The sequence below is a fragment of the Ochlerotatus camptorhynchus genome, unplaced genomic scaffold, assembly GCF_037179485.1.
Source record: "Ochlerotatus camptorhynchus isolate MF236.1 unplaced genomic scaffold, CSIRO-AGI_Acam_v1.1 ptg000156l, whole genome shotgun sequence".
Classification (NCBI taxonomy): Eukaryota; Metazoa; Arthropoda; class Insecta; order Diptera; family Culicidae; genus Ochlerotatus; species Ochlerotatus camptorhynchus.
In genome coordinates, this window is record NW_027040646.1 from 431,687 (window position 1) to 483,002 (window position 51,316).

Consider the following 51,316-nt stretch of genomic DNA (forward strand, 5'->3'; position numbering starts at 1 on the left):
AGAGAGGAACGAAGAGGAGTGTTTCGAGCGGCCAGGGCCGCACTTAAACGAGAGATAAAGCAGAGCAAGTTAAACTGTTTTAAGGAGCTGTGTCGAGACGCTGATGCCAACCCTTGAGGCGACGCATACCGAGTCGTGATGGCGAAGATCAGAGGTCCAACGATGCCCACTGAAATGTGTCCAGAGAAGCTGAAAGTCGTCGTGGAAGGACTTTTCCCGAAGCACGACCCAACGACCCTCCGTACGGAGAAGGAGAGGGAGATCTAGGGGGCGACACATCTAAATCTCAATTCTAGATGCTCGAAAAATCCGAGGGGGGCGACACATCTAAATCTCAAGTTTAGATGCTCAACAAATCTCACACTAACGAATAAATCTTCGAAAAATCTTCTTTCATTTGTCGCATCTACTTGCATCGTGCATCATCTTTTTGCAGGAAATCTTCAGAATCGTCATCAATCTTCTTTCTATCTTCTCAGCGTGCGCGCAGCTAGCCACAGCAAAACACAATCTTTTCTGTATCGTAGATAGAGTCGTCCCCCTCGGAAAAATCAAACACTAGCGAATGAATCTTCGAAAAATCTTATATCAATTTTCGCATCTACTTGCATCGCGCATCATCTTTTTGTAGGAGATCTTCAGAATTGTCACCAATCTTCTTTCGATCTAAACAGCGTGCGCGCAGCTAACGACTGCAAAACAAAATATTTCCTGCATCGCAGATAGAGTCGCCCCCCTCGAGGGAGATAATGTCGAAGTCACCAACGAGGAACTCGTAACAGTGGCGAAAGGATTGAAGGTGAAGAAAGCTTCCGGTCCGGATGGAATCCCCAACGTAGCGTTGAAATCGGCATGTTCAGGATGGTGCTGCAGAAATGCCTGGACGAGGGTCATTTGGGATACAGAAGCTAGTTTTGCTGCCGAAACCAGGAAAACCACCGTGGGATCCATCATACATTAACGGAGAGTGAGCACGGATTATCGGAGAGGTAGTTCGGATTTCGGAAAGGGAGATCAACGGTGGATGCAATTCGGACAGTGGTCGAGAGAGCTGAGAAGGCGTCCAAACAGAAGCGAAGAGGAAATCGATATTGCGCCGTGATAACGATCGACGTCAAGAATGCGTTCAACAGTGCCAGCTGGGAGGCCATCGCCGAAGCACTGGATAGAATGAGAGTCCCTGACTACCTGGGCAGGATCCTGAGGAGTTATTTCCAGAACCGGGTTCTGGTCTACGACATCGGACAGAGATCGATTAGGATCACAGCGGGAGTCCAACGCTCTGGAACGGGATGTACAACGGCGTGCTAACGCTGAAGCTGCCCAAAGGTGTTGAGATCGTTGGCTTTGCGGACTACGTCTTCTTGACGGTAACAGGCGAGACGCTGGAAGAGGTGGAAGTGTTATCAACCGAGGTGATCGACATGATTGGTAACTGGATGCAAGGAGCGAAGCTGCAGATAGCCCACCAGAAAACGGAAGTCAGTAACTGTAAAGCGGTACAGCGGGCAGAAATCACCGTCGGGGAGCACGCCATAGCCTGGAAACGTGTGTTTAAATACCTGGGAGTGATGATCGATGATCGACTTCAACAGCCACGTCGAATATGCCTTTGAGAAGGCTTCGAAGGCCATCGACGCGATATCTAGAATCATGCCGAAAAACGCTGGTCCCAGCAGTAGCAAGAGGCGTCTTCTTGCCAGTGTTTCGTCATCGATACTGAGGTATGGAGGTCCAGCCTGGGTTCCAGCACTGAAAACGAAGCAGAACCAAAGGAAACTGAGCAGTGCGTTCCGGCTCATGGCCATGCGAGTCGTGATTGCGTACAGAACCATCTCATCGGAAGCAGTATGCGTTACTGCCGGAATGATCCCTATCTTCATCACCCTGGCGGAGGACACCGAGTGATACAGGCGGAGAGAAGCCGGAAGAGTACGGAAAGTTGTGAGAGTGGAATCATTGGCTAAGTGGCAACAGGAGTGGGTGAACGAAAAACACAGAGAAGTCAACTTCCACCTAACGCAGTTCCTGTCTGGCCATGGCTGCTTCAGGAAATACCTACATCAGTTCGGACACGCAGCGTCACCCCTCTGTCCGAAGTGTGGCAACGTCGATGAAACGCCGGAGCATGTGGTCTTCGTCTGTCCAAGGTTCGAGACAGTGCGAAGGAAGATGTCTGTCCTTAACGAGGAGAATGTCGTTGATGAAATGTGTCGAGAGGAGGGTACTTGGAATGCAGTCAGCAGGGCAGTCACGCAGATTATGTCGGAGCTGCAGCGTGAATGGAGAGAAGAGCAGCGATCTAGCAACGCCAGCTAGCGCTGAGAGTATCAGAAGTGCATGAGCACAGTCACCCCCCGAAGTTGTCGCTTCACATTGGTCCCGGGGGGAGGGGGGATCCAGGCAGAGGAGAGAGTAAGGAATGGGTTTTAGTGGAGCTTATAAACCGAACCTGGAATTATAACTTCCGCATCCAGCTTGATGACGCCGTTCTTCGACTGACTAGGCTACCTGAGATGTACATATTAGCCGATAGCTAATCCCCAACGCAGACTTCAATTCCAGATACCAAAACACTAAAACATTAATTCAAACAGTGAACAAATGTCAAATGTTCCTCCAATGGGTAGAGCCTCAATGCATAAATCTCTGCGTATATTGCGCATTTCGGACCTTGCCGTGACAATTTCTACAAACAGACGAAATGCCCATGGAAAACCCCTCGCACTAATTGCTGTCTGATTTTATTAGGGTTAATTTAGAGACTACTCTCAAGTAGAAAGATCTGTGGAGAAGCTGTAGAGTTTCTCGACGTTTCAAGTGTAATTAAACGAAACCCACTTCCACAGAGTTTTGATTAGACCAGCAACGTAATTCCATGCTATATTTAAATCAACAAACATATCAGAAATACCCCTATTCATTTCTAAGTGTATTTAATACCATCCGAATGCATATCTACGATATAACGAGAACTGAGTAGACACTCAAGAGATAAGGCTTTGTCAATGACTAGCAAAAACGCGTGCTTATTGCTTTTTCTTCTTCGCATCCTTCGTAGGATATATCACAAACAGCGCCAACTGGACTCCACTCAGCGAAACGGCTGCCAGGTTTTGGAACTGCAATCAAAGTGAATCACATTAAAGTCGAATCCTGAAATCACTATTATCGAACTCACAATGACAAACGTATTGTTGAGGATGATCCCGTAGAGCAGCCACATGCAGCCAACTACCGTACCGGACAGGATCATCGGAAACGGGAGTCCCTCAGTGCTCTTCTTGCGAATAATTTCCGGCTGAAACGGAATCGGGTTTAATTCAGCAGTAATCAGCGATCCGGATTAGTGACCTACCAAACCAAACAACGGTTGCGCAATCAGCATCAACAACAGCACCGTTAGGATCAGCCCGAATCGATCCTCCACCAGTTCGGCATTCTCAATTTGCGCGTAGGCCAACATGGCCATCGCCACCGCTCCGACCGTTCCAAGCTGTTTCCAAAAGTCAGCCTTGCTCTGCCGTGGCGTGTAGAGGTAAAAGAACACCGAGTAAGCCACGCTTATTCCCAGGCCCACCACATTGGCCCGAATCATGGCCGGATCGTCCATCAACAGGGCATGCTTCAGGAAGAGAATCCCGCTTTTTTCGAACACGGGCGATTGATATTATTTGCAAGTCACGTTTGTCACTCATCGCGTACTTACAGTCCACAACCGCCGAGGAATGGCATCGGCGAGAAGCCGTCCGAGGTGCCCTTCTTCCGAATGTCGTTGCACACGAAACCACCGCTGAACATCTGCAGGACTGTAACGATAGCGGCTACATTTCCCACCAATTCCTTGTACGGCTGCAATGCACGGGATAGCGATTCCATGATTCGTCTGCGATTTAATCAAAATCACGGAGATCACGAGAGCGAGACCTTGAACTAACTCAAAACCGCAACCACTCGAGCCGTACGTAGTAGTGGTCAAGCGTGTACTAAGCGGAATAGAGTTAGCGCTTGAATTCATGTCATCATACTTAACTCATAGAAGATTGATGACGTCGAGATTGCGAGTAACAATGCGAGAGAATATAGACAATTGAGTGGTCTGAGTGTGTTTGTGTGGGGGGGGGGAGGGTTGCGGGTATCTCAATCGCGAAAAAATAACCTGTCTTGAATTCAGCCGTCACAAATACGATGGGGAACCCTGTGGGTGTTGTGAGCTCATACTCGAATCGAAATTTGTTGTTCTTTTTTACGTATGCTTTTCATTCATAGTCAGACCATCCATAATTTCATTAATTTTCAAGACTTCAATTAGGTGATGTCACCAATGAGCATGAGCATGACCGCTCGCAGTTGCTACTCCGTTATAGCCAGATCACCTGTAATTATACAGAGAACGGGACTAGCTATCATCCTCAATGTATAAAAACTAGTGAACTGGCCCACTTATGAATGGAACAACATCATTTGGATCTGTTTCGGATTTGAAAACGCACTCAAGGGCATACTAGGCTAGTCAAGTAGTGATCCAATTTAAAATCCATAGTTTTGTATTGATTGTTGGTATTACCAACCGGTGAACACTCATGTTTATTTCAGTACCCTTGGGACGTAATTTGTGATTAGCCCCGATCCCTTTCAAGTTGTATCATTATTTATGTACGGTCCTTATATTTGAAATGACGTTTCACATTCATCTAGTGATGGCCGATTTTCATTCGAATAATTGATTAATCGATTAACGGACCGAAAAGTAAAATATTTGTAATCGGTTATATCATGCCGATATAAGCGGTGCCAGTGGTGTAGTGGTAAGCGTGATTACCTCTCACTCCAGAAGGCCTGGGTTCAATCCCAGTCGGCGCAGCCGGGATGTTCTGAGGCATAACATCTCTGATCACGCCTTCCTTCGGATGGGAAGTAAAGCCGTTGGTCCCCGGTTCATGAGTTGATGGGTCGATAGGTAGGGTCCAGGTGTGGGAGCTGCCTCCCTGGCGTCGGTAGCATTGGTACTCAGCACGGAAAACATATCAAGGAAACAAAAAATAAGCATTAATATCTCCAGAGGATCATAGCCGATCGTTTCAAACATGTGCTGCACTCTCATTGGTGGAAAAATGGCAGCACAGCGAACAAATAAAAATCGATTAGTTGTTAATCGAGTAATTAAAATATGGGACTTCTCTGATTCTGGTGTGTTTGTTTTGATAAAAAAAAAAGCGCTAAATTTCATCACTACCGAGGGGGCAGCAAAACTACAAAATTACCTTGAATACGGAGGTTATTCATTCGATGAAAATAACCGTGAAAAAGGACACTAAAATAGATAGTTTTTCTTCCGACAGTTTCATCTTAGTATTCGTCTTTGATATTACCATAGAGGTAACTCATAGACCAGAAGGTCCCGAAGAAACGTGCTCAACTTTTTGGCTCAGCTCTGGTATTCTCTTCGGTCCCAAGCTAATCGATTCACCCCTCGAAACATAGAAAAATCCACTAACCCCTCATTTATCTGTCAAACTTTCATAGCGTATCAAAACAAACATTATGTAGCACTAGAATTTCGACTAGAATGGGATACGTTAATCGATTTGCTTGGGACCAATAGGCTAGTTTAAGTAGTGAGCCAATTTAAAATCGATAGTTTCGTATTGATTGTTGGTATTACTGCACTAACGAAAATCTACATAGCGGTGGTCATCAAAAAACCTAATAATCTCATGAATTGAAAGGACTTATCTTTTTGTAACATGCTAGCCTAATAAATCAATATCACACTTTTCACTCTTACTGTACATTTAGAAGATTTAACGTTTTTAGCGCTTTATAACTATGGAATGAACATTAGGGGTGTAATTTTGATGCTTGATGACTGGAACGCGCAAAAATTGATCGACAAAAAAATCGTTTCTTTCATTCAAAATTCATAACACAAAAATCTTCTTATTTTTCTTTCGGTAGTTCAATTCATATATTTAAAGGGAAAAATGTTCGATTATTCTTTTGGTTTGCCAAATACGAACTGCCGTGCCTTCCGCTTAACCCCTTCCATTCAATTTTGCACAGTGGTCTCATCGACCTTATTCGCCGCCAAACGCCAGTTAAGATTTAAACTGCTGCTCGTTTTCCATGGATTTATTAGTTTTTTTTCGATTCTGTTTGACCAAGGCCCAATACCGTTCGATAGGGCAGAGTTCTAGGCTGTTGGGAGGGTAGTGGTCTTTGGGTACCACAACCACGTTGTTCGTATCGTACCACTCGATTGCCTTTTTCCCATAGTGGCAGCTCGCCAAGTCCGGCTAAAACAGCACAGATCTATTGTGTTGCTTTAGGAATGGTAGAAGCCGCTTTTCCAGGCACTCCTGGACGTAGATCTGTTGATTGATGGTTCCCGCAGTAATGAATATGCCGCTTTTTTAGTCCACACGTGCATATGAGACGAGATATTTTTTCGGGAACTTCGATAGTTTGATGGTTTTGAAAATTTCAGCCACCTTACCTTTTCCTGATGCGGTATAAAACTCCTGTCCCGGAAGCTGCTTGAAATCCGCCTCCCCATAAGTTTCATCGTCCATGACGAAACAGTCGAACTTTGTGAGCAGATTCAGCTTTCGGGACCGCTGCTTTGCCGACGTGTTTTGTTTGTAATCTCGGTTCGCCACCTTCACCTTCTTAAACGTCGACAACCCGGCTCGTTTCTTGGCCCGCTGCACAGTATTATGGGAGACATTGAGCTTTCCAACGACGTCCCGGATGAAGAGGTTAGGATTCCGCTTATATTTCACCGCCACCTTCTTCGTCGTCGCTGCCACGTCCGAATTACGATTGCCACCGCTTCCAGGCTTCCTGGCGGTCGACAAACGCTCCCCGAACACTTTTAAAATGTTTTTCACGGTCGATTCAGCAATTTTGCCAATTTGGTGTGTGAGAACGTCGGATTCTCTTGCTGAACGAACAAAATTTTGACACGCTGCTCCTCTTGCTTGGACGTCATTTTGAAAACTGGATAGCAAACGGTGAAAACTCATCATAGCAAACCATTGTATATACACTCAACTTTACAAATGCAGCATTTCAGAAGTTTTTAAAGCAATTTAAAGTTGACCAATTTTTGCGCGTTCCAGACTTTATTGCCTACGAACTTTATTTGATATCTTTGTTTTGGTATTGGTGAAACAATTCGCGTTGACGAAGACTCTGCAACAACACCATAAGCATAATCCCATTTCGTTAAACATAGGTGTCGATAGGACGAAGTTGCATCCATTTAAAGGCCCAATTGAGTAGACCGATATTACATCCAACTACCTGTTAAGTTATCATGTTATAATGGTGAGATTGAACAATTTTCAGTCGTGCCTAATCAATACCCAAATTATAAGAATATCTATGCTTACATATTGACAGTGAAAAATCGACTGCAGCTCAATTATTCTATAAGATACGGCATAAAATGTAGATGAAGCATTCATATTAGACCGAGGTTAGGGACGTATACCCTACGTTTAGGGTTCAGAAGTCCCCAAACCGTAACGAGAAACAGATAACGGTCGCAAAAAGCCGTGCCCGGAAGTTGTACGACCAGAAGTTAACAAAACCACACTGCTGCGTAATGGATGACGAGACATATGTGAAGGCGGACTTCAACCAGATTCCAAAAAACCTGTATGTGACTGTCAAGGATAAGTGTGATGTTCCCGATAACCTCCGGACACAGAAGATGTCGAAGTTCGTCAAGAATTTGGCAAGCGATTTGTACTTGCGGAAAACGGAATAAACCTTTGGTTACCGCAAGCACCATGAATGGACAGGTGTATTTGGAAGAGTGTCTCCAAAAGCGGCTTCTCCCTCTCCTGAAGGCTCACGACGGTCCGACGATCTTCTGGCCGGATTTGGCATCATACCACTACACAAAGGACGTGCTGGTGTTGTATGAGATATTTCGAGAAGCAATTAATCTATATGCATGTACATGATTTGTAACAGAGCTTTTTCGATAATTTATTACATATATTATACATTAATAATAGTTGAATAATATTTAGTTTAATAAATGTACAAGAGATTGTAATGTTGTACATTTATTAAACTAAATATTATTCAACTGCAAGAAAATTTACGCCAAGGTTGGTTGTTTCTTTAGTGATTATTTTCATGTTTCTGACGAGGAACGCAACACACAGCTATTAGAAAATTTATTACATACCTAATCTAACACCAACACAGCCAGTTCATGAAAGCACCCTGGAAAATGATAGATATATCTCCATCCTTTTTCTTGTCTATTTGGTATATTTTGTACATCAGAAATGCGCAAAATATATCAAAACGGCCAGGCCTACTGTGCAGCATTTAAGGGGCAAGATGATTCAGAAACATCGGGCCTGTTTAAATCAAAGATTTAAACACGATGCTTCAGAATCCAATAAATGGATGAAACGTGGACATCTCGTTCCTTACGTTCCGTTATTATAAATGATTGGTCGTTGGGAGCATAGCATTTAATCTAAAAAAAGTTAAATGATGCTCCATTTTCCTCGAGTGGTTGGGACATGAGCACTAGCTCTTATCTTAGCCCTATATGGCTTATGGTTATAGAGGTTTTCACGTCTGGTTGTATTGGTAGGATATATGAGAGCGTGTTGGTGAATTTTCGAGGAAAATTAGGTGAAGAACACAATTAGAAAAAGGTTGAACATGGGATTGAACTTGCAACCTTCTACTTGGAAAGCGGAAACGGTAACCACTATTCTACTGATTGTGTCTTGTTGTTTGGCTGAACCAGTGTTGTGGAGTAATTAATATAATACAACATGGATGCATAATGAGCTAAGCTATTATGCTAACTGTATCCATCTTTATTCAGCAATATTGTAAAGCAATGCAATGCAATGTGTATCAAAATGCAATGGAGCAAGAAAACATATAGGGGAAACGCTCCTATAGTTACGGTACCGTAAAACGGGGTAACATTGGTAGTTTTTTAAAGTATATTCTAAATACTTTTTACAGCAATGAATGTTTTTCAAATTTTATATTTTTAAAACAAGTACTGAGGATCCAAGAGTTAATTCGTTAGTAACATGTTGAACGAAAATTAAAGAATTTGCACTATTTTTTTTTTTAGTTTTGTGACCGAACTTCAGTATTTTGATTTGGAGTTACTTTGATAATGCTCGATGAATGTAGAAAAAAATGAGTGTAACAAAAACAATTAAGTTCTTTAAATATGAAACTTTGAATGAGTATATAATCAGAAAACTTCATAAGCAATAAGAATACAACATTGAAATTGTGATGGCTGTATCGGAAATACATTTCATAAAAGATGGTTTGAGTGCTTTTACAAAAAGGCGAAAAACACTAAAATGGTTTTTTTAATATTTTTGTAAAATATTTAACACATACTATATAAAAATTATATACGATAGCAACGGAAATACCCTAAGCTACAATATGGAACCAATGTTTCTTATTTGGAAAAAGCACAGCGAGTAAATTTATTCTTTATATTATACTATCAAAGTTACCCGCATTATCAAAGATACCCCGTTTTACGGTACGTTAGAAGCGTTAGATTCCTATAGTTGTGTATGGAGACTCAATACACAACTAAAGGAACGTAACACTTCTAACGTACCGCAACTATAGGAGCGTTTACCCTATTAGACGTCTAGTAAGCATGTTATTAAATCAATTGAAAAGTGTCAAATTAAAGTGTCGAGGTTTGTGCAAATTACACGTAGGGGAAACAGCCCTATTGTTATCGTTAGCAGCGTTAGAAGTCTATTGTTGAGTTTGGAGGTCTCCATACACAACAATAGGCCTCCCTTATATGCTTCTTTGTGATGGCCTCCCTTAGCTCAGTCGGTATAGGCACAGCTACAAAGTAAGACCATGCTGGAGGTTCGTTTCCCGGTCCGGTCTATGAATTTTTCGGGTTGGAAAACTAAATAATTTTCCGTTGTAGGAATGTCCTTTATAGCTGTCTGCTTCCTTATAGTGTCTAATAATCCTATATGGCTAATTTAGAGCATATGATTTGTCTATACTGTATCAACCAACTTTAGTGTCTTCACTGAGTGTGCACCTTAGGGCACGGAGGGTGGCTCTGAGATACGACATTCTTAATGTGGGATTTTCGATATTGGTCCATCCACTATGGGATGCATATTTAATATGTTATGGCCAATTAAGAATGTTGTACCAACAATCAATACGAAACTAACGATTTTAAATTGGCTCACTGCTTGACTGCTCACTGCGGAACTAAAAATCACGGCCAAATATCCAGAACAAAATTTTCTCAAATATACACCGTGAATTATGGTTCAATCAAGGCTGTGGTTCACGAATATGGGAACTCTTTTTTTCCCGTGTGAGCCTGGACTCGAACTCGAGACGACCGCATTGGGAAACCTCGACACTACCAACTCATCTACGCCAACACATTGAACTGAAGCAAACAAATCGACATGCCCTTCTACAACAAGATCGCTGAGTAAAGGCTTTATAATAGTGCACATGAATCACTTTTCTCAACTAGTTAATTATGTTATTCAGCAAGACTGGTGGATTGTGTAGAAGCCATCAAATGAGTAATATATTCACATTTTTGGCTTTGTTTTGCAGCTACAAGTTGAAAGTTTATTGATATGTGCATAGAAGTAATATTAGCGTTTATTGACTGCTGTTAATCAGTGTGACTGACAAGTTGAATAATGGTTGTGAAAAAGCCTCGGAAAAAGCTGGATAAGCTCTCTCCAAAACTATTTTTTAACGCTGGAAAAGTTGGCTTCTAAAGTCTAGTACGCAGCTTAAAAGAAAACGGAAAAGTATTTTTTGATGAATATTCCCAAAAGTAAATTTTACAGCTATAGGGAGGTGTCTTTTGCTAAATTCTGACATCATAGCGAGTTGTCGTCAATTTAAAAAAAATGTTTTCTGGGAAATAAAACATTCCCAATGGAAATGAACCATTCTGGGTAATAATATACCGTGGTAATCTGACCGTTTTTAATCTAAAACCTTTTTAGATTGAACCCCGCTAATATGCATGCCGTGCAAAGTAAAAATTCGATTCTTAAATTATGAAAAAATAAATCGGTTTTTATATATCATCTGAAAGAGCATCGTTTTCTGAGCACAGCGATATTTTTTTCGAACCCACACACTTTCATCTCGATTTTTAAATCAAGATTTAAAGCAAAATAATAACTTCACTGTTTGAAACTAAACTGACAAACTGACAGCTCGCTCCCATACAAAGTGACACCGAGGGGCGCTAATAAGGTGAAACGCAATCGTTCTTATTTAAAATAGTTCCAGTGTACCAAATTTCATGAAATTTTTGGTTTGGGTTCCATTTTTAATGCAGATTACGAATATGCATTTATCTCAACACCTTTAAGGAACCCAGTTGCTCAAACGTCATTTAGCACATGGAACGGAGTAAAGTGAAATGGAACGTTCCGAAACGGAACACAGAATTTGTTATGATTCAGCAAATGAGGTTACCAGAATCTCCCTTTTGTGATGGTCATAGGCGTACTAGAATCATTTAATGAAAAATAAACCTCGTCAATATGCACGAAAAGACGTTCAGATTAACGGGGGTTCACGTTATTCTGGGAAGTGTGATACCCTCTACATTAACATTAAATTACTTTAAACTTAAAACTACGATCGTGCACTAAATTTCAAAGCAATATTTATTCATCGATTTCTGTTTGCAGTGTCTCCACCACTTAGAACACACCGTATCGTGCACCGAACCATGTAAACACTCTTATCACAAAACGCTTGACTGATTTCCTTGGCCCGTTGTTTACGTAGGTAGGTACAATTATTCGCCTTTGGATTTCTTCTGCTTCGGCGGTCCCGCTGCCGTTGCTGGATAAATCACAAAAAGCGACAACTGCACCGCACACAAACCAAGGGCTATAACTTTCTGAACCTGCACGGAGGAAAATTTGAATTCCATCAAATTCTAATGAGCTACGAAAAGTTTCCCCCATGGCAAATACTTACAATGATAAAGTAGTTGTGTAAGATGATTCCGTACAGCAGCCAGAGGATGGAGGCTCCGGTGCTGGCCAGGATCACCGGCAAGGGAAGCCCTTCACTGCTTTTATTTTTGATTACTTCGCCCTAGCGGTAGAACGGGAATGGAAGTTGTAAATAACTTGTTTAAACTTTGGGGCTGTGGTAAAAAAAAAAACACAACCAACTCACCAATTTCAGTAATGGCAATCCGATGTAGCACAGGGTCAAGATTGTCACCAACAGTCCGAATCGGTCCTTTACTTGTGCTGGATTTTCGAAACCCGTATAGATCAGGGCTCCAGCCACGACTAGGAATGTTCTCATCACCAGCTTCCAGAAGTTGCTTCTCTTGCCACTTGGAGTGTAGAACAGATACCATCCGGAGTAGACCAAGCAGATGGCAAGGGCATAGCAGCTAGTTCGAATCAGGGCGGCCGCCCGAAGCATCTGGGAGTATTTCAGCTGAAGGGCCGTTCTGCAAAATGAAATTGGTCAACCTGCCTTAAATGAAATCAACCTTACCGGTTAGTCCACAACTCACAATCCACATCCGAACACAAACTGCAAAGCGGAGAATCCTTCGGAGCTACCCTTCAGTCGGATCTTGTTGCACGTGAAGCAACCACTCAGAAACTGCGCGATGGTCAACATGCCAGCCACATTCCCAATCACGTCCCGGTAGGGCAGCAGAGCACGTGCCAGTGAGTCCATGTTCGTGTTTTTTTTTTATGGAGCGAGTGACTTTCTTGTTGATAGCTGCCAGACGACTGACTGGAAGAGATTTGAATTTCACATTCCATCGATCAACCTTGCACGCCGGAGTATGGGAGATCGTCTGTCTGACTGATTAATCAATTAGCGTGTACAAAATGCGGCCGCCGGCTCACTGTGTCGTTGAAAAGCGTGCCTTCTTAGCACCTCGTATCTTAACGAGTGGTTCGGTAGGGTGGTCTTATCTAAGGTCGGGAAGAGCTTGCCGTGTCTTGTAAGTGGTGCAAGCGGATCCACTCTAGTTACTGCCGAGATAAGACCATTTATTTGAATTTTGGATTCTGACAAATGTGTTAGCTGAATGCAAGATTTGGCTCGGGTGGAACGCGCTAATTAAATCTTACTCGCAAAGATGCTGCTTTATAGCACATAGCATAGCGTAGCATATGCGATTGTACAAATTTTGGGTGGCTATAGAATGGTTAACTAATACACTTTGCTGAAAATATCGTGTGTTGCCGGGGAAATACACTCGGGGTTAGTGATTTTCACACACAACCAAATTTGCAAAACAAGTGTGCACCTGCACTATGGGAATTCAAGTGGCGAATAATCGAACAATGACTTTCTCCGTTTCGTGATTCGTGTTCGTTTATCGGTTGTAGACTACTCAACGGAGAAAACCCCAGAAAATCAGTTATCTAAACCAGCTTTATTAAATCTCAGAAGTCGGACAAAACCTAAAATGTTCCACAATCTGGGCGAAAATCACATATTTAGTAGATTTTGGGATGCCGATTCAATTTTTGACGTCGGAAATAATATGTGAACAATCCCATAAAGTGTGATCTTATCTTTCTGATACCATAAGCCCATTGATTGATTATTTGTTAACCTATATTACTCGGGTATGGAGTATAACCAGGCAATACTTATTTAAAAAGAAACCAGATTAAGGCACGGCCGTTCATATAACACTTTAAACGTATAATATAGGATGGGTGCTGGGCTTAACCCTAATTCGAATAAACATTGTTGAGCAAACGTCATTACCTGTCAGGATACAAAACGATCAAATAATAAACCTTCACTTATGTTATACTCATTGAACGAGATACACGTGTTTCTATTCGTCTTCACAAACAGTCCGGAAGTTTTGCAATTACGCTGTGGATACAGCAGTTTTGGCGACGAGAACGGAGAGAATCCTGCCCAAATTGAGAAGAATTATCATCACGGAAAGGACGACCGCATCGAGAAGGCGGATTTCGGAGAAGCTTCCAGCGTCGGACGAGCGGATACCAGATTGAAGGAACGTGTGATAAGCGGCCATCTAACCTCACTAGCGTTACAAAACGGGGCCCTTCCGAACTGCACTAGTAGTGTATTTTATGTCGAAGTGTGCGTGAAACTACGAAACTGCTGCTGATGTTGTTGTGTTGGTGCACAAATGACTGCTGTCAGGATTAGTGTTCCCGCGAACAATGAGCCCGTTGTTGCTGTTACAGTTGCACCCAACTTTGTCATGGAACCTTTCGAAAAAGACAAATGCAAATGGGCGAGATGGGTGAAGAGACTCGAAGGAGGATTTCGTATGTTCAATGTTGCGGATGACCTGAAGATGGACCACTTGCTGCATTACATGGGAGCAACAATGTACGAACTGCTTTGTGATTTCATTCAAAGTGTTTTTTATGTTACTTCATACGCGAAGTTAACGATTTTCAGAGTTGGTTGGAAATGCTAACATGAAGCTTTAGTGTGATGATTTATTAGCTAGAGTATGATCTTTAGAAGAGGGTAGGTGGATAGTTCCGTTAGAGTACGGCAGTATGAAAATTGAATAGAAGTTGAAAATGAGCGAAGGGCCATTAAAGCGACAGTTTACAAGATAGACGCACATTTTTGCCTAGCCCGTACGATGTACGCGGGGACTTGAAGTATGTCTCCAAGTCCACAGGCAAAAAATGTGCGTCCCTCTTGTTGCTCATAAACTGACTGCGGCTGTGGAATAGTTCTAGCGACGTTTTCATCACTACCTAAAGCAACACAATAGTTGGGTAAAGAAGAACTGCATTATAACACACCATCGACTGGAAATGCTCTCGCAAACGTGGGGCTTTAGGTAGTGATGAAAACGTCGCTAGAACTATTCCACAGCCGCAGTCAGTTTATGAGCAACAAGAGGGACGCACATTTTTGCCTGTGGACTTGGAGACATACTTCAAGTCCCCGCGTACATCGTACGGGCTAGGCAAAAATGTGCGTCTATCTTGTAAACTGTCGCTTTAATGGCCTTTCGCTCATTTTCAACTTCTATTCAATTTTCATACTGCCGTACTCTAACGGAACTATCCACCTACCCTCTTCTAAAGATCATACTCTAGCTAATAAATCATCACACTAAAGCTTCATGTTAGCATTTCCAACCAACTCTGCTTTGTGATTATATTACACCTGTAGAACCGGAAACGAAAACATATCAAGAATTGGTGACGATTTTGGAAGCATTTTTCAACCCCGAACCCCTCGAGATGGTCGAAGTATGGAAGTTTCGCACACGGACGCAGAAGGAGGGAGAAAGCGTGATGGAGTTCGTTACGGAGTTACAACGTAACGCAAAATCCTGCAAGTTTGGTGAATATTTACAAAATGAGTTGCGGAACCAACTGGTGTTCGGGCTGCGGTCGAAACGAATTCGTTCACGGTTGATCGAGGAGAAGGAATTGACGTTTAATAAAGCGAAAGAACTTGCTGTATCCATGGAGGCATCGGGAGAAGGAGCAGAAGTTTTCGAAACAAAAGTACACGATGTTAACTACACCGAGAAGCGGGCGGCTCCCCCAGGATTGTCTAAGGTAACTAACAATACTAAAACTAAATGTTTTCGATGTGGTAATGAAAATTATCTTGCAAGTGCCTGTCATCATAAAGAAACTGTCTGTAATTATTGCAAAAAGACAGGGCACCTACAGCGGGTTTGTCTGAAGTTACAGTCCGTGTCCCATACGAAGGGACAAATGTTGTCGAAGAAGAAAATGCAGACAAATTTGATTAATGAGGGTAGCGATAAGGAAGAAGTTGAAAATGAGTCCGAAGTAGAAGAACTTCTTACCCTTGAAATTTGTAAAGTCGATAATTCTAAATCTCTGTCAAAAGTACTTCTACCATTGCTTATTAATGAAAAAGCCATTCAGTTTGAAGTTGATTGTGGATCACCTGTTTCACTGATGAGTCTGGTCGATAAGAAGGCTTACTTGAGTGATGTGCGTTTGTTGAAAACCGATGTGGAGCTGATGAGCTATTGCGGAAGCAAAATCAAAGTTTGTGGATATGTGAATGTTACAGTGCAATACAGGAACAGTTCAAATACCTTACGCCCTCTTACGCCTATTTATCGTCGACAGTAAACGTCATCCATTGCTTAGCCGCGAGTGGATGCGCGTGTTGGATGTTGATTGGAACATTGTAATTCGAAATTCGGAGTCTGTGGTAAACACCATTACAGTTCGTAATTCCGTACCGAAAGCTGTAGGACAAATAATTGAGAAGTTTCCAAAAGTGTTTGATTCATCTGTGGGTACGATCCGTAATGTTCAAGCTTCATTGCATTTGAAACCGAACAGCAATCCGGTTTTTATTAAAGCGCGTACGATTCCGTTTTCAATTCGCGATACGGTGGAGAGTGAAATACAGAATATGGTAGACAGTGGAATCCTGAAGAAGGTTACTCATAGTGCTTGGGCAACACCGGTAGTTCCGGTTATGAAATCGAAGGAGAACGCAAATGCTGACGGAATGTCAAGATTGCCTATCCAGGATGCTGGGAACCGAGACAGAATCGAAGAAGTGAATCTAGTGGAGATAAACCAAATCGAAAAACTACCAGTCACCGCTAGTGAATTATCTGAGTTTACCAAGGACGATCAAAATGTGAGGAATCTGCTGCAAGGCCTTAAGGTTGGACGGAAAGTAGATGGAAGTGATAGATTTGGGGTGGATCAAAGTGAGTTCTCCATACAGAGTGGATGCTTACTGAAAGGAATACGGGTATACATTCCTTCAAAGCTCCGTAAACGAGTTCTGAACGAGCTTCATACGGGACATTTCGGTGTAACAAGGATGAAATCTTTGGCGCGTTCGTATTGCTGGTGGGAGTCTATCGATAGAGATATCGAGGATCTGTCGAGGAACTGTAGTGAATGTGCAGGAGTTCGCAAGAATCCATCCAAGGTGGCTTTACATTGCTGGGAGAGACCATCCATGTCGACTTTGCCGGACCGTTTCTAGGGCTCAACTTTATCGTTATAGTGGACGCATTCACAAAATGGCCAGAAGTCAAAATCATTCCAGACATGACTACAGATACAACTATTGATCGGCTGCGTGAGTACTTCGTGACGTATGGAATTCCATCGATCATCGTCACTGATCGTGGAGTCCAATTTACTTCGGAACAGTTTCAAGCGTTCATGAAACGAAAAGGTATCGCGCATAAAATGGGAGCACAATACCATCCAGCTACAAATGGATTGGCTGAACGTTTTGTTCAGACTTTCAAAGACAAGTTGAAGGCTTTGAAATGCGACAGGAAGGATGTACAGTTTGAACTTCACAAAATCCTAATAGCATATCGGCGTACCGTTCACCCGGTGACTGGGAAATCACCTTCAATGCTTGTGTGTTGGCAGGCAAATTAAATCGAGAATTGACCTTATCATTCCTGCAGGCGAAACTGAAATTTTTTTCGAGGAGAGGAAAAAGCCGTCCGAAGGTTTGCGATTGGTGAAAGGATTTCAGTACGAGACTTTCTTGGATCGTCAAAATGGCAATTCGGAATAGTAAGTGAACGATTGGGAAAGCTACATTACATGATCGAGCTGGATGATGGCCGTCTATGGAAGCGACATGTGGACCAACTTCGGGCAGGCCCTGCCAAGCGTAGCGATGATCAGGATTCGTGTTCAGATAATGAACAGCTGGATCAAAACCAAAGCCGGTTGGAAGCGATGGCTCGTTTTTCAAAACCGTTAGATCCAGAGTCGCAAGAAGAACCCCTTGTTGAAACGGAAACCCTATCGTCATCCAACGCAAACTCACCAGGTCCAAGTCGTTTTATCGAAACACCTCTCAGTGAAACAAATGTTAGTGCCAACTCAGAAGTTGTTACTAAGCCAAATCTAAACAGAACCGTAACTCCTCGTCGATCCACAAGAGTTAGAAGAGCCCCTGTTAGACTAGACCTCTGAACGGCCAGTGTAACTAACATTACTAACCTCTGTTTATATGTTGAAGGACAGTAAGCTAGGGAACAAGTCTATTAAGGGAGGGAGAGTTACTGGGTTTAACCCTAATTCGAATAAACATTGTTGAGCATATATATCGTTCCCCCAAACGTCATTACCTGTCACGATACAAACCTTCACTTACCTTATACTCATTGAACGAGATACACGCGTTTCTATTCGTCTTCACAAACAATCCGGAAGTTTTGCAATTACGCTGTGGATACAGCAATGGGGGATGTACGAGTGCATACCTCGAGTAGAGTCGGTGTATAATGAGTCACGCCAAGAGTGAAGCCAAGTCTACCTATTGAACTGTCAAACCGGCTACCTATCGTGCAAAGTAAACAAACATTACGATGCTATGAAAGGTCCACGAAAGGTATTGCAATAAAATATAAAATATAATCCAAGAAATGATCATAAACACGCAGTGATCATTAAATTGTCATGGGATACGTTTGGTAGCGATCATTAATGAGAATTTCTACTATTTTTTGTTGAGATGATTGGACAAAATCACTGATATAATGATTTACAACAGCCGCTATTTTTTTTGCTCGCTGGAAGTCATTTGAAGTTGATGTAGCAGTCCTCTGTTGCCAAGTGAAAATAAATGGAATCTTTCGAAAACCGTGATGCGAGTTCAACTGTTTTTCTCTTGGCGTGACTCATTATACACCGACTCTAACCTCGAGTAACATTTGAAATGGGCCTATGTCCAAAACGTAAACAAATCGGAATTTGATACCATTCTTTAGCACCGCTTGATAGCTACTAATCGTGTAAGAAAGTTCCGCATAATCGAGAAAAATCATCAACCCTCCGTTACTCGCGCCAACTTTTGTAACACGAGTACTCGCGCGTTGTACTTTGTACAACAGTGTGAGTTGTCCATTGCCATTTTGCAGCCAAGCTACCAATCGATATGAAACTAACGGGTTGTTACCGCGAGGCAATTAATTTAAAACCAAAACCATAAGATAACCACATAGTTGCATCCCGTTTGCATAGCCCTAGCTGACGTTGATACCAAGGCCAAGAATATGAAATGAAAAGTAGGGCAAAAGGAGCGAGAGCTCGTTTTACATAATCTAACTGCAGTATTTACTTAGGAACGTTTCTGCGTTCAAGTAGGATAAACACGCCCACGCATGGCATGCTTGCGCATCTAGGTTACGTTTAGCTTTCCCTCTCTGTTTATCCTTAACGAAGGATATAATTATAATGTTTAAACGTTACAAATGTCTCATTCTTATTTGTAGAGCCATATCAGATCTGAGTTACAAAAAGAAATAAACTTACAAGATAACCCGAGAAATCCCAGATCTGAGAGGGCATAGTATATAAGATCCAAATAACACAAATTTACCCTTTCAAGGGCGATCGAAATCCTAGCTAATAGAATAGGCAAAATTAGGTCAAAAGTCCGGTATTGAAAGGGATATGTAAAACCCTGGACGAACCAAGTAAAAGTTTTACATAATTATAAGTTGCTAATGCAACACGTAGCTGTAAGATCACTTTGTACAATTTTGTTGAATAAAATTAAGTTTCATAGGTTACTCCAGATTCTTCTCTTTTTTGAATCCGAAAGAACTTTCGGCCTAGAAGTGAAAACTTCTCTCCTTAACCGGGGAAAAAAGTAGCTCCTAGAATCGAGAAACAGTGTCTGACCTGAAAGCGAAAGACTCTCCCTAACCGGAGAAGAAAGTAGCTAAAGGCGGCGACACGGGTATTCCTTAAAAAACTTGTTTTAACTAAACAAGCTAAACTTTTATCACAGTTAACCCCGAAAGAAATGCGGATAATAGAGAAAATGTGAATGGAAACCGCGTAAACGGCGTCCGTACTACGTGGGATTTGACTTAATTGGTTACAACATGGAAAATCTCGAGATCCTGACCAGATAGAAAGTTACTGTTTCGGACAAAGTTGTTCTAGAGATCATAACCTTTTCGCTGGTGGCGAGAAGGTCAGAATTTTCTCACTACGTAGCGCTAGAATACATGTGAAATGGTCGCATGTGATATATCTCAAGATTCTAACCAGATAGAAAGTTACTGTCTTGGGCAAAGTTGTTCAGGAAGTCAAGATCTTTTCGTTGGTGGACATTTGTTCAGAATTTTCTCACTACTCGGTGCTAGTATACACATGCAATTTCCGCACATACAATAGCTCGAGATCCTGAGCAGATAGAAAGTTACTGTTTTCGGCAAACTTGTTGAGGGGGTCAAGACTTTTTGGCTAGGGGAAAAATGGCGCAGAATTTTCTCATCACGTGGCGCTAGTAAACGTGTACAATTCTCGCGTATGCTATAGTTCGAGATTCTGAACAGGTAGAAAATTACTGTCTTCGAAAAAGTTGTTCATGAGGTCAATGCCTATTGCTGGGTGCACAATAGTGCAGAATTTTCACACTACGTGGCGTTAGTATACACGCGAAATTCTCGCATGTAAAATATCTCGAGATTTTGATCAGATAAATTTCGCTAGCGGCAGGGATGGAAAATCATTTACATTCATTTCGTGCATTCATTTACATTCATTTGCCTCTAACTTTTTTCACAAACAGAATTCCGCAAAATAGTGTTGAAGCTTTTGTACGCTTTAATATTAGCTACATCTTTTTTAAACAACTCAAATCTGTATCTCTTATGCTTGATGAATCAGAGCGATAAGAACCCACCATTGTTTTTCAGTGAATGTAAATTGCATTCACTGAAAAACAATAGCATGTTCTGCCAGCTCTAGTTCGTCATGTATAAGAGATTCAGATTTTAGTTATTAACAAAAGTTGTAGTTAATTTCAAAAGCTACAAAAGCTTTGTACATCATTCTACGGTATTCTGTTGATGAAAAAAGTTAGAGGCAAATGAATGTAAATGAATGCACGAAATGAATGTAAATGATTTTCCATCCCTGGCTAGTGGGCAGTAGTTCAAAATTTTCTCACTACGTAGCGCTAGAATACACGTGAAATTCTCGCATGTGGTTTGTTTCGATATCCTGACCAGATAGAAAGTTTCTGTCTTCGACAAAGTTGTTCAGCAGGTCAAAGCCTATTGCTTGGTGTACAATAGTTGAGAATTTCCTAAGCGGCGCTAGTATACACGTGAAATTTTCACATATAAAATATCACGAGATCCTGACCAAATAGAATGTTACTGTCTTCGTCAAAGTTGTTCAGGGAGCCAAGGCCTTTCGGCTGGTGGACAGAAATTCAATTTGTTCACATCATTGTGCTTGTATATACTTGCAATTCTCGCATTAGATATATTTCGAGACCTGCTAAACTGTCATCGGCAAAGTTTTCCAGGAGGTCAAAACTTTTTCGTTGGTCGACAGTACAGAATTTTCTCACTACGCGGCGCTAGGATATACGTGAAATCTTCGCATATATAATATCTCGAGATCCTGAACAGCTAGAAACTTACTGTAGAGAAATGATGAAGTATTCGATTTTTTTTACAGTTGTCATTCTTGCATTTATTTCAAGGATCCGACTCTAATTGAAAGGTTCCGCTATTTATACCCTTCGGAGTGTTGAAACACCCTCCAAATGCGCGCCCCTTCGTCAGTCAAAATTGGATTCCTTAGCAACAAAATTAAGCAGTGACACCGATAATGACTATGCATCAGAACCCTAGTCTTAACCACTTCAAACTAGGGAACAACGAATAGAAGATTAGGGATCACATAGATGAAGACTAACTAACTCATTTTGTCCTTGTTTCAAGATCATCCTCTGTGGACAAAGCCGAGTCTTGTCACTATCAACAAGGCATAAAAAGTAACAAGGACTAAGATGTGTTCCTTTGATTACTGAAAAATCCTGTTCCCCTAGTTTGAAGTAGTCGGGACTAGGAATCGGTGGTAGATCTTACATCCCGTAACGTACCACGAGAAGGTGATCTACCCACGTTACGGGGCTGGCAAAGCTGTTAAGGAGATAAAGATCTTTTGGCTGATGAACAGTAGTTCAGAAATTTCTCAAAACTTGGCGGGCAATTCTCACATATTAAATATTATAAAATAAAAATACAATTTACATCAGCCTAAGTGGGATAAGACAAATATATTCTGGATTTCTTCTACTGGTGAAGATTTTCATGCAGATTTGTGGATACATATATTGGGGTGAGTTGTTCCATTTGTATACCTCTGATAAATTAGTGGTAACACGTATCACAGATGGAAAACCTTATCTTAAAAGATCAATATTGCTGAAACTTCCACCAAATTAATGTTTAGAGTCTCCTTTTCATTTAAGGCTAATTTCAAAATGTCTTATCGAGGGGTCTAGAACAAAAAAATCCCTGTATTTACGTGTGCACGGACAACGAGACTAGTTCAGAGAGTGAGGAACTTTTGCTCAGTTGAATGGAGAAATTTATAAAACCGTACACTCCCGATCATAAGTTTAAGGACACGCTCTACAAACGTCCAATTTTCGTTCTTTTTAAAACATTTTAAAGATTTTGAATGGAAATACGAAGAGGCAAATTGCTCAATATCATTTTCAAATTTTGCATATCTAAGGTTCACCCAAAGTTACACTATTTTTCAAAATTTACTCTGAAGAATCATGATTGATTTTCTCAGAATTGACTTGAAAAAAAAAAATTGAAACTAAAAGTAGTAGTAGAACCTTTATGCCATACCATTCATACCATTCAAATAACCTAAGGAGATTAAAAATTGAACGTAAAATGAGAGAGCTTTGAACAAAACACATTTGCACGTTCACCATCCGGAAGAATTTTGCTGTATGTACAACTTTGACGATGACAGTTACTTTCTGACCTTAAGCTATAGAATATACAATTATTTTACATGCACACTAGCGCCGCATACCGAAAATATTCTGAACTATTTTCTGTTCACCAGCAAAACAGCTTTCATCTCCTAAAAAACTTTGCCGAAGACAGTAATTTTCTAGCTGTTCGGGATCTCGAGCTGTAGCATATATAAGGATTGCACGTATATACTAGCGCCGCGTAGTGAGAAAATTCTGAAACATTGTGCACCAAAAATAGGCTTTAATCTCCTGAACAACTTTGTTCCAGACAGTAACTTTCTATCTGATCAGGATCTCTAGATATATCACAAGCGAGAATTTCACATTTCACTAGCGCTACTTAGTGAGAAAATTTTGAACAACTGTCCACGAGCAAAAATTTTGTGATATCCTGAACAACTTTGCCGACGACAGTAATTTTCTATCTGGTCAAGAACTTGAGATATTTTATATGCGAGAATTTCACATGTATACTAGCACCATGAAGTGAGAAAATTCTGAACTACTGTCCACCAGCCAAAAGACCTTGACCTCCTGAACAACTTTGTCGTAGACAGTAACTTTCTATCTGATCAGGATCTCAAGATATAGCATTTGTGAGAAGTGTACATGTATACTAACGCCACGTGGTGAGAAAATTCTTAACTACTGTTTACCAGCCAAAAGATCTTTATCTCCTTAACAACTTTGTCCAAGACAGCAACATTCTAGCTGATCAAGATCTCGAGCTATTGAATATGCGAGAAAGGCACGTATATACTAGCACCGCATAGTGAGAAAATTCTGAACTATTGTCACCCAACAAAAAGATCTTGATTTCCTGAAAAACTTTGCCCAGTACATTTACTTTCTATCAGGTCAGGATCTAGAGAGAGCAAGAGTTTCACATGTATAGTATCGCCGCAAAGTGAGAAAACTTTCCACTACTGTCCACCTGCGGAAAAACCTTGACCTCTTGAACAACTATGCCGAAGACAGTACCTTTCTATCTGGTTGGGAACAAGAGATATTTTATATGAGAATTTCCCGTGTATACTAGCGTCGCGTAGCGAGCAAATTCTGAACTATTGAGCACCAAGCAATAGGCTTTGACCTTCTGAAAAACTTTGTGAAAGACAGTAACTTTCTATCTGGTCAGGATCTCGAGATATATCATATGCGAGAATTTCACATGTATTCTAGCGCTACGTAGTGAGACAATTCTGAACTACTGCCCGCCAGCGACAAGGCTATGAGCTCCTGAACGACTTTGTCGGAGACAGTAACTTTCTATCTGGACAGGATCTCGATATATTCCATATGGTAATAAATGAAGTCATATCCCACGTAGTATGGCCACTGTTTACGCGGTTTCCATTTACATTTTCCCTATTACCCGCATTTTTTAGGTGTTTACTTATTAGCTTGCTTAGATCAAAAAAACTCGTTGGTTTCAGATCGATTGGTAACTTAGCAACGAAATGGCAAATGAAAACTCATGTGTGTTCTACAAAGTACAACCAACCGATGAAAACTAACAATTTTAGATTAGCTCACTACTTGACTAGCCTATTGGTCCCAAGCAAATCGATTAACGTACCCCATTCTAGTCAAAATTCTAGTACTACTCTATGTTTGTTTTGATTTGCTATGAAAGTTTGACAGATAAAATGAGGGGTTATTGGTTTTACCTATGTTTCGAGGGGTGAATCGATTAGCTTGGGACCGAAGAGAGTACCAGAGCTGAGCCAAAACGTTGAGCGCGTTTCTTCGGGACCTTCTGGTCTTAGAGTTACCTCTATGGTACAACAGCGCGAGTAACGGAGGGTTAAAAATATGTTGATTTTCGAAACGGCCGATCATTGAAATTTTTCGATTCATCAATAGGCCCGCACTCTAAAACGGCCAACCATTCATTTATTTCATTTCATTGATAAGCCTAGTGACGTAGAAGGGCCGATGATTGAAAAATTTCAAACCAAAGCTAGGCCCTACTGCTTGAGGCAGGGCCGATGATTTGTTTTGAATTTATTTGACGTTGAGAAAAGGCTTAACAAAGAGCGTACCATTTCTGATGACAAGCACAACGGTTTAACAAAAAGGGCCTATCCATTGAAAGATTCACAAAAAGGCTTATTAATTCATGAAATGAAATTGTTATCCATTTTCATGTGTGTTTGAAAGCGCAGCATTGAATTATTCCGTAGGGCTCGGGGTTGAACATTGATGTCAATTTGCTCAAGGAGAACAGGGCAATCGGTGCGTCCTTGCAAAATATCCGCAATTAGCAATGCCCTTGCTGTATCTCTTCGGACCGACAGGCGCTCCAGATAGATCAGTTGCAAACGACTTTCGTAGCTAGGCAATCGGAAGGGATCCGTCCACGGCAGTTTATGTAGCGCATATCTCAGGAACCGTCGCTGAACAGACTCAACTCTTTCGACACCGTTGTTGTAGTGAGGAGTCCAGACAACCGAGCAGTATTCTAATATGGAGCGAGACAAGGAGCAGTACAACAATTAAAGGCAGTAGATATCCGTGAAGTCTTTGGCAATCCTGAAGATAAACCCTAGAATTCTGGAAGCTTTGTCGACGGCGTGCGAGATGTGCTGCTTGAAAGAGAGTTTTGTATCCAGAATCACACCTAGGTCCTTAATTTGGCTGACGGCACAGCAAGTTAGTGGCAGTGGAGCGACCAGCCATGAAACATAACAACAAGTTCGAACAATTTAGCAACAGCGGTAAGCGAAGTAATGCCACGGTAGATGCCAACGTCCTGTTTGTTGCCTTTTTTATGTACTGGAAACATGTGTGCTAGCTTCCAACAGGACGGGAAAACTCCGACGTCCACAGACCGTTGAAAAACGTGCAGCAGTGGAGACAACAAACTGTCCAAGTGCGTTTTGAGGAACGCCGATGGAATTCCGTCAAGACCCGGATTGTACGACGACTTGAGTTTCGAGGAAGCCCTGAAAAACATCTCAGGACTCATGTCAATTCTGCTCATGTTTGGCCAGAGAGTGGTACGTAACTGGCAGCCAGTCGGGCATGGTTGTCACTAAGTCTCTCGTCCGTGAAGACACTAGCAAATTTTTCAGAGAACAGCTGACAGCTATCTTGTGTAGATGAGGCCACGTTACCATTATGTATCATAGACGACGGCAGACCAGCTTCATGGCGTTGTTCGTTGACAAACTTCCAAATCCGCTTGGGACGTGACTTAAGCTTTCTCTGCAATCCACGTCGATACTGAAGAAAGCACCGTTTCGCAACTCGTTTGTATGCGTGATTGATCCTGACATAGTCACGTTGAAGGGATAGTGTGCGGTGCTTGGTGAACTTCCTAAGAGCGGCTCTCTTTCTGGATTTCAGTCGACGAAATTCGCTCGTATGCCATGGTGGATGGGTCGTATGATGATGAATCTTTTTCGGAACGTGTCTGTCAATGATATATGCCAAGACATTTGAAATACTTTGAGCGGCGGACTCAATGTCAACGGTGTCCAATAAGTCGTCCCAATCTAAATTGGAGAGTAACTCGGTGATACTACCATGGTCGGTGTTGCGAAAATCGTAGGAAACGGTGGCAGGTGAAATATTAAAATCATGCATCAGCTTAGTACTTAACGTCACCAGTAGCGGCGGGTGGTGACGATCCAGTCTCACCAGAGGAGTGGGCGCCTCGCATAAGAAATGAGCCATGTCCTGGGCGCTTACAAAACAAAGATCCAAACTGCGGTTGTTCTGGTTAATAACATGGTTGATTTGAGAAAGAGTGGCTGAGCTGTAATTGTTCAGAATGAGCGAAGCGATCCATGTCAGGATAGAGGAAGCCGTTGCGAGTTTTTTTTTCCATGAAATCCCCGGGAGATTGAAGTCACGAAACACAATAACTTCATCGGTTGCTTTGGCGGTATCCAGAACAGAGAAAACCGGTTGGCAATGGGTTTCGATGAGGTCACGCTCCCGTATACGGTCGGGAGGAAAGTAAACCGCACAGAGAAACAAGGTACGATCGCCCAGTTTAATCGACGTCCACACCTGCTCTAAGCATGTCCAAGCATTATTTTCTAGTAACCTCGCTCTAAACCTAGAATTTATAGCCACTAAAACACCTCCACCTTTAACTTTCCGACTATTAGCAGCATTCCTATCGCAACGGAAAACTTCATAATCGTCGCCGAACACCTGACGAGAGGGCGTGCGTGAATCCAACCATGCATCCGTGAGAATAATGCTGTCGTAGCAAAGATCCGAGGTAGCTACGCGAAAATCGTCGACATCACAGTTGATACCACCGACGTTCTGATAATACAGCAGCAAGTCTGAAGGAGCAGGTATAGTTTCAATACGTCCTAGAATCTGAGCAACTTGCGAAGTATGCCTTGATGGTGCAGGCGAATATTGGCTGGAAGCAATGAGCGGATCAGGAGTCGTTGAATCGATAACAGAAGTTGACTTGCCTATGCTGTCGAGTTGGAAGACCCCTGCACTACTCCCACACGCAGGGCCGGGACGACTGCTGAACGCTGGCTGGAATGGCTCGACTACGGTGGGAAGTACAAGGGCTTCCATGAGGCCAACTTCGGTGCGTCCCAGTGTACAGCTGCCTAACTGTGGCTGATAAGAAAAGCCAAATGGAATTTGCTGGATTGGCAAAGTAATTTGGATGAAGTTCGATAGAGACAAGTGAAACATGTGTCAAAGAAGATGGCAATGACGAAACCGGCCATTCAGGAACATGTTGGTTGACGAGCTCTGTGCAGCGATGGGATTTGTCACATATTATGTCATGGTGTTGTCTTGGTGATCCGGGTAATTGGGTGACTCCATGCTGGGAGATAAATTGGCATTTAGCGTTCGAGAAGGGTTCCAAAAATTTGTAACATTCCTGTTTTCCTTGAACTCACGGAATAGTATTCCCTTTGGCCACGTTGCAGTCGAAAGAGCCTTTGCTTTCAGCTCAGGACTCATACCGAGTTTGAACGAAATATCTGAATGTCTCAACGTCATTTATTCCTAACCTCTGCATCGCCAGTTCACGTACTTGCTCCACTGTGACGTCACGAGAGATACGCGAAAGGTAGAGCCAAAACTTCTGCCTTGGAGGTGGTACAGCAAAAGTGCCGATAGATGGAGATATTGAGCTTACAGTTCCACACATCAAATCCTGTTGACGGCGTTCAGCAGCTTCAGGTTTACGGAACAATCGTCGGCTTCGCAAAGACCCAGCGGCATTCGTATTACGAGTTGATAATTTTGGTGTAAGTGCACTGGAATTGATCAATGCGGTGAAGTTCAGACGAAGTTCACTTTTGAGTTCATTCATGATTTCCGACTTAATTCTTTGAACGATCTCATTATGATCGCCAAGGACATGTTCTTGCCCAGCCTCATAAGCGCCTCGAATGGAATTGCGGAAACGAATGTCATCCATTAATTTGGTGCACGACGATTGTTCTTTTATTTATGTTCGGAAGGTTTTGTTTGTGAAGATTAGGTCGGAAATTATCCTTGTTTCGACTTTGGACAGTGCCATTGTTAACGCTAACGTTATCGACGGTTATCGATTAACAACCCTGTTCATGAGCAGTTACTTTTATGAATTAATAAATACTTTACGTTGAAATCAGATCACATATCAAATACAGTCAAGTCTCATTCTCTTTAACACGATATTCTCCCTGACTCGGTGGAAATCCAGGCTACTTCAACTACATTTCCCATGTAAAATTGCAAAATTACAGTGGTAAATTTATTTCTATTTCGAAATTATTTCGTAACTCTTTGTTCGCAAATATCTATTTAGAAAGAGTTTACTGTAATAAGGTAAACCTTTATTTCCCTTTCTCGTTTTCTTCCTTCTTCCTCTTTCTTTCTCATTCTCTCTCATTCATAATTACTCACGCGTTTACTTATAAAAGCATATGTTTTATTTGAAAATATTCATCGTTTGACATTTTGGAACTCTTAGAACGAAAAAAGCTCAATTTTTTATGTGTTACTTGATTAGTTCCAATAATCATTTGCCACATAGAAAAATATGTCCCCGAACGATTTTGAAAAATAAGCCCCACCCTAATGGACGCTCATGTAGGCTCCAGCTTGCTGCTTACGGGCAGCCTTTCGTTGGGTACTGGACTAGACACCACCAAACACGGTGATTGAATAAGCACCATTCGACGAAACTGGATGAAATTCGATTTTGAAATCTGTGTTAGGGAAAACACTTTTTGCAGGCAATCGGTGATAATTTTGATCACCAATGCAACAGTTGGACATTTGTGTGATTTTCAATAGTAACCTTTTGAAAATTAATAAAGATCCGTAGAAAAGTTTCCAATCGATTGGCTTGTTTAGAATTAAAATCCATTCACTATTAACAGAATTATTAAGTGGTCAAAACCTGACCACTTTTCATAACGCGGTCGATTTTGGTTTTTAGAAATTGCACCCCCAATATGTTGCAAAAACACGTAATCCTACCTTTGCAAATGGTACTCACTTAATAACATAATCCTACACATCTCTAATGCTAAGGGAGGCCCCTCGAGAAGTCTGTACATCCACCAAAATAAAGCAATATATCGACTTGTCTAGAAAACAATTTGAAATGTTTGTAATGGTACATGATTTACCTTGCTTCTAACAGTCAACTCTCTATGTAAAATTGATTTTTAACATTCATCTTTTCACCACCGAGTCTCAAAGCCGACAACGACGATCGGTCCTTCATGATTCATCCATATTAAATTAGCCATGTAAACGACCTGGAAACCTCATAGGAAGAGAGTAATAAATTTTGCAAAAACCAAATTCCAACCAACTTTTCACAGCCATAAGCCACCAAGCTAGGTTAGGACTCTCACGCTTTCACTACGTTTCCTTATTCATAAAGGCAGGTAGGTAGGTAGACGATGCAAGCCGCACTTTCTCACGAGGTTGATGATGGCGATGAGTGGTGCCGGTTAAACCTGCTTGATATGGAGCTTTAATGCGATTTTCCCACACCCATTTGCCGGCGAGGAGATGTGTTCTACAGGAGGAGGCTTTTAATTATACATTCATAGATAAAAGCACGGCACGCGGTGTGGGTGACACTTGATTTTTCCTCCCGGTTGGTGGCTTAGCAGCCAGCAGCAGTCACCGTAGGTACCCATCAACAAAGGGCCGATTCAGGCGAGATGGGAAATGACACATTGTAGCAGACGAGACTCACCACCACCATCGTCGTCGTCGTCGTCGTCAATACTAAGGGAGAACGGTGTGAATAAGACATTGGACCAGCTAGCCTTTTGTAACTCACCTTTCCGGGTTACTCGAGGGAAGAGGCTGGTTTCGTATCGTAACATCATGATAGCATAAGCTTGCACTAATAGAATGAAACGTGAACTATGAGGACACCAGGAAAGTGCTAAGGAAGAGGCTATACATGCTCACAGCGTATCATCATCGCACAGTGGTTCTAAATTTCGAATTATGGAACGTTGTTATTTTGAGCCTGTAAGCGAGCTGTCTTCGGGAGAGTTGGTGCTTATTCAAAGCCCTATCTTGGGTAAGGTGTAAGGTGGGACAAAAGATCGTTTTGAGGTTTTTGAAGCCCGTGTAAAGAAAAACTCAATATGTTGACACTTTTTGGGATGTCTTTTTAGAGTCATATTATACCCCAAAAATCACAAAAATTGATGATGTTTCGGAAGAGTTCCATACAAAAGTCTGTTTCGAGATGATAATTTCTCACGTGAATTTTCAATGGATACTTTCTTCATTGATCGATTGTTTCTTTTTTTTTATTAGTTAGGCCATGCAAAGACATATCGTGCTGTTTTCGCCACATAGTTTGATGGTATGGAGCAGTGAATGTTGTCAGTTCTAGGGCAATCACTGTACGAACCCGAGAGTTTATTATTGCACTTATCCTCTATTTCTCAACGGATGCAAAAACGAATATCAAGGCCAACATTTTTCTCGGTGTGCCGCGCTGTGCCGAGAGTGCCGATCATCAAAATGACTACACGGTAAGAAACTCAACGTTGGGTTCCTAGGGGCATCCCACTCTAAACTTTAGTTCTAAGCAGTGATGGAAAAAATCAAGAAAATCCAAAAGCAGGAACGATCGAAAATCACTGCTGATCTTGAGATCAGCAAAATCAAAAACAGAAAATCACGGCGGATTTTATCTTAGCTGATCTTAAGAGTAGCAAAATCACACAGCAGAAAATCAAGGCAGATTTTAACATTAGCTGATTTTGCGGTCACAAAAACCAAACGGAAAATCAATAGATTGGAATTACAGTCAAAGTAAAAATCCGACATCCACTGCCATTTTGGAATTCAAGATGGCGGACCAAAATCCAATATGGCTGCCCCGGACAGGAAATATTCATCTAAACCCATGCAATATGGGTATCTACGGAATGAGCTCGATGAGGGGAAGTGGAAAATTGACATCCGCCGCCATTTTGGAATCCAATATGGTGGACCAAAATCCAATATGGCTCAACAAAATCCAATATGGCGGCCCCCGGACTAGGAATATGCATTTAAACCCATGCAATATGGGTATCTGCGAAATGGGCTCGATGAGTGGAAGTAGAAAATTGACATCCGCCGCCATTTTGATTCCCTGTTCGGGTCGCCATATTGGATTGTGGTCTGCCATCTTGGATTTCATGTTCTTGGGTACGAAAGTGCCCCCGTTGGCTTCGTACTACTCCAGGACAACATTTGAATAGTGGCACGAAGCTAGATCCGGCAAGTCCATCAAGAACAAGAACATCAAGAACATCAAACTTGTGCTGAACGATGAAGAACAGTAGTCTCGAAAGCTGCCGGAAGTCCACCTTGACGTAAGTCTCATAATCCATGATGAGACAATGAGGCTTCGTTAGCATCTGGGTGAACAGTTTCCGGACCCGTGACTTTCCTACCGTATTTTGCCGTTCGTCACGATTTGGAGCCTTATTCACTTTGTACGTATGCAGTCCCTCCACATTTGGTCACATCCCTGACCCAAGCATTGGGATTCCGCTTAAACGCTTTCACGACACGCTTGTGATCCTGATCACTAATAGAACATCCATTCTGATCGAATTTCTTCTTCCGTTCGATGCTCAGAGTTTCGTAGTAACGTTTAATCACACGGCTCACCGTTGACTCCACGATTCCGAGTTGTTTTCCGATGCCCCGATGAGAGAGTTGAGGATTTTCCAGGTGCTTGCGCAAAATCAATTCACGACTATGCTTTTCGGGTGACGCCATTTTTTCCAACTTTCGAAAAACTGACAGCGATAAAAATACAGTGTAAACAATACACTCTAAACTACTTCTACCCAAATTTTCTAGAGAAAATACCCAATGGGTAATTTCCTGCAGCGTTTTTCCCGTGATGCAATTTGATGCGGGACACCCTTTAGTACTCAGGCTTGCTTCCACTTATTTGCTATAAAAACTGATTTCCGGGGTTTTGTAATCATTAGATGTTATAATGGTATTTTGTACTTGTTAGATACAAGAAGAGCTTGAAAGGCAAGTGTTTGACTGTCCAATTCGCTTTCAGATAGTCACAATCAGCGATTTTATGATTCGTGAGCGTTCTCGAGTCTTAACATCGCTGATTGTTGTAGAATATAGAGTTAGTGTTGAATAAATAATGAGTAGAATTAAGTGAGCGTGAAGCGTGATAGTTCATATGTAAACAGAATCTCATTGGTTAGAGAATTTTGATAGGTTAGCAGGTATAAATATGAAGCACCTAAGCTCGTTGAAGCCGGAAAAAACAGTAGTCAAGTGTTCTGCCTTGGTTAGGTGTCTGTATCCGCTGATTTGCCGCAGATCTCGCCTCTCAAGGGTAAACAAACTGGCCGTCTACAAACAAATCATAGCACCTGCGATCCTCTACGCAGCTCCGGTGTGGGAATCATGTGCACAGACTCACAGGAACAAAATTCAGGTCGCTCAGAATAGAGTGCTGAGGATGGTTCTTGATCGTCCTTTCGACACTAGAATAACAAATTTACATGAAGAGGCAGGCATTGCCAAAATAGATTCCAAAATTAACGAAATTAAGACTAAATTTGCACAAAAATGTAATTTATCAGAACATGCTTTGATAAGCAATTTGTATATAGTAGGTTAGGTGTACATAGTAGTTGTAGGTTAGTTGTAGTTGTAAATAGTAGTTATAAGTAGACTCCTTTTTCCAATTCAAATCATACCAATCCCACCAAGGTGGTCATACTTTAAAATAGGCCTGATAGGACTAGAAACTGTAAATAATAATTAAAATCTCACTGTACTAAAGTTGAAAAGACGCATCTGTGTCATTTGAAAAATTCATACATGTAAACCACACAAACACAAGAAATAAAGATCATTTAACTGGTAAAAAAAAAAAAAAAACTCGTTGAAGCCGACTCTTTGCTCGACTGTTGAGCTGTTCAGTTCGTTTTCTTTTTCGCTCGAGTTCTCGCTTCGATTCGGTTTGTGCTGTCGCGTTGCGCCGTGGAAGCGTCGCCACCTTCGCGCGTTCTGGCAAGTTTACTGCAACTTGCCAACACGAAACAAATGGTGCGTAAACGTACCAATGATTCAGCAGCGGGCCCTTCAAAGAAGGTGGTAATCCAGCACAGCGCGTCGCAGGATGACGCCGGAAAACGGGTACTGCAAGCCAACCAGTTTGCGGTGCTCCCCGAAGAAAATGGCGATGGTGACGTCGTTCCCATCGCTGCAAGAGAGCGGATTCCCCCGCTTTTCACGCCGGAGAAGGATGTTGCCAAGCTGCGTGCCGAACTGGCAAAACACAAGCTGCTGCCTCGCTTCAAGCTTTGCAGCATCGGCACCAAAATCATGTGCTCCAGCCTGGAGGAGTACAATCAAACAGGATGTTTCCTAAAGGAAAACAACGTTGACTTCTTCACGCACGATCTGCCATCGAGCAAGCCACTGAAGCTGGTATTGCGTGGATTACCGTCGTTCGAGGCGGCTGTGGTTAAATCCGAGCTGGAGCGGCTTGGGCTCAAACCTGAGGCGGTGTTCCCAATAAACCGGCGTTCCAACCACAACACCAGCTTCCGTGACCAGTTGTTCCTGGTGCACTTCACGAAGGGATCCACCAGTCTAGCGGCTCTGAGATCCAAAATCCGGGACCTGTTTCAGGTCATCATCAGTTGGGAGCATTACAAATCCCAACATCGTGATGTTACGCAGTGTATGAACTGCCTCTCCTACGGCCATGGCACCAAAAACTGCCATATGAAGACTATCTGCGGCAAGTGTGCTGGAACTCACTCGACTGCGTCCTGTGAGCAAGATGATGACATCGAGCCAACGTGTGTCAACTGCGGTGGTAACCACCAAGCCTCCAATCGCGGATGTCCCAAGCGAGTGGAGTTCATCAATATCCGTCGGAAGGCTACGATCAACAATCAGCCCGGTCGCCTCCGTAATCATCGTTCGCCTCCTGCACGCACGGAAGTCCAGTACCCAGCTCTCCAGCCCCGTCGACATGTTCCGAACTTAGAACCACTTCCGCTCAACAACCAACAAGTCAAGCATATGAGTATTCCTTACAATCGAACAGTCCAGCATCGTCTCGCTGCTGCTGCTGCCCAGCCAATGCCAGGTCCCTCCACCGCCCCTGGTTTATCATACGCTGGTGTTGTCTCAGGTGAGCCTGTCGACGATTCTCCGTTCACCTCGGAGGAACTTGTGACGCTCGTGGCCGAGGTCATCATCATCTTGCGCACCTGCAAGACTCGATCTGAACAGCTTCATGCTGCCCTGTCCCTTGTCACTAAGTATGGACCGTGAAGCCATCAAGATCGTAAATTGGAACGCTTGCTCCTTGAAGAGCAAAAACATCGAGTTTGTTGAGTTTCTCAATGAACGAAACATCGACATTGCCATCATAACTGAAACCCACCTGAAGCCTGAAACAAACGTCTACCTTCCCGATTTCCGGCTCGTGAGGCTAGATCGAACCAACTCTGGAGGAGGAGGAGTGGCTATTGCAATAAGGAGAAACATCTGCTGTCGACTGATGCCCAGCTTTCAGCTGAAGATCATCGAAGCCGTAGGGGTGGAAGTTTCTACTCCTATCGGCCCCATCACCATCGTCGCGGCTTACTGCCCCAAACAAGTCAACATCAGGGACGGATCAGCAGCAGATCTGCGACGAGATATTATCAAGCTAACACGACGACGGGAAAACTTTATCATCGCTGGCGACCTGAACGCCAAACATCAAGCTTGGGGCAACAATCGGCGCAATCAAAACGGCACCATCCTGAACAACGACCTGCAGGAAGCGCAGTACAACATCTTGAGTCCGGAAACTCCCACCCGGTTGAGTCGGTCCGGTGTTCACGCTACCATCGATATATTCATCAGCAACATGGGCAACAACATCGCTCAACCTATCACCTATCAGGAACTCAGCTCGGACCACTACCCGGTGGTGACTGAGGTGGGATCCTCCGTAAATCGATTTGAAGCTTTCCGGCGCAACTATCATCGTGTTGACTGGGGTCAGTTCCAACATTGCGTCGACACCGCTGTAGACTACGATGTCCAACCGGAATCGTCCGAAGATGTTGACCGGTGTCTGCGCTCCATCGATCAAGCAATTTCCCGGGCCAGGGAGCTACATGTGCCAGTATCCAGACAGGTGAGTAACACTCTGAACCTTGACAGGCCTACTAAAGACCTCATTAGACTCCGCAACACGATCCGTAGGCAGTACCAGCGTACTGGGCTACCTAACCTGAAGACCAATTGCAACCGTTTGAACAAAATCATCCAAGCCAGGATGGTGAATCTCAGAAATATCGATTTTGCAAACAAGATTCGCTCTCTCCCAGATTGTGCTAAGCCATTCTGGAAAATGGCAAAGATTTTGAAAAATAAGCCGAGGCCCATTCCTCCCCTTTCCTCTCCTAACCAAAATTCGGACCCATCTTTACTAATAACCCCATTTGAAAAGGCCAATGCTCTTGGACAACACTTTGAAAATTCACATAACCTTGGCCACGCCATGGTGAGTCCCCACGAGCCTGCAGTATCACAGGCAATGGCTAGTGTCGCTGCCACCCCCGTAGTTGTCCCTGACGAAAGTAGAATATCGGCTGATGAGGTGATAGCAGCGATTAAATCAACAAAGAACATGAAGGCCGCTGGTGTCGATGGAGTGGTCAACCTCGAGCTGAAAAACTTGAGTGTTGACTTCTTCAAGCACCTTGCAGTGGTCTTCAACAAGTGTTTAATGCTTGGCTACTTCCCTGCATGCTGGAAGTTAGCCAAAGTTATTCCAATTCACAAACCTGGCAAAGACCCTACCAGTGCCAAAAGCTATCGCCCCATCAGTCTCTTGTCCTCCATCTCGAAGCTATTCGAAAAATTGATACTCAGCCGTCTGCTGGTGTTTTCAAATGATAATAACATCTTTCTCAAAGAGCAATTCGGGTTTAGGAAAGGTCACTCTACCATCCACCAACTCGCACGGGTTAGTAACATCATCAAGCGGAACAAGTCCGTTTCCAATACATCTTCCATGGCATTGTTGGACGTCGAGAAGGCGTTCGACAATGTCTGGCATGATGGTCTAGTGTACAAGCTGCATCGATACAACTTTCCGAACTACCTCGTGAAGATCATCAAAAACTACTTGTCGGGCAGATCATTCCAGGTCTACTTGAACAATGTCTCCTCTGATACGTTCAACGTTGATGCAGGGGTCCCTCAAGGTAGCCTGCTTGGGCCTATCCTATTCAACATTTTCACGTCAGACGTTCCTCCCCTGCCGGGTGGTGGTATCCTGTCAATGTTCGCAGATGACACCTCCATCATCTATAAGGGTCGAGTGATCCGTGCTCTGGCGAGTAAACTACAATCAGGCCTGGATGTTTTGTCCGACTATTTTAAGAGCTGGAAGATTTGTATCAATGCAGCTAAAACACAAACCATTCTGTTCCCACACTCGAATTCACCTCGGCTTGTTCCACCTGCTAACAACAAGGTCCATCTTGATAGCACTCCCATTGAATGGTCGAGTGAAGTAGTCTACCTTGGTCTCACCCTCGATAGCAAATTGCTATTCCGATCCCATGTGGACAAGACATCCACCAAGTGTAACATCTTGATCAGGTCGCTCTACCCTCTGATAAACAGGAAGTCCACCCTGTCCCTCAAAAACAAGCTTGCTGTCCACAAGCAAATCATTCTGCCGGCTATTGAGTATGGTATGCCAATCTGGGAGAGTTGTGCTAAGTGCCACCACTTAAAGCTTCAGAGGATCCAAAACAAGATCCTCAGAATGATCCTTAACAGTCCACCGCGAACTCGTAATTCTGAGATTCACCACCTGGCCGGTCTTCAAACACTCGAGGAGCGAAAGACTTCCACGCTGGAAAGGTTCAGAGTCGCCTGTCTGCGATCAAACCACCAGATCATTCGTGATTTGGCAACCTAGTATAAGTAGTTAGGTGCTCAAGTAGGTAGGTTATCAAATTTTTAAATTCAAACCAAAACAATCCCACAAAGGGTATCCTGTAAATTAGCGCTAAACGCAATCATCACATTTGAATAACCAATTAACTAGAACAAAGATGAAGAGCCAAAGGCTAACCAATTAAAATGTTAAATCAAATGTTGAAACATAAAACCCAGAAAATAAACGTAAATTTTACTACTACTACTCGTTGAAGCCATTCTTGTAACGAATTTTGGAGGTGACGGACCACCAGCAGCAGCAGAAACAGCAGCAAAAGAAACCTCAGCAGCAGCAGCAATAGAAGCAGCCGCACCCGTGGGAGCTGCATCGTTAATTCGTGTTGTCGTGGCCGAGGCTGGAAACCTCGGTCCGGTCACGACAATTGTGACTATCTGAAAGCGAATTTGACAGGTTTAATGTGTCAAACACTTGACTTTCAGCCAAGGCCGTAGCCAGGGTTCGAGCTAGGGAGGGGCGAAAAAAATTTCTATGGAAAATTTGGCCGATTGCCTTTTCACCGAAAGCCTTTGTGTTGCTGGGTTTAGGGAGGGCGGGGCACACCAGTACACACCAACCGGGTTTCTGGTGTGACTCCAAGACACTGCAGCAGTTGCCACAATCGGTCGTAGGGTTCGTTGGGTATGAAATAAAAATGACGAACCTGATCCGGAATATTAGCGCACTTTTTGTCGCTTTCCGGTACCTTACACTATCGTCTTTTAACACTAACAATAATTAAAATACAATAGGGTTACCTTTTCTTATTAGTTCTTTGCTATTGTTTCCCTTTTGCTTTTGCTCAACGCTCTTAAGAGACTATTCAATAAACTTATAATAAGTTTGCACATCATTTCACCGTACTGTATTAAACTAACCGTACAAAATGCTTCGCATACACTAGGATTTTAGCCTTTTCATTCGTTCCCTATTGACGAATTTACGTTACGGTCGACCAGCAGATGGAACTGATGTAAAAATGATAATGCCGTTTTGCAACCTGTCAAATCGTATGGAATATTTTTTAGTACATCATCAGTTTTGTAATTGCAAATCTGAAAAGTAGGCCAGTTTTAACTTTGCGTAAATTCATCAATAAGGTGATCCAAGAGACGTTTCTCAGGGGAGCTGACAGCTAGAAATCTAGAGTGTGTGAGTGATCTGGTGTTAATTGTGCTGAATGTAATCATAAACAAAGCAGAAATTCATATGAGAATAAACTCGAACGTAATACAAAGAACCGGTGCGTTGAAGTTAAAATGCAATCAAAAGTACTTAAAGTAAAGTAACCGTTTTGAAGAAGTACTGACGGTAATTAAAATTATCTATCCGTAATTAATGTAATTAGAAGTATTGAAAATGTAATTAATGTACTTTAATTACGAAATTTCAACTTTAATTAATGGAGTTAAACAGTAGTTTATGTTCTACATTGTGTAATTAATGTAATTAAAGCAGTAATTAATGGAATGAATTTAATTACAGCCGTTGCCTGCGTTGGAGTTAAAGGTTATTGCGTACCCCTAGTATAAACTGCCAGTTCTACCATAGAGGTAACTCTAAGACCAGAGGGTCTCACAGAAACGAGCTCAACTTTTTTGCTCTGCTATGGTACTGTTGGCGCGAGAATTAGGAGTGCTACCCTATTCGTTGCAACCGCAACCTATTGAATTATTTGCCTCGCACGGACAGGGTCAATCAACTAACACATTACTCAACAATAAAATGTGTGTATCTCTCCCTTGTAAAGGGAATCTTCTGGGCCTTCTGCCTTTTGTAGTAATGGTTTATATAAACCCCACACTGAAGAGAAAATATATAGCAAGTATTGAATTGTTAGAAGTAGCACGTCGTTTTTTTATCCCGTTTTCTGAAAGTTTCCCGGTAGTTTGTCCGCCTCTTCTTGTGATTTTCCGCGCAGTTTTTTTGGACCTCACGCTAAGAGGTACTATCTTCGGTCCCAAGAAAATCGATGCACCCCTCAAAATATATGGTGGAAATATATAATCCACGAACACCTCATTTTATCAGTCAAACTTTCATAGCAAATCAAAACAAACATAGTGTAGTACTGGAATTTATACTAGAATGGGGTACGCTAATCTTTTTGCTTGGGACCATCTTGTATTCATTTTTTGAACTGGTTCTAAAATGTCAAAAAATTATTATTTTCGTAACATTGAAAAATGGGTACTTTTTCCCCTTTTTTGAAAACATTTTCTGGAATAAAAATGAGTAAAAATTATTCATTACTGATTCAGTACAAAGTGACGCCATGTTTAAAAACGCAGAAGCAAGCGCAGCGTGGAAGTATAAATCGTCATATATATTTTTCAAACTTTTTACTGCACTTCTAGGATACAGAATCTTCCCTGGCCGAGCAACTTGCAAGATACGTTGCGTATAAGGTTGAGCAAGGTGCATCTGTAGCACCACATATCATCGCTAAAGGTTGTTACGTTTTATTTGATGCAAGCTTTTTGAGCAGAATCAGAGTAGTTTCGCTTGATCGTGCACATTAAAATTATGCTTCATGGGCAAACGTCACCAGTCAAATTGACGGATATCGCCGCACGGGCGAATGGAATAATAGCACTTCCGACAACAACACGCGAACACAACTGCAGATGACGTCGCAACGAAGCCCGTCGCTCAAGCAGCAGCAAAGCAGCAGAAAGTGCAAAAGCGTGGTCTGATTCGGGCGGCCATCGCCGACGCGGTAGTGAAAATCGCGAAAACTTTCGCGATTCGATCGCAATAGCTCCAAAAGCAACTGCGGCATTTCGAAGAGGCCATCGAGACAGTTTGTGGAGACTGTGAGCGCCGAGTACGGCACGAAAAGTCATTTGCAGTCACTGCCCATATTTGCCGTCGTCGCGAGTGGATTCTTTTGACGGGTGCGCGCAGTATCAGCGACAGTCCATTGTCGGCAGGTTGAAGCGACGTTCGATTCCGACACGATTGCCTTGGGGAAGTAGGCAGCTGGTGGCAACAACATCGGCATCGACCAGAACCGCCGAGAAACGACGAGCGCTCACGCTGTGACCTCGGACGCCATCTTGTACATCAGTCTGCGGGATTCATCGTGCACATCAGACACGTGAGGCAACTTGGGACACGTGAACCACTGCTGGATTCGGGACTCGATATTCACTGCGGCCACAAGTCGGACGGAGAAGAAAAGTCGTGATTCGATACTAAAAGCGCATCTGCTCCTACATACAGTCGATCGAGTGGGCCACGGCGGCTGGATACGGCCAGCCTCGGAAGACAAAAGATAAAAGCCTTCAATGCGAAGGCTTTTTGTTTTCCAGCTCGAATCGACGAAAGAATCAGCGACATAATAGTTTGACCAGCTCAGGGTACCGCGGCAACGCTGAGTGCACTCGGTCCGAAATTGAGTCGCCCCCTGGTCGGCGCTGCACCGTCAAAGGAACTCGGCTTGGACCGTACGTGCCGATACGTTGTCGTGCAAGGTGTGCGAACTGAAGGCGGACCTACATCGCCAGTAAGCGGGTGACGATCTGAACCCGATCGCTTTGAGGTGGACGCCAACCGTCATCAGGCCCTCGAAGCCGGTCGCGGTGGATCATGCACGGTGCCTCCACGTCGGCACAGTCCGAAGATCGACGGTGATGAGCTGTGAACGAGAGGATGTGCGGATGTTCCGGTAGCAGTGAGTACACCAGTGAAGAGATGAAGCATTGAAGAAGAAGAAAAAAGAACTAGCTAGGCGATTCTGAAGAACAGGAGCTCAGGAGTTAGGTGTAACATGGGAGGGAAATAAAGCTTGCACTATGTTATCGTATGTTTTGTTGTAGTAGTCATTCATGCTCTAGCTGGTACGACCAATGCTTTTGTCCCTGCAGAGGTCGTTTTGCAACAAGATGATGAGTAATTCCTCGAGTATTGCATTACCATTCTGGGGGAACTGCTAAACTATGTAGACAGCTAAGCACAAGTGCTTTTTTTAATACTTTTCTTGCGCCAGTTTCACCAAAACTACATAAAATTAAAGATTTTGTTGATATTGTTAACTTCAAGTATGAAACATAGCACAAGACAATCGGTTAACCGATTGAGTGCTATGTTTCTGGAATCCTTTAAAGCTGACAATGCAGACTGAGTTTCGTTTGTTGGTTAAATTTTTATCATCCACTAAATAAACAATGTTTTATTATCAATGAAGAAATCGATTTGTTTAATAATTTGAATTTGAGTTTTGTTTGATGATTTTGAATTGAATCTCCTGAGACGAACCAGTGAATGGCCGAGCCATCCTCTTTAATAAAGTAACCTAATACATTATAAATTGAATTTTGACGTATTAATGATTGATGGTAATGAGCCCTATAAAGATATTTTTTCCTAAAAAATGGGTACTTTTTACACATTACCGAAAAAGTACGATGATTCAAAATAGTAGTACTTTTATGAAGTACTCGTCAAATAATGATTAATGAGTAAAGTTGGTTTTACTCATTTCATGAATTAAGCCACTTTTCTTCTAAATGGGTACTTTTTACTCATTAATGGGTACTTGGGGGTTAGCGTAAACTGTCTCGTGGACAGCCTTATAGACTTCTCTAACGTTTGTGAATTGCCCAAGTATTAGTGCAGAACTTTGGGTTAATTCAGAGGTTTTCTTGCACTAATACTTATAATTTACCCCAAGTTCTGCACTAATACTTGTGCATTTCACAAATGTCAGATAAGTCTATTATGGTGCAAAGGCCTCAAATTCCAATATCAATCTGAGTAAGAAATTAACCAGTAATAGACCCCCATACGGTAGTAGAAAATACACAACTTAACAGCAGCAGTGACAATGTTGCACATTTCCAGGGTCAGTTGTTTATAAACAGTTGCTACCGCGTCGTCAGCGATGCGCGCTGGCTTAACTAGGTGCTTCGAGAAAGGTAAAAGTAAACATTGGTGAGTAAGCACCCTACATAGCCGTTCCTACCGCGAGGAGCATTAATTCTTGTTAAAAAAACAGACACCGACTTTCCAAGAGAAAAACTATCTGTCTCGCTTTATATGTACATACTGGAGAAAAACTATTGTGTAGAGTTTAAGTAACAAATTCATGTATAAAAGGTTTCGAATAATAAAGAATCGGGGCAGTTGTTCTGATGAGTTTATTATCCGAGGTTTGCTAGGTGCGGACGAGCACAGTTCCAACCTCAGGATAACTGATTCATCAAAGAGCTTTTTTCCATCCAGTAGAAATGGAATTGCACTGTCTTTCATTTTACGGAGAAAGAAAGACCACGCGAGTTGTTGCTCTACGTTGGGCACTTCAACACGGGAGTGAAACATGGATGCGCAACGGAGTATGGGCGCTTCATCTGGTGACAGCGGAAACTAAACCGCTATTTTCAAGTGTTGGAACGCCAAAATTTCGACTGGCTAAAATCAGTAAGTGTTAAAAAACCAAAAAGTGACTTTAATTAAATTACAAAAAAAGGAAAAAGTGAACTAGTTATTAATAAAGAGTACAGCACATTGGTGCACATCTGGTCAACTTTAAAGATATGGGGACTTCATCTGGGAACTTCATCGCAGACTCAACAAGGAATAACCCTGATCCTGCTCCTGATAGTGTGAGTACACAGTTAAAAAAAAAAATGTGTAAAGTTCTGATACATTACCGTATTATAAATATTTTACGCGTACAATATTATAAATAGTATACATTTCATCTTTGTAAGCAACATTTCTTGCAAGATGCTTAATGCTTAATCAACCACTTTAAGGGAACGTTAAATTAATTTAAACAAATTTAAAAGGCCAACAAGCAAATTCGATTAACAAAGCACAAAACATGAAAAAAAAAATTTCTTGAATTTACGCTGAAAACGTTTTTTGATCCACTTAAATTCGCGAAGAGCCAAGATAATAGCAATATCCATAATTTAATAAGGGACTGAGAAACAGTTGCATTTTTTCTCGTTTGCTTCGAAAAACAAACAAAAAAATGGCAGAGTTCCCAACTGAAAGAGCTATTCAATGCATTCCAGAGTTCAGAGGCGCGGCCTCAGAATTACGATCGTTTTTATACCAGTGTGATTTCTTCGCTAAGAAATTACCAGTAGAAGAATCGCATGAACCTTTAATTCAGGTAATTTTGATGAAATTGAAAGATCCGGCATCAGGGTATTTCAAACGCATTTATGCGGAAACATGGCCCGAAGTGAGAACCAATCTCGAAAGAGAATTTGGAACAAATGTTAAACTGGAGGAAATTTTTCAGAAAATCGAAACTTTGGAGCAAGGACCAAACGAATCCTTTCAAGATTACAAAGATAGGGCATTAACATTAAAAGAACACGTGGATGAATATGAAGAAAATAATGACAAAGGCAGAGAGTCATATGCACTACGGAATTTGAGGATACATTTTTTGGGAGGTTTGAAAAATAGGAACTTGAAAAATATGGCAAAATCACAGAAAAATAACACCTTCAATGAACTAGTCAAATGTTTACAGGAAGAGTGTATCTACGAAAAACAAATTGAGGATATCGAAAAAAGACTTCAGTGTATTCACATCGCTGAAAAATCAAAATCACAAAGGAACCGAAAATTGGGATAATCATGTTAATCAACCAAAATATTTTAACCAGTATCAACGAAAACATCAACAAAACAATTCGTTTGATAGAAAATTCAGACCTCATAGAGATTTTCCGAATAATTTCGTTAAGTCTAATCAAAGGCCGTTCAATGGAAATCAAAATGGTTACAGGGGCACGAGTTACGAATACCAAGAAAATAATAATTTTAGCAGAAATATGAATAACAATAATTCACCGTATAGGTCAGATAATTACAACAGGAATGATAACGGAAACTACAACATAAATTACCAAGGTGAATACAGCAATAGATACAATGACGAAAACCGCAGAGAGAATTTCAGTATCAGAGATAATTTCAACACAAGACATAAAAAACTAAAATTTCGGAATCATGGAAAGACACATGTTACAGATTCCCAATGTTTTCACGCTGGGATAAAATTTGACCCAATCATTACAACAAACCATAAATATCCAATGTTCGGTGGAAATAACGGAGATTTCTACTGGTATATGTCAACAGCAGAAAACCCGGAGTTCTTTTGCAGATACTATTTTAACACAAGTAAAACCGAAAATTTTATGCACAAAAGTATAGCATTGAAAGTGGGAGCAAAACTGATTAACCCACTTAGTGTGGCATATACAGAGATAGACGGAGAAGAAGAAGAATCATTTGGGGACATTTGGGTCAATTTAAAAATAGGCAGAAGTAACATACCAATAAAATTTAACTTAGTTCATAATTTAGCTGTACCAGCCACGATAGGCACAGCATTCGCAAGAGATCATATCGAAAGTATAGGTGGGAGCTTCAGATTTGCAATCTTCAAAAGCTTCTCTCATCCTATTAATAAAAAATATATTGATTATATACATAGAGAAAGTAGTGTAAAAGATATTAAACGATATGTGGAAATTGAACCATACGTTTTTAAAAAGGACATCATAGGAATTACAGCGGATGAGAATATAATCGAGAAAAATAAGGAGCTTTCAAGTAAAAATAGTCATGAAATAGAATTTAATTTTCATGCAATAATGGGGAAACAAAATAAAAATAAGCAATATAATAACAGCGAATCACCCCTTTATAATAAAATATCAAATAAAATAGCACTTAAAAAAATCTATTCTAGAGATAACTTATTTTTTGTCGAGATACCTACATCTAATAACCCCGCATATAGGCTGAGATGTTTACTCGATACAGGTTCATCAGTAAATCTGCTCAGATATGAAGCAGTCAAATCGCTAAGAATAGACCAAGTAAATACAAATGATACTATAACAATAGCAGGAATTGGTGGAAATACAAAAACAATGGGATCAGTTAACATAGGTTTAATCATAGGAAACATAGTATTCCCAGCAAAATTTCATTTAATGACACATTTGTTAGTACCATGCATACTCGGAGGAGAATTCCTTCAAAAACATGTAGCACAAATTGGAAGAAATTTTGAATATGCTATTTTTGAGCTTGACACTTGCAAGAAAAACTATAAAGAAGACGAGTGTAAAGATTTTACACAAGTCCATACATTCAATGCAATGGAAACAGATGACCCGTCGGAAAATGATTTTTATCATGAAGAATATAATGAAGAAGGAAGTGAATATGACGACAGAGAAATGTTGGACTTAAATGCTGACATAGACTACGATATCGTCAAATACAAAAATATTAAAATGCTTCAAGGACACGAACGATATAATAAAATCTTCGAACAGATCGAACTTGATCATTTATCACGAAGCGCTTTAGAATCAATTGAATCAATTTTAAGTAATTTTAGTGATGTGTTTTTTCTTGAGGGTGATAAACTGACCCACACAGATGCGGCAGTGCACGAAATAGAAACTTCAACGAACGTACCCATTAATAAACGGCAATACAGATTCCCAGAAGCAACAAAAAAGCAAATTAATGAAGAAATCGAAGAAATGTATAGGCAAGGTATCATCAGACCAAGTAAAAGCCCGTGGAATGCACCAGTCTTGTGTATACCAAAAAGGGACTTAGATGCAGCTGGAAATAAGAAATATCGAATTGTAGTGGACTTTAGGGCTTTAAATTTGATAACTAAGCCTTTTGTATATCCAATTCCACTCATCAATGAAATCATGGATAATCTTGGAGACAGTGTATATTTTTCAACATTGGATTTAAAATCAGGATTTTATCAAATCCCAATCGATCCAAAAGATGCCGCTAAAACAGCCTTCTCAACCCCAAAAGGACACTTTGAATTTACAAGAATGCCTATGGGATTAAGGAATAGCCCATCAACTTTTCAAAAATTAATGAATACGGTACTATACGAAATCGGAGATGTTCGAGCCGTTGTTTATCTGGATGATGTCATCATTTCAGGAAGAACAATCGAAGAACATAATGAAAACTTATATAAAGTGTTGCAAGGACTACGCAGACATAATTTAAAATTAGAACCTGTAAAATGCAAAATTTTGAAAACAGAAATCAAATATCTTGGTCATATAATAAATCAATATGGTATAAAACCAACCAAAGAAAATGTAGAAAGTATACAAAAGATGAAAAGTCCATCTACAGTGAAAGATGTTCGATCATTTTTAGGTACAATTAATTTTTACGGAAAATTCATTCCCAACATTGCAAAGTACAGGAAACCTTTGAACGATTTATTGAAGAAGAATGTAAAATTTGTATGGACACGTGAATGTGAGGAAGCTTTCGAAATGCTTAAAACATGCCTCATATCTGAACCTTTGTTAGTAAGGCCTAATTATGAGGATACATTTGTCATCACCACAGATGCTAGCAATTACGCGATAGGAGCGGTGTTATCTAATGAGAAAACTGTCGATAGACCGATCGCCTTTGCGAGCAGGGCATTAATAGGTGCAGAAAGTAGATACCACACAATCGAGAAAGAATTATTAGCGATCGTTTGGGCGGTTGACTATTTTAGACATTTTATATTTGATCAAAAATTCATTGTTTACACAGATCACAGGCCTCTAATTTCAATTTGGCGGTTAAAGGAAACGTCACCCACATTAACAAGACTGCGACTTAAGTTGCAAGGTCTTAAATGTGATATACGCTACAAACAAGGGAAAGAGAACATTGTTGCAGACTTTTTGTCAAGGCTACCATGCACGAAGGAAAACAAAAACGTCAACCAGATTCAACCAACAAGTTATTGTCAGGGGCAATCAAGGTTACAACGTTGTAAGGTTAAAAAAGGTAGCGTAGACATTAAGAATCAACAACATACGTCGGTAGAACAAGAGCAGGTAGTTGCAGTCGTTACGCGACAGCAGCAAAGAATGCAGAGGCAGACAACCCAAACAAAAATAAACAACAAGCCATCAAGCGATTTCACTGACCAGAATTTGAGAACTTACCAACCTCAAAGGGACTCAGTTTTTAATGAATTAGTTAACATGGATATAAGTGACAATGGAAACACCACAAAGAAAGATGATAACCACAACTTATACAATGATTTTAAAGCAAGCGTAGAGCAATCATTAGTAAACACAGATGAACTTTTGATTTCAGGGAAATTAACTAATGACTCAGCAGATGCTACATTAGTTATATTAAATAGTAGATCAGCCTACAAGGAAATTTCAACTCTGTGTAATTTACCACATGGATTGAAGGATTATGACAAAAATGGAATTATAAATATACCAAACGAAAAGATTGCAGGATTGATTATCGAGGGGAAAAATAACTCTTTGCTCAATGGTAAAAGTTTCCTAAAGAAACTCAATAGGAGCTTTATGGAAGGTCCTGACTATCTAAAGCAAGCAAAACATGTCCATATATTATCATTTCGCAAAATAAAACAGTTTGAAGTATTACAAATGATACAATTCATATCATTGAAATTTGATAAGAAAATTTCTTTGTACAATGCAGACTCTGAACGTATTCAAATAGAGGGTGAAGAAATCGAAACAATTTTACGAGAATTTCATGACGCACCCCTAGGTGGACATGTAGGAGCAAAACGTATGCGAAAGAGAGTTGGATCTCTTTTTACATGGAAAAATATGAGACGAGACATTGAAGATTATGTAAGAAAATGCGATTCGTGTCAGAAAAACAAAATTTGCAAGTCCAACAAAATTCCAATGAAAATTACTACAACAGCTACAGAGCCGTTTGAAAAATTATTTATGGATATCGTTGTTTTACCCGAATCGGAATGGGGTAATAAATACGGATTAGTCGTTCAAGATGACTTAACAAGATATTTAATTGTTGCATGTATGGAAAATCAGGAAGCACAAACAGTAGCAAGAACTTTTGTCGAAAATGTGATCTGCAAATTCGGGTGTCCAAAAGAAATAGTGACCGATCAAGGTGCGAACTTCATGAGTAACCTCATGAAAAACATATGTAAAATTTTGAAAATTAAAAAAATCAACACAAGTGCATACCATCCACAGGCGAATTTAGTGGAACGTTCAAACAGAGAGTTAAAAACCTATTTAAGACAATTTGTTGGAGGGAATCAAAGGACATGGGACCAATTGATACCATACTTCAACTTTGAATACAATACAACAATTAACTCTTCAACAAATTACACCCCATTTGAATTATTGTATGGACGAAAGGCGAAAATTCCTACATCCATATACAAAAAATGTAATTCCACAATGGACTATCATGATTACGTTGGTGAAATGAAGAGTATTTTGAGCAACATTCATTATAACGCAAGAGAAAACTTGAAAATATCAAAAGAAAAGCGAAAGGTTCAATATGACAAAAATTCAAATCAATGGCAACCAATGTGGGGAGATTTAGTTTTAGTGCAATCAAACCCTATGGGGGTAGGACAAAAATTACAGAGTATGTGGCGTGGCCCATACACAGTAATGGAAATTCCTAGTGAACAAACCGTGGTAATACAGAATGGGAAGAAATTAGAAAAAATCCACGTCAATCGTATAAAGCGATACAATGATTAATCAATGAACAATGAAAAGTACGCGGAACAAATTCGTCAGTACCGATAAATAATTATTTATTTATCGATTATTATATACATAATATTTATATTATAATTAAGAATAGAGAGACACACATATTAAAATAACAATTAAAATTTGGATGTTACTCCAGGAGATGGCTATGAAAATAGAAAGAATACTGCGAGCAAATAATAAAAATATTAGTGAAAAAAAAAAGAAGTGATAAACTGTAGCTAATGTATAAGAGGGAAACATGGAATGTTTGTGAGAGAGTGCGTTAGACAAGGGAAGACGTTCCCGGAACGAATGATGTATATGGTGATGATTAAATTGAAACATAATTTAAAAAAAAAATAAGAATAAAAATCGAATGGATATTATTGACTAAATGATAATGACCCCGGGGTATGTAGATATAAAATTAAGTATTGTTATATGAAAATGAATTTATGGAATAACCAGAATGATAAGAGACAATTGAAAATTGTAAAGAAAAAGTATATATAAAATTTCAATTGGGATTAATAAGGAATTGAACAAAATGTTCAAAACATGCATATATGGAGATGGAAACATAAAAGCGAAGCTTCAGATAAAGTTTCAAGAAAATGAAAACAAAGGTAAAAACATATATAGTTAATAATAGTAAACAGTATTTTCTAATATAATTAGTGATGAAAACATTTCAAAGAGATACAAAAAATTTCGACCTATATGTAATGCATATAGTAATTGAATGATTCAGCTTATAAAACAAATGTATTCATCAAAAAAGAGCAAACTATTTTGCAGTACGATTTTGAATGGATCGAAGAGCTAAGGATTGACATTACAGCACACAATATGGGTTAAATTACTGAAAAACAGTTACAGATTTATACAATAATTTCATTAAAAAAAAAAATTAACACGTTGAAAAATAATACTTATGACAATGATGAAAAAAAAAACGATGACAAACAAGATCAAAGTGGACAAGAAGATTGTACCTACAAAGCGCTTTGGACTAACTGTGCACAAGAATCTCACAGCGAGATTGAATACAAAACAATTTTGAACGGAAAATACCGTCAAAACACAGCATTAATATACTGTAAATGATCCCAGAGTCGTAAATGATGTTATGGTTGACAATTTATTAAAGGCCATTTTATTTTTTACAGACCGTTACAGATGTGGAGATGAACAATTGGACAATGGCATTCGGAATCCAGAATGCACGAGAATTTATGAATGAGTCTAACTGAAATTTAAGTTTACTTACAGATACCCACCGTTTGCACTCAATTAGCGAAGACGAGCACTTGCAGCAATTTGGCCACGTACAAGACATTAATTGAATTGACTAAATAAAAAGTTAAACGTATGGCCAGAGGAACCTGGAACCGAGCAAAGATGAATCGAATTACAGATACGTGCCGTTTTAAACCTCATTAGGAGAAAGAGAGTACTTGCTGCAATTTCATGACGTGGCCATTCAGATGCTTTGATTAATTGGTGAGTTACAACTACAAACAAAAAGAGTTAAACGAAGTAAGAGAAAAAGTAGGGTAATAAAATAAATATACTAGCAAAACATGATGAAAGATATCAGAATAAGAAGTATGACACAAAGGAACAAAGTTAAGAGTAAAACAAGAAGTGTAATATCGACAATCAGATAAGAATGTTCAGTTAAAGTAATTAATTGTGAATTTGTTTGCTGCAAATAGATAGTATACTGATTATTTATTGTGTAGATGAAAATATAAATTTGAAAAAAATAAGAGCAGCAAGCAACTAACGAAGAATATTATTAATCATATCATGTCAATGATATCAAAGTATGTAAACCAAGTAAAAAATAAAATAATTATAGTTGATTCAAAAGATGAGTTAAAAATAATTTGAATATACCAAAGTTATAGTTTAATGAATGTTTTAGAGTGAAATTGATAAAAAAAAAATATCCAAAAGAAATTTATTGATGATACAGTGAAATAGGGAAAATCGATTATGAATATCCTTGGATGTACCAGGTGGCAAATCTCAGAGACGGTCAACAGCGAAGGAAGAGTCACATTCACAATAGCTAGATGACAATCGAAAGACAAATCATGCGGAAGATTGAAGATTGACGGTGTTGGGTAGGATGATCGGAAAAGTACAAGGAACAGGAAGATGGAATCGAGTGGTTTATCGAGGATAACAGAATTGATCAACACATTATACTGTATAGATGAGATCTTTGGCATAAGCTCATCACACAGCATCTAAAATGACAAACTACTTCAGCAACGGTTTCGCAAACATCATCATAAAACTACAGAACATACAACGTAACGTTGATATGACATAATTAAACATCAAACTCAAAAATGGCAATGAAGCACAATCAAGTACACAACTAACGCATGGTATGGCACAAACAATAAATTGACTAGCTGCATATATAAACACAGATAGA

General features: G+C 40.9%; 2 protein-coding genes across 2 annotated transcripts; both read right to left on the minus strand.

The window, feature by feature from the left end:
* Positions 1 to 2,895: 2,895 nt before the first annotated feature.
* On the minus strand, positions 2,896 to 3,964 carry LOC135701319 (sugar transporter SWEET1-like). Its single transcript, XM_065222079.1, has 4 exons — positions 3,710 to 3,964; positions 3,359 to 3,644; positions 3,182 to 3,301; positions 2,896 to 3,122 (listed from the first exon to the last, which is right to left on the minus strand). The coding sequence occupies exons 1-4, from the start codon at positions 3,877 to 3,879 to the stop codon at positions 3,030 to 3,032; spliced, it is 669 nt and encodes a 222-aa protein (XP_065078151.1). The 5' UTR covers positions 3,880 to 3,964; the 3' UTR covers positions 2,896 to 3,029.
* A 7,718-nt stretch (positions 3,965 to 11,682) lies between these two features.
* On the minus strand, positions 11,683 to 12,834 carry LOC135701325 (sugar transporter SWEET1-like). The gene is made up of 4 exons (XM_065222091.1): positions 12,584 to 12,834; positions 12,232 to 12,517; positions 12,028 to 12,147; positions 11,683 to 11,953 (listed from the first exon to the last, which is right to left on the minus strand). Exons 1-4 carry the CDS (start codon positions 12,751 to 12,753, stop codon positions 11,843 to 11,845), a joined length of 687 nt encoding a protein of 228 aa, XP_065078163.1. The 5' UTR covers positions 12,754 to 12,834; the 3' UTR covers positions 11,683 to 11,842.
* Between the last annotated feature and the right edge of the window lie 38,482 nt (positions 12,835 to 51,316).

Coding starts and splice junctions, on each gene's coding strand:
- LOC135701319 (XM_065222079.1), bottom strand. CDS start 3,879: ATGGAATCGCTATCCCGTGCATTGCAGCCGTACAAGGAATTGGTGGGA. Junction 3,645..3,709: donor TTCCTCGGCGGTTGTGGACT/GTAAGTACGCGA, acceptor GTTCGAAAAAAG/CGGGATTCTCTTCCTGAAGC. Junction 3,302..3,358: donor CGCAACCGTTGTTTGGTTTG/GTAGGTCACTAA, acceptor ATTCCGTTTCAG/CCGGAAATTATTCGCAAGAA.
- LOC135701325 (XM_065222091.1), bottom strand. CDS start 12,753: ATGGACTCACTGGCACGTGCTCTGCTGCCCTACCGGGACGTGATTGGG. Junction 12,518..12,583: donor TTTGTGTTCGGATGTGGATT/GTGAGTTGTGGA, acceptor TTCATTTTGCAG/AACGGCCCTTCAGCTGAAAT. Junction 11,954..12,027: donor TACACAACTACTTTATCATT/GTAAGTATTTGC, acceptor TCCTCCGTGCAG/GTTCAGAAAGTTATAGCCCT.